Source organism: Diadema antillarum, unplaced genomic scaffold (assembly GCF_040938485.1).
Source record: "Diadema antillarum isolate AM-2024a unplaced genomic scaffold, OU_Dant_1.0 seq00000367_RagTag, whole genome shotgun sequence".
In the NCBI taxonomy this organism is placed as follows: domain Eukaryota; kingdom Metazoa; phylum Echinodermata; class Echinoidea; order Diadematoida; family Diadematidae; genus Diadema; species Diadema antillarum.
The window spans coordinates 392502-464590 of NW_027271368.1; the positions used below are offsets into that span (position 1 = coordinate 392502).

At 37.8% G+C, this 72089-nt stretch overlaps 2 protein-coding genes across 2 annotated transcripts in view; one reads left to right on the forward strand and one right to left on the reverse strand.

Annotated features, from left to right (window-relative positions):
* The window catches only part of LOC139731216 (F-box/LRR-repeat protein 4-like), a 16418-nt gene extending 11029 nt beyond the window's left edge, over positions 1–5389 (forward strand). Inside the window, exons 13-16 of the mRNA XM_071642098.1 lie at positions 318–425; positions 2427–2513; positions 3778–3882; positions 5260–5389. Coding sequence (XP_071498199.1) covers positions 318–425; positions 2427–2513; positions 3778–3882; positions 5260–5389 — 430 coding nt within the window. The remainder of the gene's footprint in view (positions 1–317; positions 426–2426; positions 2514–3777; positions 3883–5259) is intronic.
* Positions 5390–21536: 16147 nt separating this feature from the next.
* LOC139731240 (serine/threonine-protein phosphatase 6 regulatory ankyrin repeat subunit A-like) lies at positions 21537–58613 on the reverse strand. The gene is made up of 23 exons (XM_071642125.1): positions 58509–58613; positions 56976–57063; positions 56240–56382; positions 52477–52602; positions 51654–51819; positions 48017–48040; positions 42162–42276; positions 41547–41629; positions 40267–40330; positions 39355–39564; positions 38450–38561; positions 37312–37386; positions 36189–36390; positions 35746–35951; positions 34714–34915; positions 33069–33156; positions 32044–32127; positions 31255–31400; positions 29307–29351; positions 25268–25350; positions 24179–24261; positions 23329–23420; positions 21537–22755 (listed from the first exon to the last, which is right to left on the reverse strand). The coding sequence occupies exons 1-23, from the start codon at positions 58596–58598 to the stop codon at positions 22514–22516; spliced, it is 2769 nt and encodes a 922-aa protein (XP_071498226.1). The 5' UTR covers positions 58599–58613; the 3' UTR covers positions 21537–22513.
* Positions 58614–72089: the final 13476 nt, after the last annotated feature.

A 72089-nucleotide genomic window follows, 5' to 3' on the forward strand; every position in this document is an offset into this window, starting at 1 on the left:
AGTATTATAGGAAATGATCACAAGTCACCTACAACTTCTTGCGCAGATCAAATGAGCTGGCCTAACTTTTCCCCCATTTTTTCCTTTTATATAATAATAGCATTATTGTGATATTGTGTGTGTCATAAACGGAACAGTTGCCATGGGGATCATTATCTCCAATTGCTAAAATTTGGCCACCACAATAACAATGTGTAGCTGTACGTTGTACGAACACAAGACGGTGCTACCTTGGGTATGTAGTACCCCGAGTTACAGCGTGCTGCATCATATATGGATGAAAGTATAATCCTTGTTATTATCTGCACTCTGTACAGGCTGTTGGAAAGCCTTGATGTATGGCGAGCAGCTACACTGTCCTGTGATGGGGTGGAAAGCCTAGCCAAGGGATGTCCAAACCTTCTGGAACTAGATGTTGGATGGTGGTAAGTAGATCTGCCCAGCCAATATTGAACAATTTTTCACATACACACACAGAAAGTTTGATCTTGTTTTCCCCGCCACGCTCAGTGGTATTGAAACAATTTCAGTGATGAGGGTTCTAAGTAGAACACTGCGACATTGCTGGTTGTGGTATCAAAGATTTTAGCAGTAATGAGTTCTCATCAATATGTGATTGATGTCAAATTTTCATAAAAAATCAGAAGAATCAGAAACCCAAGAATTATATATCTGACAGATTGTGAGAAGATTCAGTTTGAATCTATCTTGATTTTGCAAAAATGTAACCCCAAAGAAAAGACAACAGTTGTGCAAATTTTTAAGGACACAAAGCAAAATACTAATCCTACTGTATGGATTTTAAATGTTTAAATGTGAAATGAGCTGTATGTAAGTGTAGATTATGTATATTATGTTTAGACCATATAATCATGCTTTAACCTCCTCTACATTTAAAAAACCTCTCTGTAAAGCCCATTCTTGTGAAATATTGCAACATCAAAGAATCACAGTGATTGAGCTTTCTTTTACATAACTTTGAAATTTGCCAAAGTTTGATAGATCAGAAATTCTTGCCACTGTTATACATAAGAGCACGTGGTTCAGCAGTCTGCTGCTGATGCAACTTTGAAACAATAGTGTGGGATTGTTGCTGCACATTTTATGTGTGGCCTGGGGTGAAGAATCTGAACATTAGGGGGATTCACACGTACACAAATTAGCGAGTTACTAATCTTGAGATTTGCATTGCGATCTCAAGCTCAAGTTTTTTGCACCTGTGAACCTCACAAATTAGTGCCATCAGCAGCGCGATGCAAAACCCAAGAATTCTTGCTCTTATTTCTGAATTAGCGCGCTAATTTGCCTTGCAGTAACGTGTGAACAGTTGACCAAATAAACTTGAGTTTTTACATCCCATCATTCAAAGCAAACGTCACAACAGTGTGCGATCCACACCACTGTGAGGCACAAGAACACTAGTTTTATCAATTTATTGGTCGGAAATTAGCGGGTTATTTTCTGTACATGTGAACCATTGCTAAAAATCTGAGTTTCCGAATGCGATAGCTAACCCCCTGATTTGGAGCATCTGATTAGTTGCAAAAAAACTTGAGTTTTGGAGGGCGCTCAGTAACCCGCTATTTTGTACATGTGAATGCGGCTAATGTAGTAATTTTTCAGTCTGAATGACCCCTTTGACTTTGTTTGGTTTAATAGTGATTAGAATAGAAGTTATCTTCAGCAGGTGCACAGGAAATACCAAGATGTAGATTATGTTTACAAAATGTTTGATTGTGAAATCAGCACATAAAAGGCAGGTGGGAATGTTTGCAATGTGGAGAATGATAAAGTAATACTCAAAACAGGTGGCAAAAAATTCCTTTGCCTATATTTTGTTTACCCAGTATTTGAATATCAAATCAACAGAAAGCAAATGGACATAAATGGCCTCAGAATAGCTTTCCATACTTTTTGTTTAGTTTAGTCACCCAATACTGTACAAGCTGAAATTTTCACATACAGATATTTTTGCAAGTTTTTACTTCTCAGGCATGTAAGCGAATTGCTGATGTTACGGTTGTGAGGATGTAGTAATTGTTACTTCACCTTTAGACGAGGAAGAGTAACAAACGACAATAACTGCTCATTATGAATGTTTTTAATCGGTGATTCCCTGTACATAAACAAGTAGTGTGATGTACATTTGAGGTGTGTTGTTATGCCCCAAAACTTGTTGCGTCATGGCCGCAAGTGGCATGACTTTTTTTGTCTAGAAATGCTACTTTTGTGTGTTGTTGTTTTGACTCATTTCTGTCTTTACTCATTGTTATTTTCATGGTTCAAATACGATTCATAAGATTTGCAAAAAGGAAAACCACTGCAAAAAATTACCTTACATAGTGTTTTTTTTTTTTAAATATCAATTTGATTAAAAAAAAAGAAGCTTACCTTTGTTTCATTCAATCTCTCAATTTCCTTTCCAGTCCAGAACTACGGGGAAATAATGTTTGGGTCAGCAATCTATGTACACATTCCACTAAGCTGAAAAAACTCTTCCTTACATCAATACGGTAAGGTGTCTGTCTCTCTTGTAATATGTTTTATTTCAGACCATTATTAAAATGCTGTTCTCTTCAGTGAACCCGATGAATTTTACAATGACTTATCTGTTTTTAAGTGTTTTGCGTTCGTGTTTGCATTCATCGCGGTTCATAGATGTGTCAGAAGTAAAGGTAAAGAAAGACTCAGATTCTAAATCATGCCTTACAATATTTCCAAAATTAGCATTTGACTGGATCTGTACATTAGTTCTTTCGATAACTTTTAAAAGCCCTACCGTGGCTGAACACTCCAAGTTTTTTCCACAAAAATTGCAATATGAAGAAGCTATAATCTGAAATTTTCTGCTCTGATGAACAAAGCACTGTCATGATAATCAAACTCCCAGAAAAACAAAGCCTAAACTTATCATCTAACAAAATGTAACTGTTTTTACTTAGGGTATGAAAAAATGTCATTTTTTTTAAACGTCTCACCATATTATAAGGAGAATGTTTTCTTACAAGTGAAGTTCAACATTAACAAAGTAACAAAATACTGTGACTGGAAGATTTATGCTTTTCTTATACCGATTTGACCATGTTTTGACAAGGTCAGATTCTTATAATTGTGACCCGCTACAACAAAAGGATCCGAAAGTCAGGGAGAACAGTTTTCTGAAAATGCCAAGATATTATTCCCTTACTCTTCTACTTTAGTTTTATATATAGCACAACTCATAAAAGTACTCGGTTGTGGAGATATCGATGATTTTATTAGCATATGTCATGTGGTTGTGGAAATCAGAGTTTCAAGAAAAACGCCTTCAAAGTTTTCCTCCCGACGCTATCATGATCAAGGGGAGGCGAGACAGTTCTCACCGCTTGACCTCCGCGATGTTCATTCAAGCTTAGCGCCAGCCGTCTACGCACGACCAATCAGCAATCAGGATGCCACGCACTGACCAATGAGATCACTCCCTCGTTGCTAGGGGCGGAGTCTAGCTGCAACGCTAAATCCAAATCTCGGACACGCTGATTTCTTGCCTTTCCATTGATCATAATAGCTTCAAAATTCTGGCAGATGACAGACAAAACATTAGACTACAAAATTATGCCGAATACAGAAATCCGATTGTTTTGACCAATTTTGATGATGTGACTTCAAACTCGATTTTCTCGGCTCAGCCATCAGCGACTTTAGGATCCTTTTGTTGTAGCGGGTCACAATTGATGTAGATCTATGAATGTCACCAGTACTGATATTTGTAGCATGTTTGTTTATTTTCCCATCCAGGAGTATAGCGGACGTAGACCTGTTTGCCATTGCGTCAGGTCTACATAACTTGGAACAGCTAGACATCTTGGGTGCACAGAGGGTCGGAGTACAGGGACTGATCAGGTATCTATTGTCATTGATGACATGACGTTTGCTCCTGTGACAGTCACTCTTGTCTTATTTTCTTGACGGACTTAGGGTTAGGGTTAGGGTTAGGGTTTTAGATTTAGTTTCATATGAGAATTAGGATTAGGGTTATGGGGTAGTATTCTGAAAATCTTCCTAAGTTTCTTCCTGAATTTCTTCCTAAGTCAGAAAGTTGGGAATTGCCTAGGAAAGGCAGAATTGGTATTCTGAAATGTCTTCCTTGGAAATTCTTAATGCAAATTATGTCATCTTTATCTCTGCCCACTGTTCTTTCTCAATCCAATACGAAATGTTGTATCATGAGGAACCAACCAATGACAATAGTTTATTATTATGGCATAGGGTTAGATACATGTGTTGTGCATACTCACGCATCATGCATGGCATGCCCCATTTTTCATGCCCATTTCCCGCACATAAAGTACATATTGTGCGCGGTGAGTGACAAGCGCCTATCATGATGTTTTGCAGCTTGCTATATCTTAACAACGTACTTAGGACAGGGGTGGAGTATTCCTAAATATCTTCCTAAAATTCTTTCCTAAGTGCATTCTAGAATACCAACTTCTTCCTAAGTCAGAAATGTGCATATCTTCCTAGTATTTATCCTTATTTGCAAGAAATTTCTTCCTAGGAAAGATTTCAGAATACCACCCATGGAACCTTTGTCATTAATCGATCAACTCTCGCAATGCATATTTTTCCTTAGATGCAACTGATCCATTTTTCAAACACTCAATTTTTGCAAGATTTTGTTTTCTATTGACTTCCGCATTCATAGAGAAGGTTAGCAACTTCAATGAACATGTATCAGATGTTGTATTAAAACTTTTTCTTTCCTATCTGTGCTTTACTTTATGCTCAGACTGTGTCCTTATAGATGTGCTTGTAATACTCAGCTGTGCTGTTCTGCATACTACATGTTGGCAGACTATGCAAATTCACTTTTTTTTTCTCTCGCCAATCAAATTCCTCCGATATCAGCAATTAATTGTTGTATCCTACTAAATGGCCTGAATTCACAAAGATGGTACAATCTTTGTCCATGGTTTCAATCATGGACAAAGACCGTAGTTTTGTATGGGGTGCCAAGTGTCGCATGGCCTATTCGTTATGAAATCAGTCATTTTGGTCATTAAGGTCTTTGTTTATGTTTTAAACCATGGACAAAGATTGTACCACCTTCGTGAATTCAGGCCAATGTGTCTCCAATTCTTGCATGCGACTACCCGACAAATTTACCTGGAAATCCGTATACATAGCTTATCATCTGATAATCTGTATTGCATGTGATAAGTCGAGTCAGGTAGTATTAAAGTGAAAGTGTTTATCTCCCGTTTATTCTCCCCTCAGAGTTCTGGACAAGTGCCCCATGATGAAATTTATAGACGTGTCGTTCTGTCGTCAGATCACGCAAGAAGTCGTCCTCCAACTCCGAGAAAAGTATCCAAATGTAGCCATCAAGAGGAGTTTCACGATTTGACGATGGGATATACTTAGAGTGGATGTTAGCAGAGTGACCGCTAGCAGAGCGGACAGTCTTAGACTGGACGGTCATCGAGTGGACTGTCGTAGAGCAGAGACTGCGATATGCAAGAACTTACAGTGCTGATGCTACATAATGCTGACTCTGCAAGGTCAAGATACTTACTGTGTGTGTTTGTGTGAGTGTGTGTGTGTGTATGTGTGCCGACACTATTACATCAGTTTTGGTATGATAGTACTGTTTTATCTGAAACGCAAAGTAGTCCACACAGCTGATGACATTAAAGTCAACCAAAGATTAAGGGACCAACGCATCACAAAAGCCATCTTTTTTTTTTTCTAATGCTGTTATTATAACCACCGGCATTGATTTTATGATTAAGGTAACCTCTCCATTCACGGCACTTCACGTAAAATTACATGATAGTTCTGTTTTTAATGTTCATGATGGGACTTTGGTATTTACAGAGTCACCCTCCACATAATACAAAAGGTCAAGTAGAATGAGGGATGCAGTGTACATGGTTTTTATTACATCAACAGTGTTAGGGTATCACTTTTTTTTTTACACCAGATTTAAGGGAGACATTGTGAGGTAATATTTGTCCCAAGATGTCCCCACACTGCAGGTTTTGAACCCACAACCTGCTTCTCAAGTGTCCGGAGCATAGTCCTCTGTTCCCCAGTGCTCTCTCAGTATTGTAAGCCACTCCATGGTGGAAGGTGCACAAATTTGGTTTGTCGTTATGCACATTGCTTTCAAGCGTTCTGTCCATGCGTCATACTAATGTTTAATAGTTTTTTCTATGCAAATGAAAAATTAGGCAAATGAAGAGCAAAGTCCAGTGTCCATGTGTATTATGATTTATGCAATATGATTATGTATGTATGTATGTATCCATCTATATACTGTGGTATATTATGTGTATGTATGCTCAGATGGATATCTTTCCCTTAGAAATCCTGTAACAAACACTAACTGTCTTTCTGTTTGTCTTTTTTGAAGCAATTTCAATTCTTTACAAACAAACCCACCAGACAGGAATAGCATCGGATCAAACTAGGAATGAGTTGTCTTCGTGTGAAAATCAGTAAGAGACTTTTACAAGAAGTCATGTGACCAGTGGGAAATTATGAATGATTTAAATTTTGGTGCTAGTGCTGGTGTTCAGTGCTGGTGCAAACTTGCACTTAGTCAGTGTTAGCAGGCTGATCCCAAAATTATGACACATATCTGGTAGCTGATGTTGGATCCAGTGCTGAATGTCATCTGCTGAACTGAACCCCACTATTCTTGTCAACCATTACATGATTTTTTCAGATTGACTGACACTGGCCCCAAGGGATTATCAAATCCGTCATTCTTAGTTCGGTGTTGGTGTTTGTTAGCCTTGGTATACATACGAGACCATGGATGTTGTCCCCACTAAAACATCAAGTATCGGTATGTGCATAGCCTATGCTATTATAGACAGAAAGATCCGTCTGTCCGGAGGAGTCTTTTATTTTTTTTTTGACGTTATCGCTCTCCTCCGTAGACATAAGGAGGGGATCCGTGAAGCCAGACGCAGTCTCCGCGGAACATTTCCCTGAAGACCAGATACAGACCGATCTTTCGGTCAAATGCTATTATAGCCTATGCTAATGCAATAGTCACCTGTGGAAAACACTGTAGACATGGCCTCATAACTGATAGCAAAGTTAACCCATCCAGGACAAGCTGATTTTGCTACAACACCCATTTCCCATATGGACACCTGCCCATGTATACTCGGGACTAATCTTTAATGGGTTAACATTGTTGTATTTTTGAGTCAAGAAATTTCTACATCACTTATATAAAGCATTCATGGCTGCAGCTTTTCGTATTTGACTCAAAGCCAGCACAATGCCTTTTTTTTTTCTTTCTTGTGCAATTCCTGTGCGATCATACAGACTCCTGATGATATGAAGATATCACCTAGCATTGGGGATCAATGGTTATGATCAGTTTCCTTTCCATTAATCTGACCATTGGTCTTGGAGCTCGAGTTATTCAATCAAAGGCAACTGATTGGGAGATAATGCCCGAGCCAGTATTAGCAAAGAACTTTAAATCACCAAGTTTTTTCTGTCTTCATGTCAAATGTGTCACAAATTATGCAAAAGATAAAATAGAAGCATATGCATAGTACATTGTCTTCTTTTTGACGGTTGCACTGTGCCCCTTTACACGAGTTGCAGAAGGTTGTTGATGCTGCCAGACAGTCAGCAAACATATGACCTTGTGCTTCTAATTGGATGATATGATATTGTATGTGGTGCTTACTTGTGACAACAGCAAACATGAGAACAAAGGCACAACAAAATTTTATTTTCATGTTCAGCTAACTGTCAAATTTTATGTTCTTGTGAAATATTTATCATGTTTCAGTTTGGCCAGTAGATTTTTATTTATATGTCTGTTCATCATTTTTATTTTGTAGCCTTGGATATTTGCCCGCATCCCGTGAAGTCTTTCAGTGTCAAATCGTCAGCTCAGCGTTGCTTTGCTATTAAAGCTGGATGCCTACTGGTTTTCATCATTATTTTATTCTCCATGTTAAATGCAGTAAAGTTTGGAATTACTATACTTTCTACTCCAGTTAATGTGACAGAACATATTACTATATTCCACTAATCAAACTGCCTCTACAGTTAGTTATGTTTCAGTTAATGATGTTTTTTTTTAATTGTGAATTTGAAGGAGTGTTCTGATTAGTTGTACATCCCATTTGGCACCAGCAGATCATTCTCTTGTGATTAAATTATCGTTATGCAGCTACCTCCTATTACATCATTTTGTTTACATCTTTTTTTACTAACATCGTAGATGGACCTTTACAGTATCAAGTTTTTAAAATAATTTGTCAGTGGTATGAGAAGGAGAGGGTGTATTTTCTCTTCATATTGACCTTTGACCGGTCAAACACTGGTGAGAGATTTGTCCATCTTGATCTGACCTCTCTGGCAAAGGCAACGATGTGTTGGCTCAGTGAGTAGAGCGGCTGCCCTCACAATCGGGAGGTCGTGGGTTCAAACCCCGGCCGCGTCATACCAAAAGACGTTAAAAGATGGGAGTTGCTGCTACCTTGTTTGCCGTTCAACAGTTGAAAAGGTTAGAGCAACGTCGATCTGGCGCTGCTCAGTGGCTGCCGGGCCCACAATCAATTGGGCAAAATGAATTTCCATTCTTGGACAATAAAATTTGGAGTTTATATCCAAAACAATTATTACCGACATCTCCACGATCACTCTGATTCTAATACCCTACCATACTCCTAAAACTGTGTGCTTGCAGTGGTGTTGCTGTTTCAGGAATTATTGGATTGTTGTTCAGCACACATGTCAGGTTTAGTGAAAATTCAACAGATTTTTAAAATTGAGCAACAGCAAATGTTAGGTGTCTTAGAAAAATTGATATTACTGTTGCAAAGATTTTTTAGTGCATAGTTCATCTTCCATCATTATCATATTCTGGTATTGTAGTTTTTATGTGAAGCATATGAAACTAGCTATTCATTTATACTCAAGTTTTGTGCTGTAAATTTGAGTCTTAAATGCCTTGCCATATGTTCAAAGGAAGTTTTCAATCAAAATGAATGTGAGATATTGATATATCACTCTCTCTCTTTCTTCCTTAAAGGAGACCTCCGGATGATTTTCAGACTTTTACAGTTGAACAACTATAAATTTGTTAAACTGGGTACAGAGTTTCAGAAGTTATAGGGATTGGGATGAGGAATGAGAATGTTTTCAAAATGTATAACAAATTGCAATGAACAAGGATGATGACATGGCAGAGTCACCATAAGAATGCATGAGTTGGAGCACAAGGAAGCAGAACAAAAGAAGAAGGCATGCATAGATTCTGAACAGGTGAACTCGTTGATCAAGCGGTATTGTAATGGAATTGCCCTGCTACATTTCTGAAATATGTGAAGCTCTGATGTCATCAACACTGTTCAGTGTAATTTGTTTAAGATTTTCAGTTTATTGGTTTCTCTGCTCTAGGACCACAATAAATTCCACAAATCTATACATGGAGCTGTCGATTTATGTACTACATGATGTGAAATTAGGAAAATCGTCTGGAATGTCCCTTTAATAAATCAGAATGAAAGCTCCAGTAACTTATCCACCATTGCTAGTGTTGCTAGATGTAAATATGGCCCTTTTTTAATGAAATGGATTATTGCAGTCGAAACTGTAGTGATAGAAACCATATAATGTAACTATCCTTGTGTATGCTATTATTTATTTTTTATAATGAATGAAACAAACTTATTATCAATCACTTGTCAATATAATGTCAGCATAAGTTCCCATATCTGTAAAACAAGCAAACAAACAAACAAACAAACAAACCAAATGCCAAAAATGATAGAGATATGGTATGTTAAGAAGGGCAATAATTTCATTTTAAATACCCATCAATGCAGTGTAATTGTTAAGTGATTAGTTAAACCAGAATCTCACTGATCTAAAGTTGCCATAATTTTGGATGCTGACAGATGTATGCATACTAACAAATAATGAATTATATTTCTCTCTCCTTTTTTTTTTTTTTTTTAGATGTGATAAGAGGTGCTAATTAGAGCTGGTATCAAATTCACCTTTGTCAATATTTTGCAAAATCATAGAATCATGGAAGCAGCTATGACTGTAAATTTCTGTGGAATAATATGTACCAAATTGAACCTGTACAATGTGAAAAGTCAAGTAAATGTGTATACACGGTAGTGTCATCAGAAAAAAATAATCAAACTACAAAGAAATTTGCCAGAATCAGAACTCACAACAGGTTCAAGTGACTAGAAAGTTCTACCTTGACAATAATGTTTTCAAATTTTTTTTTTTTTAATGATTAGCGTAGGAGATGCTTCAGGATCGAGAGAATGTGCATACTGCAATTTCAGTCGATCTGTATCACCAAGTTCTGATAATCATATAAAAGGGGGCATACAGTACAATCAGTATGTGGGACTATTGTATAGACAGATTGGAAAGCTATTATTTCAATATGTAAGTGTTGAGATGAATAGAATGAGGTGAATGTGTATACTATGCATGTGTGTGAGCATTTGTGCATCTGAGAGAATGGGAAGAGGTTTGAAAATACATTTGAGTATTTGTTGTGAATATAGAATGTCAGCGGTATGAAATCTTCAAGTACTTTTAATTGTATATGATCTAAATTTATCAAGTGCATCTGAATTGTATCAAATTTTGGAGGAAACAATTAGAATTAATGCTTGCATTGCTTGGTAAGATTTAATGCCAGGTTTATTTGTACAATGACATTGTTATTGTACTTAGGTAGGGGGCAATAGCATACAATGTGATTGAATACTCGTGAAAAGATTCTAAATTCGCACACGCTAAGTGTATTAGTGTTGTTATTTTTCTTCCAGCGAGGAATGCATGAATGGACAAAGTAGCATTTAGTGGCAAGTTATGTCAATAATCGTGCCGTATACAGCAGTTATTTCAGATGTCAACACAAAACATGCTTTCAAGTTCAGATCAAACTTTGATAGGACTGATTAATGAGAAAAGATTCTTCCCCAATGGCTGAAGCAGCTTTCATTTAAGAGCATAAATGTGCTATTTGTGTGTGGAAACCTATGTATAAAGAGCTTCAGTGGAATAGGTATTACAAGCTTCCAATGGCCTGCAGTTGTGTACTACCGCTTGACGTATCGATGTTGTACCTGTGGGCATAAAAATGTGTACGAGATGAATTCCTGTTATAAGCTACCAGTTGGTTAATGCAGTGCCTGATTAGAAACTGTTATAAGCTAGCATATCGTAAGTCCATTTCTTTTCCATACCCCCCCCCCCCCCCCGCTACTGGATAAATACTGAGTGAATAAATGTGGAATCATGTACATTAATTGATTAATTGATATGTTGTATGGATGTATGACATAATGTCCATAGAACATATCAATATTGATTTATGTGCATGCCTATTCATGCCTGAATACCCCCAAATCCATGTCATACAGTTTAGTATAAATAGATGGAGCTTATTCACAGTGCTCACTAGGGTAAGCACAAACTATACTAATGAATGCACTGCAAAGTATGGTCTGAGAACCTCTTTGGTCCAAACACAGTGCGCAAAGTCCGCGCAAAGTTTGTAACGCACAAGTCAGAGGCCCATACGTATCCATGAGCTTCCCATGAAGTGCGTGAGATCTGATGCTGCCATACGATTAACATATATCGGGATGTTGTGTCTGAACACTCACATATCAATATTTTGTATATCCCTACGTCATGTATTCATTCTTGAATGCTCCCTGAGATAAATCAATCATTATAAGACACAATTTCTTAATGTGTCTCATTGTAAGCACACCGACTAAATGCCCTGAAGTGGACTAATTCACCAATCTACTCTAATGATTTTTCCTCTGATGCTCTTGACTGGAAAAAGCTGTCTATCTTCCTTTTTGTTTCAAATTAAGTGTAAAGGAGAATATCAATGATATATGGAGTAAATGTAGTGTCGGCAGTTATCAATGTGCCCATATTTGGAATTGTTGGGACGTCATGTTAGTCAGTATGTGGGACTATTGATTTTCAGGACCTATAGCTTGTATGTGTCCCTTGCTGGATTATGTGTAGAGGGGAAGGTATTACATAGGTACAAAGGTACTGTCACTGAGAGGTTTTTTTATTTTTTATTTTTGAAGCATCTTGTCCCATATGTTATGCAACTTGGTGATGAGTTCATCACAAGTATGTTATTTTATATAATTTATGTGTATTTATGACATAGATATATATATATTTGTACTCAAATGAAGTTGATATTTCCTTGTGTTTGAATGTAACCATATAGGCCTGTATGCAGAAAAGGATTTTAAAGTGGATGTGTAATAAGAAAGTAACTTGATATCATTAACAACCATATTTCCAAACTAGATGAAGCAATGATGTTTCTACAAGTCTCCATCAATATATATATATATATATATATATATATATATATATATATATATATATATATATATATATATATATATGTATATATTATATAACATGTTTTATTTTCTTTCAAACTAAAATTTAGAGTTTAACTCTTTGTATTGAATTCTTGAAATGATGTAAATAATTGAGCCGCAACTAGTAGGAGTTGTAGTTACTGAATGTTTGCCCATTAACAGGATTAATGTAATATTTTGTGCGCAGACAAATATGGAGCGTTGGGAGGCGATGACATTATTGCTTTATCTATTTTGTTCTACATGTGGTCGTGAGGAATGATACTGTCTCATGAAAACAAATTATTCAGGGGAACTTTGTTACAATGACAGCCTAAAAATCTGGGGGTCCGTTTCATGAAGTCACAACATAAAAGTCGTTACATAAATCTTAGAATGGCCAAAGTCACTCATTTGTAGCTATGAGAGACTTTCAAAGAGAAGTACAATCCATTTCATGAAGTCTCTCATATTCTCATAATATCTCATAATATGTGTATAGATGAAAGAGAATAATAAATATCCCAGTGAGGGGAAAAAAAAAAAAAAAGTCTCTCATAAGTGTGTCTTATGAGCAAAAAGTCTCTCATTAGACTTTCATGAAACGGACCCCAGGACAATTACTGATGAATCTCGTTTTGAGGAGGACCTAAAGAACAATGACAATGACCTTGTTACATCAGAGGGGTGTTTCATAAAGCTGTTCTTAGGCTAAAAACGACTTTTAAGAATGACTGGTGATCAGTTCTTGTGCAGAATTATTGAAATTCTGAGAAGTATAGCACATCAGAATATGTTCCAGTTGTTCTTAAAGTTGTTTTAAGCTTAAGAACAGCTTTGTGAAACACCCCTAGGTTTCCCATTGTATCAGGAGAACAAAGACAAAGAACTATAAAGAGCTGGAACCTGTGAAATTACCTTGTTATAAGGTTTTGTTATATCCACCCTCTTTATAACATGATTCCACTGTATAACTTATGTAACTTTCCCATGATAGGTCTGATTTTTTTTAATGAATCTTCTCCCATCTTGTATGTGTGATTTTTTATCTTTTAATATCTCAGTCAAATTGAACATTGGCGGGCATTTTATTATGATATGTACTATGTGATTTTATCTCTTTCAGCCATGAGCAACGCAACGTCATACCATGTCAATTAGATCTTATATGTGGGAAGTCCATAGTAGACTAAGAATCTTAAGAATTGGGTTCAATGCTGTTTGTCATGTATGCAGTACAATGTAATATGATTTCGCCATTTTATGAAAGAGTATGCCATACATACTGAATATGTAAGAGATCGGTAGGAGGAATAGATTCGACTTTTGTCACAAAATTGATAACTTTCTCTTTGTGCGTACTTCTTCACAACTCAGACTTGATTTAAATATTGTGTAGAGTGAATGAGTGTGAATGTGACTGGTGCATTACAACAAATCCCCAATAAGCTAGTTCGGAGTTAGCTCATGAGAGCATTGGTACGAATGACCTTTCTCTTTTCATAGTCGTTTAGGGGCACTTCACTCGTTTTAGAGCGACATAATGCATAAGCTTTACATAACAATTAATGGGATTCACAATCCTGTTCAAACAAAGAATAAAGTTGCGTAGACCAGATGAGCAGAGCGATCCGTCAATTTACACTTGGGAAAGCATCCATTTCATTATTTTGCATTGAATGTATTGACAATCTCTTTCTATTGATATTGCCAAATACCACTTGCTGTCAGGTGGATGTGCTGGCAAGCAGCATTTATAACTATCTCATGAATAATCATTACATTACAGATGCTTATCCCAGTGAATTTAAAAACCATTATGCCTGTTGGTCCGAATGACCTTGTTTCTGCTCATGCGCAAAGTGGAACTACAAACTGGCTTATTAAGGTGAGTTTTCTGAATTTTTCATGTGATGTGTGGGATTGGTGCCAAAAGGTTGTAACACCAACTGGGCAACTTCTGAAATTACAGATGTAATTTACGATTTGACAGGGAGAGACGGTCTCAAGGTTCACTCAACTCAAGAACTTGTCAGAACAAACAGACTCACATTATTTTGCTCGAATTTATTTCTTTGTCATGGACCATCATGATACAATTCACACAAAATATGGCATATCATTCTCTTCTTACAATGTTTTTTTGTTCAACTGGTAATCAACAAAGTTTGGCCACTTAAAAATGCTTGCCTGTAGTATCAATGTCACACCTTTTTGGCTCAACAACATAAAACATTGAATGTACACCATGTGTATGTACACATTTACATTTTTCTTTTTTTTGAATGAGCATGAAAAAACAATAAATACACAATATATTACCACCTTTATGAGCGGGAAAACACAAATATCGTATATGAACATTCATCACAATCCGCTGCAGTGAGGAATAAATCGGATGAGTACTGCAAAACGGATATCCAAAGCCATCTACCAGTAACCGCTTATAACAGATGTCTGACGCTATATGCAAACAGCAGATTGCTGATACCTGAAGCTCTCCGCCAGGTGAATAACAGATACATTTAACTGACCACTGCACAACGGACATCTACAGCTACTTGCCAAGGTCATTACAGACACATGGGGTCATTGGTCATCATTGCAACGGATATCTGAAGCTATCACTTGCCATACTCTGCCAAGCACGACTTTGGATACTAAAAAATGTCTTTGGTCCAAGAAACAGGAAAGGTGCTAAATTCTTTCAAAGAGCAAAAACAATGTGTGCTCACATCTCACCTCGGAAAATTCTCGTGACCTGATTAAAATCAATACTCTGCATTTACAGGGAACAGATGCTCTTGAAAAAAGAAAGAAATGAAAAAGAAAGCACAATTTTAGGGACGCTTACGAATGACACAGGCAGAGAATAAAATATTGATTTCACCATGTTGATAATATGAAATCTCATAGTAACCGAGGTTTTCAGTCTACACTGAATTATAGCCATGACGTCTGAAAAATCAGTTGGTCTTTACGGCACTCAAGCTTTACATTGAGTTTGGACTACTTGCTGGCAGTTACCCATTTGTTTTTGGAGAAATTCACTCACATGAAACAACATGATAGAGTCATATGTGTACTCCCCGATGCCCTGTACCAGATATCAAATGAACATATGATGCTATATCAATATGTGCTGATCATAATAGTCATCATCATCATCACCATATGCTATTTTTGCAGTTGTTTTTTTGCTCACTGTGCATAGATGCTATGTACCACTATCGATGAGCAGTGTTCGACATAATCCCAAGGAAAATCGAGTGTCTCTCTCTTCATACAAATCTTACTCAAAAATTCCACAGAAATAGTCCCTTCTCGCTCTCCCACACCAAACCAAACCAAACCAAAAAAAAAAAGTAATGCAAGCTTGTCTACAGAGGAGCCCGGCAACATATCATAATCCTTTCAAATGCACACAAATAACACAGTCTTATTTACATTACTGTAAACCCAATGAATACATTCTGAAACGTTGTAATATCCTTTATATACAAATCAATCACCAAGCACCAACTCAAATAGATTTTTACTAGCCTGCATAGATAAATAAACACAGCCCAGCTATCTGGGAGGTGTGCTAAAATAAAAAGATGTTCCACAGTCTGCATCACAAAATACAAAATGAATGCCATAAAGCCGCCTCTCTGTTTACAAAAGAATATTGTCTATCAATACTGATATGATATGAAAAATAATTATTTTATGAGGCAGGTGCATTACTGATAAAGTTCTGCAAAGGGACTCTTTAGTGCACAAAACACAAATTCTTGTCATTTCAAATATATTGTACTGTAAAAGTGGAAATTTTCGTGCAAGTAATTTTTCATGCTCAGCGGAGTAAGATAATTTTCACGTTTTTAATTCTATGGAATCGAAACATTAACTAGTGTTACATATTTTTAACAAGCAGATATATTTGCATGCTCTTATTTTTTTCAAAAATTTCTGATTGTGCAAAACGCATGAAAATTTCCGCTTTTACAGTATCTGCAAATGAAATTACAATTAACACTTGCATCATCTTCCCATTAATGATTTCAGAGCTTTCAGTCATAAATCATATGCCACATGACTGAAAAGAAATTTCCCCACATCACACAAGGTCTTAATAATCATCGCCATTTTAGGTGTGAGAAACTCCGCAGAATTAATATCAAAATCTAACCAGCTAAGCTTTTCCCGCTGGCTTTTCTTACCTTTAACAGTTTTACCAATCACATTTAAATCACGCTACAGAGCAAGTATGTCAAGCATAGTGGCAAAGCTCAGCTTAACTCTTCAAGATAAAACACTTAACAAGCACTACCACTGAGAAATACAGTGGATCCTCATTATAACTAGGTCGGAAAGCAAGATACGTAATATAATGATGTAATTTTGCAGGTCACAATCCATTTGATATTCTTATCTTTTTATCCTTGATATCACAAGATACCTGAAAAAACGAGGGAATTTCAGTGCACCCAGACAGCTTGTAGATAATGAGCTTCCCCTGTACTTGAAAAAGAATTTACTACATAGAACCAATGGTGGAAACGACAAACAATCATAAACCCATATCACAGCAACTAAAAGTATCCACAGAAAGACTTGTTAATTCATTCTCCTTTAAGCAAATGTCAGAGTAATACCTCAAGTACGAAAATGCTATACTTGTTTTTTTATTTAACTATACTGCTCAGTGCTGGCCAGTATTATGGTGTTTGGTGTTGCTTTAAGTCAGTCAGAAAGTGTTCACCCCAAAACATAGTAAACTTAGAAGGAATCCCTTTATAAAAAGCAACGTCTTTGAAATTATCCAAATCCATGCCCTCTAACCCCACCTCCCCCCCCCCAAAAAAAAACAAAACAACAACAACAAAAAACTAAACAAACAACAACAATCAACCAACCAAAAAACAAAATCCTGGCATCTTTGAATCATACAATATGTCTACTAAAGTTTTGAGAATGAATCTACTTTCGATAATGCGGGCTGGTTAATACATAACGGGATACAAAATTTTAACTTTTTACACAGTCTCTTGCAGCAATACTGAATTTCATATGATTGCACGCCATGAGCAAGTCAAATATTTCAAATGACTTCCCTGTGCATACCTATTCCTTATCACTTCATTTAGAAATATGTAAATATCAATACAGAGCCACAAACAATGTGTCAGATTGAGTGGAATATTAAAAGATGGTAATATGCAGCAAAATGTGTTTTGTCAATTTTACTGTTCACACTATAATCTACGAAAGCATGTCACTATCTATATCACATGTAGAGAAGTATCTCGCCTCTGTGAATGTTGTTTTGGATTTGCAAAAGCTCTAGAAGGAACTGCATTTGTCCCATTATGTGCAGTCGATAGACGTCATAGCAATGATGGGCTTGGAAATACACATCAGTCATGCGGTAACTTTGAGGATACACTTTTTGAGGTCGCTGCAAGCTGTATCTATATGGCAACTGTTGGCATGGTTCTGCGCGAATAAAATTACCGGCACATTACAAACGACATCAATTGGCAACATGGCAGGTTCCCTGAACATTTTCAAATAATTCACATACCCCATCCGGGATAGTGATTTGTTCTTTTGATATTGACACAAAGGTGAAAAAAGTGTAGCATTAAACACACATGGCTTCAGTAATAACAAGAAAATAGAGTGACAAACAAACAAACAAACAAACAAACAAACAAACAAACAAACTAGACAATGTGGACACACATACACCTAATGACACTGAAGTGTGGTAGACAATATCTGGAAGAATTTTATGAAGCTATTGAACATATGATGGGTTTACGACAGGTGAAGTAATGACTTGTGTGGAAAGCATATTCACAGTAAAATATGACCCCTGTGATAAGAGGATTATTCATGTAGAAATAAGAATGGCCATAATTGCTCAAAAATATTAATATTATGATTAAAAGAGCATTTTTGAGGAATGTTTGTATTCCTGATTACCACACGCAGGGGACATCTGGCCTCGAGGATTACAGGACTCATGCCATTTTTGCTGTTTTGTATCAAAGCAAATATCTCGAGTTCAGCTGAGCTTAACTACATCAAACTTGCAGAAAATATCCTCATCTATGTATTAAGTCATGCTGGCAAATTTTGTTGGTTGAGAATGAGAAGGGCGTTAAGTTATCTCGAACACTTTGGATTTAGTGGCAACTTAATGCCCTTATCATTCTCACCCGACGATTTGAATCACACTGCACTACAGAAAATGTTGATTCAGCTTCCATATTTGGTGTTGTTGCTTTGTACAACAAACGATCACTTGTGCATACTTTTTCAATCAACTGTGATCTTGCATTATTACTACTATCGTCCTCAGCAATGCCACCTAAAATCAAGGCAGAATCAACACTTGCTGTAATCCTACTTGGCTCAAAGTGATGGAAGAGATTTGATACATGTGGGAAAATAGTTTGTGCAATTTTAATATGGTATGCTTCATCTGAACTCGAAATATCTGCTGGGATACGAAACTACCTTAGCGCTGGAATTACCGTACTGACCCTGTGTGCTTTCTACAAATTACCAGTAGTGTTTGTGATAGTGGGAAGTGTTTGTGACACAAACAATGGCTTGGTAAGAGCATTAACATTCTTTTACAAACATTTGTGTCCAGAATCCTCATCATGTAGGCATGGTAACAATCCCCGTCTCTGCCTCACTATGTATTTAAGGATGTGCAGTGATCTTCACGTATTATAAACAAAATGTTGAAACGCTTAATGCAGAACATCAAAGCAAGGCCCCCTGTGTGCAAGAACTGGGTTATTAACAATGCAGCATCTACGCCTCACATCTTATTGTAGGCTTATGTAGAGTATGAGATTTTGGTGCTGTATTATAAAGTATTGCATATCACTGTCAAAATTCGATTGGATGGTAATGCCCATTCTTACCATAAAGCAAGGTGTTTCAAAAACTACTGACATGATTATCTAATCAGCACACAAATATTCTGACAGCAAAGCTGATAATGAATTACAGGTGAGAAGGTTCTGAACACTTTACCTTGCACATCCCTGAACCCTGAACAACAAATGTACAACCCTTGAAAAGAGTCGGTCTGATGCATGCAGGCGGCACGCAGACACTTTGGTCTGACTTCATTACTGTAGTTTAAATCAAATTCACAGCTTAAGTTGGTCTATGAACTAATATGAGCAAAACATAGGCATGCCCTGCACATGCGCATGACATTGTGTATTAGGTATTGGATGTCTGTTAACATACACGATGTGACATGCCCATTCACATAAATCAATATTTACATAAAACATAGACTGGATTTAAACTACTAGTGTGAATGGGGCCTTCCTTTTTCCTCATTTCATCTCCTGTATGACCATCAATACATGACTTGCAAATATTCAATCTGAATTTAATTCAATTCAATATTAAAAAGTGAAATATCCATTTCTGCTGGTGGACAACTCGGGGATTTACGACAATTCCTAATTTTAAATATCTTTTTCTGATATCACTGAATTCTACATGTATAATGTCAATAATAATCAATGATAATACCAATAATAATTATCAATGAATTCTATAATAAACAATTTAATTTTTTATCCACTCCGGGAAAATAACAAATTTGACATTATCACAATTGAGATTCACCATACGGACACAACTACACAAAAAAACCTCCCTTAAAAAAAAAAACAAGACAAAAAATATAGCAACTTTTATCACCATTTACTGTGGAAGACGGACTACATGCTCTCGTAGGTGAAGATTTTGAAGTGAACTACCGGAAAGGAACCTCGGAGTAAAACATTTTTGAGTTTGCCCGTCCTCTTGGTAACTGCTATGGAATAAATATGACATTCAACACAGATACCAATTAAGAATGTAAGAATATTTTCATACATACCAATCAATTCTTTAAAATATATGGTTTTCTCTTTTGTTATCAAAACAATGGTGTCTCCCTCACAACCTTGGCTCACCACTCCCACTGACCCAAAACACACAAAATTTAGTGTGTGTACAGCAAAATATTCCCTGAAAAAACACCTTTTTATGCCTTTCCCTATCACTATCTTCTTACCTCTCCTCTTCTTTTTTTGAAAGAAGTTTCTTCATCTTTTTTCTCTTTCCTAACTGCAAATTTCATCCTACTACCAAACTATAAGCAGAAAACAGGAATGCATAAAGCCAAATAAATCTTTAAAAAGACAAGACAAAAAAAAAAAGTCCTCTGGAGGTACACGTGATGTCGGCAAACTTCCCAGCTTGCATTGGTGGTGCTATTCTGCTACGAGCTAGGAATGTGATATATATACAATGGAATGTTGGCTGTTCTTTTTTGCTGGTTAAACTTTTAGCTATTAGCCTGCCGATATTCAAAATATCCAATAACGAGTAGCAGTGAGCACCCAGTGTTTGGGTCGAAGCAATACCTTCAACAAGAAATCAACTTGCCTGCACAATCACACAGTGAAGTAGACCATGAGGTAAACTCTCGCATCACAGCAAGAATTCAGATTTCACTTGCCCGTGGCTACCAGTCGAAGGATTGGTGCGGAACCATCGTCATTGCCAGAAAGTTCTTTCAATTGAGTCATTCTTACTTCTGACATGCCCTTGAATGTCTTATTGCAGATGAGGCAGTTCTTCTTGTATGAATCAACCTACATCCCGATGCGTTGAGTGCTGATGGGCACAAAGACCCACAGTATTTTACACACTATACAAAGTCCCTAGCAAGGAAAGGGTTAGAAAGCATGCACACACATCGAGATGGAGTGATGTATGAATGAGTCAAGGCAGTCCTTCGTTTTATTCTCCTTTCCTTCTATGACGTCAGCCAAATCTTGAATTGTCACTACTTCTCGCAGTAAGAATATTCTGCGATACTTGGGGACATCGCATACCCGCACAGACTTGACACAGTGTGTCAAGTAAGTTGACCAAAGGACAATCTGAAAAAAAGTTCAAGCACTACGTAGGAAGAAAGAATGAATCCAGTGGATCACTGGGGGCGCTGTTTGCATACAATGATCAAAGCCTTCCTCTCTTTGAACTTTCACTGTAACTCTTTTTCAACCACATGCGGAAAGAAACTGTAACTATTCTTTACTATTTCTTGCAATGAATGATCACACTAAATACGATGGCATATCTTTTCTGGAATGCAGGGGAGTGCTACATAGCTTCAATTCAAGTAAACCCTCAATTTGCACATTCATTGGGGGGGGGGGGGGATTTTGGAGAATGTAGAGTAGGAACAGGCATTTTTTCATAGCTTAATAACATATGCACTGCTTAATGACACATGTACATACAGTCATGCAAGGGCAGACAAACATCTGGCCCAGAAGGTAGGAGTTGGGCCCAAGATTGTACAGCAACACATGTATGCACCCCTGTTTTTCCTATGTTTTGTTCCGATGCATATCAGGTACTCAGGGAAGTATGACTCTTTTGGAAAATATCTTAAGATTGTGAGGAGCGAGGAAAAAACACTCCTTGCAGTGTACATAATTGCAACCTTGATGATACATCAAGCACAACACAGGTATATCTTCACGACAATTTTCGTCTCTTTTTTTTTTCCAGTCAGCCCCTCCTCCCGTCATAAAAACTCAACTAAATCAGCCTTATAAGAGACTAGCAGAAGCCATGAAAATTTATATTAGATTTATTAAAGATCATGTGAGAGTCTCCTTCACTTCTACTGCGACAGAAGGAGACAGTTTAATCTCAATCAGACACACACAAGTGCGATGAAAATATGCACGTTCAGAAATCTGACAAATTTCCTCCTAAAGAAACACACATGTGCAAGACAAACTGTTAACCCATACGGCTCCTGAGGAAAAGCACAAGAATTATTTGGTGTATGCGAGCATTGGAGAGAGTGAAAAGGTGGAGGATATACAAACTACACTACATACCACCACCTGTACTTGCAAAGAAACCCCAAAACTACAAACAAAGTCACAAATGAAAAATTAACTAAGTAAAGACAGTGAGGTGGGGATAACCAGAAAACAACAAAAAAAGTATTCAAGCATGAATAAAAACTTGAAAAAATTAATAAATGGATGCTATCCCCCTCAGCTCAATTGTCAATAGGTCTCCGAGTCAGACGTGTCTGCGTTGCTCTCCGTCCGACTCCGGTTGCCGTCGTTGAAGTCCAGGCTGGTGGAGGGGCGGGTGCGGCCCAGCTCCCCCGAAAGGGCCAGGGCGATGCGGGAGGAGTTGGCAGTGGTGTTGTTGCTGGGCGAGAAGGGCATCATGTGGGCCAGGATGAGGGCCAGACAATCGGCCACTTTGTCCGAAGAGGCGCAGCTCAAGGCAGGCGTGTACCCTATTCAGGGAGAGAAGAGTTAGAGGGTGTTGTGAATATGCATATAATATGCAAATTTGTGTATTCATGAACTGATCTGAGGAAATCTACAGTGCACATGGGTGCAAAAGTTTCCAAAGAGGAGAGATCATGCACATGGCGGCCTAGAAACAAAGTTACTTCTTGTCAATTCTGTTTGGTAGTGATGTAGCTTGATTATTGTTCAGTGTCACAGATCCACACTCAAAAAGATTTCATCACTTATGACCACTCAAAATATAAATAATCGGCCAATTAGTTTGCAGATTGCACTTGCAGATAACATCTCTCAAACAGAAAAATCCTAGCATGCATGCACACACACACACACACACACACACACACACACACACACACACACACACACACACACACACACACACACACACACACAAACAAACAAACAAACAAACTGCAGAAAGCCTTTGACATCCCTGGCAGGCTCATGGATATTTCAGCCGTGAAAATGATCCAGGCCTTTAATACAAAGTTCTGTCACAAGAAACTGCAAGAACTGCCACTGGAATTGTTAACCAGCATGGACAGAGGCCTCACCTTTATTATCTACGGCAAGAAGACTAGCTCCCCTCGCTATGAGGTCCTGGACCACTGTGACTAGACCCCGAGATGCTGCCACGTGCAGAGATCTGGATCGTGGGCAGAGAAGAAAATCAACCACTTTCAATGCGAAATATATGACGATACATTTCAGATTCATCCTGGGATCATATCGTTGAATCTTGATCTTAATATTATATCAATACTGTATCAAAACATCATACTATCAATACACCTGATAGTCTAAGATTATTCTGTTTGGTACAATGTGCTTGAATATTTTGTGGTTTGGTAAATTTAGTTCATTTTTTCAGCTAAAGTTTAATAGGGTGCCCCTTTTGCTACCCAGAATTCTTTTCAGAAGGTGGTATATTGTAGGTGATTTTGACCTTTCCCTAGAATGATAAAAACTGGACACTTTTCTATGATGAAGGGGAATAAATATCTATACTATAGATTTCTAGTGAATCTATTTGGACCCTTAAATATTCTAGCTGCCATTCTCACTATGAAAGGAGAGCGAATGTGTCAAGCGCATAGAAAATAATAATGATCATTATGCGCTTTGTAAATTTAAAATTTATTATAATTATTGAGTGTCATGGGATTAGTTTTTTCATTCTCTTTACAAAACACTGAGGAATATTACCCAATCATTTCATATACGATGTTGGCAGACATTATTTTTCAACCATGCAAAATTTTGTGACATTTGCAAAATGGATATATGACCCTATGGAGAAAACCTTGCTTTCCATGGGAAGAAACTCTGGATAAGTTAATTCTAAGTGCAGCAACAGACGGTCAGTCAGACCTACGCCATAAAAGATACAGAGGGTCAACTCACGTCTCTCCTTTGGCATTTGGTGTGTCCAGTACTCGGACGTCTTCAATCTTCTCCAAGACCATCAGGGCACAGCCTTCATGTTTCTGTCCGGGCAAAAACACAACGAAACGACAAGACACATAATAGTACAAGAAATCACACATTGCATGCACATTGGAATATTGCCGGAAAGTGGCCAGGTAGGGCAAAACATAAATACACACTCCTACACAGAAAAAGACAAAAATCCTAGTATAACACTGTCTCTTTGATTTCAGGCTAGATGATTCAGATATTCTATGTATCATTATGAAACAGAGGAGTGCTGAAAAGTGTAAATAAGCTGGAAAAAAAAAACATAAAGAAAACGGAAATTTCTGTATGCAGCTCATAAAGTCACATGGTTCATTGATTGACAGCATAGTCCCACATGGAAACATTTGTGTAAAGTACACTAACAGGAATCATCATCCTCAAGACTTTCAAAGCATCATTTTGTGTTTCCAACATCATGTGACCAACCAACAATAAGACTTAAAGGAATCATATAGTTTTGGTTAAGACCTAATTTCAGGTTTCTAACATTTTTTGGTGAGATAATGAGAAACCTCTTATGAAATATGAAAGAGCATGTAATTCCATGAGGAATTCAACGTTTATTTGATGAAAATTGGTTTTGAAATGGCTGAGATATCCAAAACAGAGTGATTCTAATAAGTGTGGGACCCACATTTTATTATGATTGCTTTGTTTTACTTTGTTTTTGGATGTTTCAGTCATTCCAAACCTGATTTTCATCAAATAAACTTTGAATTCCTCTTAAAATGGTGTGCTCTGTACTATTTCATAAGTGTTTTCTTGGTATCTCGCAAAAAGCTAAAAGCCAAATTCTCATATCCACCAAAACTGTACTATCCCTTTAACTTGTCATCACTATACAATCAGCTTGTTTATAGAACTTCCTTTTTGCAACAGCTACATCATGAAAGGTGAGAAATCAGTTTGGGGATGAAACCTAAACTACGAAAACATGACGAACTGTGACTGAAACTCTCTCACTTTTTCCATGATAGTTTTTTTTTTTTTCGGTGACAGTATTATCAACCCTACCTGCTGGCAGGCCAGATGAAGAGCCGTGTTCCCAGCTTCGTCTGACAAGGTGATGTCTGCTATCGCTCCCGTCACCAACAGCTCTGTCAGAACACACGAGGGCAGTATCAAAGTGTCAACATCAATTATGGTAAACATTAAAAAAAGAAACAACAACAACAACAAAAAATGACACATCTAGTAGCAATAGTTTATGTGAAATGAAACTCCGTTTACATCCAAAGATGTACTTCGCTTCTAATCACGGTACAAATGCTCGACATCAGTCTATCTTTGATACATGTATATGGCACTGATTGATAGATACGACAGATTATTTCTAAAAAAGCACTAAATACACCACTGTTTATGGTGCAGCATTACTTTGCCCAAAGGAAAATGCAAAATGTGTTTTATCATAGAGAATAGACTCTAATTGAGTGATTTGACCTGAACAAATTGAGGGTGAAGTGTTCCTTTTCATCCCATGTATGCAATTCCTTTCCAAAAGATAAGAACAATGTTTTGATAACAAACACCACCCTTTCCATTTTGCTGTAGATTGAGTTTGTTATAAAGTTAAAAACTGTCAAAATCTGCCAGTTGGTAGTTCTGCAATTCTCATTACAGTTGTCATTCTGGTTTTACAATTATCACACTAATTAGAAGACCCAATAAAATCAAAATTTACAAATATAATACACAAAATAAATATACATACACACATAGATATATATATATATTGGAAAAATAAAACAATCACATCAATAATATAGATGCTCATATACAGGATATACATAAACAGCAAATAAAAGTTATTTTCACACAGTACTGACATACTGTACATCTTAACATTTTCACTTTGGCTGTTTAGTTTAACCTGTTATACCACTACAGACTAATAAACTTGAAAGATATTCTAGTCACTACTCCAGAGTCAATGCCAAATGCTTTCCTGCCACGCAAGACTCCTAAATTTGGAAATCCTCCCAAGACCCCATGGGAATTGATAATATGCAATGCAAATAAGAATACAGAAATGTGACTTGCTATGCAGAAAAACCTCCTACATTTCAATAAATCAATGTGCTCTCATAGTGACACAAATTGCATACATGGACAAGCATAGAAAAGCTACTTCAAAATTCAATAAAAACTACATGTAGAAATAAATCAAAAGAGTGATTATAAGAAAAAAAATGAAATAATATACACATATAATACATAATTAAGAAAGAAAACAAGAATGCACATGTGTAGAGGAAAGTTCTGTTGATTCTTTGAAGTTCATGTTTTCTTATATTCAGAGCACACAATTCAATCCATGGAAAGGCTGCCGTTAAAGGAAACCCAAACTCAAAGAGCAATGTGGATTGAGTGAAAGCAGCAACATTGGTAAAAGACATCAGTGAAAGTTTAAGGAAAATCAGACAATTGATGCAAAAGTTATGAATTTTTACAGTTTTGTTACTGGAACCGCTGGGCAAGGAGACTAGTAAAGGTTATGATGTATTAGTGGACAACAATACAAAGAAAATATAAAGGAAATTAAACAAAAATTTACTTTTCTAGCATTATGAAAGAGCAATGGACCAACCGCTTTCAGAAAGTAGGGGGAATAATTGCTACCCTTAACATATGTCAGTATCAAGTTAATGGAATTTGTAATTTTCATGAAAAACTGAATTTTTGTTGAATTACCTTTATATTTTCTTTGTATTGTTGTCCACTCATACGTCTTAACCTCTAGTAGTCTCTTCATCCAGCCGTTCCAACAACAAAACTTTAAAAATTCATAACTTTTGCATCGTTTGTCCGATTTTCTTCAAGCTTTCACCGATGTGTTCTACTAATGTTGCTGCTTTCACTCAATCCACATTGATTTTTGGGTTTGCGTTCCCTTTAAAGATGAGGAGCATTTAACAAAAACAAAGCCTCGTGATGAGGCTTCACATCATATTCCTCAAGAGTTTGCAATGATCATCTCTTCTAATGAGACCTTCTGTGAAGTGAATGTGACTTGCTAGAAATGTTCATGCAATGTTCATGTTTATGATTATGCCCACCCAGCAGCCACAGAGAAATACATGGTTTCACTGAAAATGTAAATAGAGGCATGTAACTAAAATGAGAGCAAGCAAATGTTAAAAATAAATAAATATCAAAACAATTGTATATATACAGTGCACAGAAAAATGGACAATACTGATGTGCTTCAACAAATAATTGTGCAGTGGTAAGATTTGTGCTTTAGAGAAAGAATTGTGCAATGCCAGCATGTACTTTGGAAAAGAATTGTGCAGTGTTGAAATGTGCAAGCTCCAAAGACTGCTGTATAAGTTGAGAGGATCCTTGCTTTGACCAAAAAAAAAAATAAAAAAATGTTGATTTATCAAAGAAGAGACTAATATTGGATTGACATACTTACTAACAAATTCTATATTGAGACCAAAGCTACTTAAAGATAATTATCAAATACATTGGCAAATCCTAAGATACTATTGAGTATCGAAATTTCGCATAAAGAGATAATATCGATACAAATATCTACAGCTACAAGCATTTCTATCATTCCTGGCTTGCCTCATGTCCATATTGCATAAAAGTAAAACAAAGTTAAAGCTGTTTAAAATAAACAAAGATTGTTTATGCTGTGAGCAGTTTTAAAAAGCTGACTTGGAACTTAAATGACATCTACAGACAATAAATCATATTTGGTTAGCATGAGAGTAAATGTGATCAAAATAAGAGGAGCAAAATCTACACACACAGTTCCACAACCCACACTGACTTTTATGTAGAACCATTAAAACAAAGTTCACAGACTGTGGCCCTAGGTTTGCACCCTGGGTTGGAGATGCTGGTCATAGAAGGGACACAAACCTCTGTCAAATTCATCTAAAATCATGTGAAAACATGACAAGTTTCATTGAACATTAAAGAGGAAATCCAGTCCAAAAATAGGTTAGTCTGATAAAAAGGAATAAAATCTTATGAGTTCAACGGTAAAAATTTGACTGAAATCAGATGAAAAATAACGAAGTTATGACATTTTGAAATTTTGCAAATTTCTGCAAAACAGAACTCTTGTACAGTGCATATGAATATGCAAATGAGTGAGCTGACCATGTCATACCCTCACAATTTTCCATCGATCGTGTACAAAAAAATGACGAAAATTTAATGTTCCCGTTCTTGAAGTCTGACACGTGATGTTATTCCTGGTTGAATAACTTCAGAATAGTGATCAGTTAGATATATCAGGATTTGAGTCTCAGGAATAATTGCGTTTGAATGAAAAACGGGAAATTTCACAATCTTATGTTCAAATCTGGCAAGTTGTGAGGGAGCGACATGCTCACTTTGCCATTTGCATACTCATATTGCCCGTTCACGAACTGTTTCCTCAAGAATTAGCGAAACTTCAAACTGTCCTAACTTCCTTATTTTTCATCCAATTTCGATCAAAATTTTACCATTAAACTCGTAATATTTCACTCTTTCTTATTAGACTAACTCATATTGGACTGGATTTCCCCTTTAGGGCTCAAACGCCAGATAGAGATAAAAAAAAACAAGTACTACTAAGCTTTTCATCGGCAGTATAATTTCAATTTGAAATGGAAATAGAGCCATTAAGAGGGTAAAAATCTTAGATCATTGCATTTAACAGACAAAGGATGAAAGAAATCTGTGTCCCATTGATTGCACTCATTCGTGGCCTTCATGAACAGGACAAATTTCAAATTTATCACAAGACCTATTTTTTGTTCTCCATTACACTGGATTTTGACTGATTTTGTTCAAAAATACACACTGATCAGCTGCTACTCTTAATATCACCATGTTTGATTCAGAAAAGCAACAAAATAGATATGTGATCTAAAGACTGTAGTTTTGTTTTTCATTCTTATAGATGTTCCTGTTTTTGATGGGGTGGGGAGGGTCATTTTAGTCCAAATCATTGGAGTCCAAATCATTCCAGGAGATCTCCCAAGCACCCAGGACACACAGCGAGACCACAGTGACTGAAGGAGGGAGGGGCTTAATATCCTCTTACCAGTGGGAAAATCAACACAATCCTCCTCAGGACAGCATAGTAATTCTAACCAAACAGTGCAAACGTGTGGGTTAGTGGTGCCGTACCCAAATCTCATTCAGTGCACTCCCGTTGTAACGAACATGGTTATAACAAAATTTTGTTACAATGAATATAAGTTCACATCCCAAAATTAGCATCTTTATATCTTTATACACTCTCTTTCTTTAGCTTTCATGACATTTTGATACAAAGAAGTACAAATTCAGGACCCAAAACTATTATTTATATATCTTAATATACTTTATTTCTTTGGCTACCATAAATTTTGATATAATGAAGTAAAAATTCAGGTCCCTAAATCATTATTATCTATGTATCTTTACATACTATACTTTATGTGTTTGGCTTTACTGAAAGTTTGATATCATGAAGTAAAGATTCAGGTCCCCAAATTATCATATATATATATATATATCTCTACATACTTTATTTGTTCTTCTATAACAACATTGTAACACAACAAAAAAACAAACAAAACAAAACAAAAACAAAAACTGCTGGTCCCAAAGACTTCATTACAATGGGAGTCCTCTGTGTAACTTGAAAGTGCAATAACACACCATGTCAATGCTGGCCCCAATGAATAAAAGTACACTCAGACATACAGGAAAGGGCAAGTTTTTTTTATCAAAATCCAACCCAAAATAATGTAATGAAATTCCATCATTCTTCACGTTTTTGAAAATCAGTTATATCGTTTGTTTACACAACAACATACTAAAATAAAAAGTCTATCGTCATACTTGCCTGATTTTCTTCAAATGATTAAAGTTAACTTAAACACCGCATGGAATACTGCTTTTTAAAAGAAATAATATAACTATGTTGAGAAACAAAAACTGCTTGGAAAATGATAATTAAGTGAATGGACAAAATGATGCCAAATCATCATAAGGTAGGAGACACTGAATAATTTCCTATAGAAGTTAAGAACCCCACCATGTATGTGGCAAAATGAAACCTGTTAACTCAGTTATGAAATGTTTGAAAATATTTTTCAAACAGGAATGAAATCAAAGCAAGTGTAGTTATGTAATGAAACCAAAGCAAGCATACAATCTGTAGTTATGTAATAAACCATATTCTGCCAGTATCATCACATTCCATTTCTTTCATTCTTTCTTTCTTTATCTATTCATTTTTCTTCTTCTTCTTCTTCTCATTCTTTTTTTTGGGGGGGTGGGGGATTGTTGGGGAGGTATTTTACAAGAAAGATGGAGACATATTAAAGGGTACGGCCAGGCATAGACTTTGTTTTTGCTATCTTTCTGACAGATACACCACTCATAAACATATATCGTACCTAAAAAATTCCTACCGACTCCACAAAGGGACAAAATTTCGGCTATCAAATCAGCATTGTGTGTACGCATATCATTTAAATTGCACAAACGGACAAAAGTTGCAGACCTTATAAGACTTGATAAATTTTGTAAACTCCAGAAATAATTTCATGGTTTTCTCTTCACAGAAATCATAGCCATGCTACAGATATTTCATTAGCTTGTATTTCTAAAGCAAAAGCAGATAACAAAAGCTTCCCTCAGCCTGGCAGTCCCCTTTTCAGAAAACTTTTTTTTTTTGCCAAAGAAAGATTGTTCACTCCTGCCATACCACAGACCTGAATCCCCTTTCTTCTAAAATAAAAAATAACAACAAAAACTCTTGTCTCCATCAAAAACTTGGATTAACTGAGAGGAAAGCAAAAAACCTCCTCTTTAATATAGCATGGAAAAAAAATTGTATGACTTTTGCCATTACTTTGTATGTCTTTAACGCTTTTTCTTTCTTTTTAATTGGCTGTATAAAAAATTTGTCAGATTATGCAAATAAACGTTTGGGACAAATTGCCCAAACTGCATCCCGTGCAAAAGTGAGAGAGGAAAAAAAATCTGTTGAATCTCACCAATTGTTCCCGCCGAACCGCTTTCCGCCGCTATCATGATGCACGTCTTGCCATTCTTGTCTGGGATGTTAGGCTGTCCTCCGTGTTTCAGTAACAGCTGCATGCACTCAACCTGATCATTGAGGGCGCTCACATGGAGTGGCGTCCTAAAATCGGCAGATTAAAACAGACAAACATGCGGACTTATTTAAAGCTTCATGAATGTTAATCCGTGACTGAGAGTTAGCACATTGCGCAACATACCCGGTACACTGCAGGGCTGCAGATCAACAAACATACTAACGCAAAGTACAATTACATACTTTGAAGGCAAAGACCTCCTCCTGGTCCCAAAAGGGAAACACAATATGCACATATTATGCTGATAAATCAAAAGTAATGATTTACATTGTTTTTGCTTTTTTCTTTTCTTAATTCAAAAAAAAGTTTTTCTGAGTTTTGCTGAGAAAAAACAATAACAAATACACATACACGTAGCTACTATTGTCAAGTCATACTAATTGCCAGCTCTGGACATGACTTCACATAACAAGCTATAATTGCGCTGAGCATTTCCATGTCTACTAGTCTGACTTTCATCCAAATTGCACCCCTGATATGATCTGTTATACTGTCCAACAATACAACAACCCTGTATACTGACCTGTGTACAATGTCATTTATCTTCTTGTCTGATTTTTCTGTTTTCACACATAGCAACCTAATACCAGGATGGAATTTCACTTTTACGGAAACTCTGGATCTTTTGATGTTAAAAGTGATGTTTTTAGAAACGTCACAAATTTTTACCTTCCCCTAGCATCTTGTATATTGACCAGCTCATCAGCCAAGGCATCTATCAGCATCTCAGCACACACCTCGTTGTCTCGTAATCTGCAGCAATGAATCAAAGCAAACAAGCCTATACCTTCAAATGGTGAAAAACGTTCCATGGTATACAGAAAACATACTAGAATATTAACATATTTTTGTTTTTCTAGTACATCGAAAGAGCCTTTGACTGAAGTCTTTCAGAAGGCAAGGAGAATATTTCCCTTGACTTAGTCAGTAAGATGTCAAAGGAATGTGCACTTTCCATAGAAAATGAATATATATCTTTAATTCTCTGTATTCTTTCTCTATATCTTTGTTGTCCTACTATGACATTACAAACTGTTGTATCTACTTATACAGCGATGGCAGCACAAAAAACTTTAAGAATTCATAACTTTTGAATAGATTATCATATTTTATTCAAATTTCACTGATACATTCTTCGAATATTGTTGCAATCACTGAATTCAGACATAAATACATGGGGTACAGTTATCATGGCTTAACAGCGGGAGCTCTATGATGTACTACATCTCCATCACCGAGGTGCCTTTTAAGTTGAATATTGCACATAAGTAACAGAGAGATTACGCATTATCTGGAGCTATTCTCATTTTGAACACAATAATGAGTGCACCTCGAGCCATTTTGAGTACACAGAGTCTGACTGAAATACCAGATTCTATTGGTTAAGGAAAACCAGCAGTAACTTGTTTTCCCCTCTTGATCATATTCAAGTGCTGTGCATCAAATATTCTATGCTCCTGTTCAGCATTATGACACAAACAGCATTGCCTGATTGGTTCATATATCATTGACTACAGAATCAAATAGTCACATCTCCGGTATCAATTGATAATAATACCAAGTTGAGAAGAGCCGCCTTTTGTCTGGTGTACAAAAGAAATTGGTCGCAAGAAACAGTCAATGTGTGTATGGATGAACACAAAGTACAGACTTCTGGAAGTTTCACATTTGTTGAAGGTACACAAACTACTCACACAGCACAATGTAGCGGAGAAAAGGTGTTCCCTTCAAAGAACATATTGGGATCCTGCTCCAGAAGAAGTTCTACACAGTTGTCGTGACCTGAAAACAGAACAAGAACAAAAATCACACTTCAGACAAGATTGTGCATTCCATCACTTACAACTCACAGTCTCATTGATTACTGGTAATAAAAAACAAAAACAAAAAAAAAGATGAATTTACTGCATCTACAACTTATTTGTATTTGTGTGTGTGTGTGTGTGTGTGTGTGTGTGTGTGTGTGTGTGTACAGAGTCAAACTATCTCTTGTGGCTACAGGTTTCAGATTTCCCCAACAGTATTGAAATATTTCATAAAGTTGTTGAGACACTACACACACAACATTATACTACATGTGTATGACCACAGTTACAATGTAGGAGCATATAAAGGAGAGAAGCAGAGCTGCATTTTCCTTTCTCGTTGCAAAATATACGAACTATTCATTAGCTACTCATATTTTCTATATCGAACTGCTCCTTTCATAACACAAAATATGTATTTCAATGTTTTATGGCTCCAAATATCAATGCTGAACTTGATGTCAGCACACATACAAAAGTTCAATACTATATTTTTTGATATGTAGCACAAACTACAGCAACGAATGACCACAGAAACAGTGCATCAATCACAAAGTGTGGGGAAAAAAAGCATTTGATCAACCTGAATATGCTTTCATTCACTCATCAGAGGAAAAGTCTCAATGCAATCAATAGTGGTCTCACACCAGTAAATCATTTTATATAGAGGCAAATGTTAAAATTTAAATTTCAAATGATTCTATGACATAAAAGAAGGGTTCAATATCTTTTGTGTTTCACGGGTAAATAAACCATCTTGTTTCACTGCAGTCCTTAATTTTATTAAGTCATAGGTCCTTAAAGGTCCTGTTTACCTTTGGGAGCAGTAATTTAAGAAATGTCCAAGATATCACTTTTGATGCATTTGTGTAGGTCAGTTGTATCACAGAACTTCCTATCATATAAATTTTTTGCAATAAAGCTGAAAATTTAAGGAGATATCTCTATTTTTCTCATTAAACCATAACTGTAGTCAGTTTAGTCTGGAAACATTTTCTATTATAACTATTGTTCACATTTTGCATATTTAACAATACTTAACATTGGTTATACTGGTTCAAATTTTCACATTGGTTGTTTCTATCCCTAACTCACATTTTAGAACTTTTTTGAAGCACTAATGCTGGGTTTTTGTTTCATCTGCAAATGGTAAATTATGCCTTTAAAGAAAACTACGATTTCATCACTCAAATATGTGTGCTTACTGAACAAATGCATGTACCAAAAATAACAATAGTTCCTAAGACTCCGAAGAAAAGTGCTTCCACAAAGTATATGAGTATTTTGTGGAGAATTTCACCATCATCAACCATAGCAAGTAAGTCTTACTCTAGTTTCTTTTTGTCATTTCTCATTAAATACCACCCCCCCCCCCCCCATTTCTTGCAATATCCTTGTTACGATGACCAAGTGATAGGGACAGTCCATTTCAGTCTACATGGGCATGAAACCATGTGAAGCCCTAGGAAATGTAGAGTTGTGTCTCCCTCTGTAGGCGAAATTCAGAACAAGTTATACCAGTGGAGCCACTTACCATTGTAGCAGGCCCAGTGGAGGGGTGTGTAACCTCTGTTGTCTAGGTGCTGGGTGGGCTCTATCTGCAGCAAAGAGCTAAGGATACCCTCGTGGCCACATGCAGCAGCCATGTGGAGAGCTGTCCGCCCGTTGACGTCCCTCATGCTGGTGTTGCAGACTCCTAGCAGGGCGTCGCAGCACTCTTCATGGCCATTGGCAGCCTTGGGGTTGGAGAACAAGAAAAACACTTACTAGCAAGCTATCATATTTCTTAGTTGACCTTTAATACAATTTAATGATATCTTTTGTGTATCACACTATGTGACTGGTATATGTGTAATATCAGGCATCTTCGGTCTACATTGCAAATTAAAGGGATGGTACAGTATTGGTGGAGATGAGAACTGGGCTTTTAAGTTTTTGCAAGATACCAAGAAAACACTTATGAAATAGTACAGAGCATACCATTTTAAGAGGAATTAAAAGTTTATTTGATGAAAATCGGGTTTGGAATGACTGAAACATCCAAAAACAAAGTAAAACAAAGCGATCATAATAAAGTTTGGGTCCCACACTTTATCAGAATCGCTCTGTTTTGGATATCTCAGCCATTTCAAAACCAATTTTCATCAAATAAACGTTGAATTCCTCATGGAATTACATGCTCTTTCATATTTCATAAGAGGTTTCTCATTATTTCACCAAAAAATGTTAGAAACCTGAAATTAGGTCTCAACCAAGACTATACGATCCCTTTAAGGGAGAAAATTCATGCACAGTAAGTAATGGATTACACTATTCATCATCCTTTTTGTTTTCTACTTATCATAGGATTAATCTAATAGATCAAATGGATTAATCACTTTTCTTTTTCACAACGATGCTTGTTCAGAAATATCATGCTTGAGTTTAGCCCTGAATCATTAATAGTTTCCAACTTTTCATCTAAAAACTTTGCTGTACAATTCAGAGTTATCTGTCATTCACATCCCTGAAAGGTACAAGAGAAGTGTTTGATCATGTTGTGCAAGGCAGCGAGTATAAACCTTACCGCTCGGTGCAGAGCTGTTCTCTTGTTGACGTCCTGGATTGTTGGACTAGCACGGTGGTCTAGCAAGAGAAGTGTGGCATCGATGTGCCCGTTGCTAACGGCGACCATCAGGGGCGTCCTCCCCTGGTCATCCACCACATCCACTGCCCCTTCCTGCTCAGCATTCTCCAGCAAGATGCGTAGGCATTCGGCATGGCCATTGTACGCTAGGAAGACACAAACAGACATACCAACATGATTGTCAATGCCACAGATGGAATGTCAAAGGTCAAGTTGGAATAACAGAAATTAACTCCTGAAATTTCGAGAAACAAACGCAAAAGATAATTTTTTTCTTTGTGAGCAATGTTGAGCACATCTCTCTTTATGCAGAGGAGAAACAAACAACACATAGACAAACAAACAAACAAGCACACAAGCAAACAAACAAACAAACTTCTCACCTGCTGCATGCATCGGTGTTCTCTTAGACACCGAGTCATGGACCAGTATGGTAGCGCCCTGCATCACAAGAGACTCCACACACTCCGCGTGACCCTTGAACGCGGCGAGGTCAAGAGCTGTGCGCCCGTTGGCATCCTGAATGTCAAGATTGACGATGGAGCGCATGAGAACCTGTAGAGCCTCCACGTGGCCGTTGTATGCCTGGTTTGGGAGAAACAATCAAATTATTGGTGTGTTTATTTTGTTTTCCATCTGAGAATATGGCTGGATAGTCCATATTCAGCTGCATCAGCTGGTCTTCCGTTGAGTCCAGTTCACTTCACAAAATTGACTTGACCAAAAACAAATACTGATGTCATCAATAGATATCTGTGAGAGCTACATGTACCAGTGGGAAACCAAACACATTTCTGCCAAATATGGGTTTTGATAGATTGATGTACTTGGCACCCCACACAGTGGAAGTATGAAAACAAAACCATAAACAACAATCAAATCATCAAATCGCATTGATCAAGGAAGAAATACTGTATGACTGAGGCAAAATCTACTTTAGATATTGAATCATTTATGAAAAGTTGATCTCTCTTATTTTGTATCTATATACCTTAAATGTATTCTTTGTGTGTGTGCGCGTGTGTGTGTTTTTTGTGTGTTTCCTCATTAATCTGACTTGTAACATATGCCGGTAAAATACCTCATTAGAAGGTTTAAGAGAACTTATTTCCTCACAAGGCTTCTGAAGCTTTCCTCCAAGTTCTCTTTTTTCATTTCACACTTTAGTTAACCAAAGGCTGTATTCCTCAGTTAAATATCTAAGTGCGTTATTCTGTTAATTTGTTATATATTTATTGTGTTATACATTCTAATCAATTATTGTATGCTTTGTATTTATGTATGTATGCATTGCATGTTTGTTTGTTTTTTTATCGTAGAAATGAATAAACGAATTGAACTGAACTGAACTGAACAGATATATATATGAGAATGAAGGTCTTGTGATAAAAACACAGACATAAATATCTAAAAAGTAAGAACTTCAAAGATGAATCAAAGTACAGAAAGGAAAGCAAAGCAAATATGTTGGAAATCAAAGTTGCAAGAATGAATGGAGACACTTACTGCTAAATGTAGTGGTGTGGTGAGTGGTCCTACCCTACTGGCCGCTAAGAGCTCATTAGCTGCAACAGCTCGTAACTGAAGTGCGGAGGGAAAAAACAGAAACATCCAGATAACTGTGAATAAATTGGTTTACTGACATATTCAAATCTATGGCTGTTTCTTCCATCCTCATGTAGTAACAAGCTATGCTATCATCCTCTTATCAAAAACACTTTTCAATACTTGGAAAGCAGTTTGCATATATTAGTTGTTGCTACGTTGGGCAAACCTCGGGTAAGCTTTGAGGTTGTCAAGAAGAACTACTGTAAGAAAGGCATGCATAAAAATTGTGTATGTCAGTAAACAGGTCTATTGACATGAAAAGCTGTGACATTGTCAGGTGCTCATGATTGAATACAACAAAGGGAAAAAGAGAGATCATGGTGTAATACAGTGCGCTCCCGTTACAACGAACATGGTTGTAACGAAATTACGATTACAATGAAATAAAGATACAGGCCGCAACATTATCGACTCTCTGTTTTTTTTGTGTGTGTACTTGTGTGGTTATAATGAAATTTCGATGTAACTAAAGAAAACTGCTGGTCCCTAGGACTTTGTTTTAACAGGAGTCCACTTTACAACAGTGGGACTGCTACATCATTACCACTGCTGTCTTCAAAGTGATTTATTGATAATGACTGTACATGGTATGCAACACATTTGCATAGAAAACACATCAAACATTATAAGTACGGTACGTCCAATCTCTTTGTCCCTGTGTAAAGCAAATAGAATGACAGATTTGACAGATAACAGATTTTTAACATTTGTGTTTTATACAGGAATGATATTGAGGTTTAAAAAGAAATGGAAATCAAAATTTTAACATGATTTTAGATATATGGAAATAGCAAAATGTGTACAGACTTCATAAGGGAAAAAAAATGAAAATCAGATTTGAATCTATAATATATCATCAGGCCTGTTTACAACACTGTGTGAATTAAACCAAAATTGTTAAAGGATGAAGCACATACTGCTTTAGTCCTCAAAACTCATATCAAACAGAGCTATACATATCATACTTAAAAGATTATAAAGAGGCTGATTAACATATCAATGATGTCTGTGTTGATGAGTACGCCATCCTTCTAACCTTTTCAGCAGCTAAACTGTGGCCACTGGCCGCGGCGTAGTGGAGAGCGTTGTAGCCGTGCTCGTCTCGTAGTGTGGGACTGGCATTGTTGTGAAGAAGATGCTCCACACAGCTGAAAAAAATTTGGCATAAAAACAGAAGTAATAACATGGCCTGGTTCTAAGACTAGTATACAATAACATCCTCCTCACATAAAAAAATAACAATAAATGAACGAATAAATAAATAATAATAAATTAATGAATAAATGAATAATAATAAATTGATGAATTAATAAATAATAATAAATCAATGAATAGATAAATAAATCTTGGTTTCCTCAGTTGTTTACTTTTTAACTCTCTTCAGTTTGAAATTCTGATTTTTGGCCGAGATGATTTCAGAAGGAAAACTTGTATGTTAATAAATGCCATAATCATGCAATTAAACAGCCCTAAGGACTAAGGGGGGGGGGGGGGGCATGAACATGTACACAGAAATAAGAAAAAAGGTTAATGAACAGGAGACCAAAAAAAGTGGAGAAGAAGCTTTTTAGTCTTTGAATGCTGAAAGACAGCTCACAATGGGAATTCTGCAGACAATCATTCAGAAGATAAGCCTCTTCAGCTGTATCATATAAAACTCTCACAAGTATCAGAACTTTCAATGTTCTGAACAGAAGAGTACCTGAGACCTGATCATAAATTTCTTATATATGCCATGAGTCTGCAAAAACATTCTGTATTCTGTAAGAACATTTTAAGAAATCTAGTGCTTTTAAAGTGTCACACGCAAAGGAAGGAAATATAGGGAAGGATTTTTCAAACTAATTTTTCAACTAATTTTTCTCAAAACAGGATATTGTAGGGTATGTTCTTTTGCCCTAATATGACCAGAAGGCAAACTGCCGATAGACCCACACTCACTCGGCTTCCATGTCTGCGGCTGCTGCGTAGTGCAGCGGCGTGCAGTTCCTGATGTCTGACGTATTGACCTTTGACCCCATCGCCACCAGTGAGAGGAGACACTGGTGGTTGGCGTTGCCCGCTGCGTAGTGAAGCGGCGTGCGACCCTCGCGGTCCTGAACGTCAAAGTCGGCCCCTCGGCTGATGAGGAGATCTAAACAATCTACATTCCTGGTGGACACACAATGATAATTATATCAAAAGGACATTTACATTGTGCAGCTACTATAATAATATACAAATAATACACAGGTGAGAGTGCATTAGTAGAGATGCAGCGCACACAGTGGTGTAACATACATGACGTGCAGCTGAGTGCATGTTACACTACATTGTAAATACCCGAGAGTGCGCTGCATCTCCACTAATGTTATGAACTTTAACCTGTGCATTATTTGATTCATAAAATGGGTCAAAAACTAACTGCATTTTTAACGTACCTTTAAGGGCCAATACCAGTCAGCTACATGAAAAACTTGCTCAAAATTCACGATGACTTTTCGTTGCACACTTTCTGCACAGGCGTGTATGTTAGTAAGAAATCATGAGCGCACACGTGACTCATTTCAGTGCGACTAATTGGTTACATTCTTGAACCCATTTTATAATATACAGTGTACTCTACCATGCATGATAAAGTAGTAATCATGACGTACAAATTCAAAACCTAAGTAGCATTTTTTTTTTCAGACGAGTTCTTAAGCCGAGCAAATGACATACGAATGCATGCAAAAAGGGCGAAAATGCATGCTAACTATTATTTTTTTCTCTTCACTATGATATTTTCTTATTTTGAATGAATGAAATAGATTTGTATCAGATAAGGCAAAACGTATTAGAGAGAGAGAGAGAGAAAGAGAGATTATTACTCACCCTGAGCATGATGCGCAGTGTGCTGGTGTTCTCCCGTTTTCATCCAGGGCGTTGACATCACAGCCTGAAATAAAGACAAATCAGCATACTAAAGCTAGAACCAAAGAACATGACATGTAATGGTCATGTCCTGTTTGTTTTTTTTTCTTCAAACGTTTTCACTTCATTTGAAGAAAAATATAACTTCTCAAGCCTTGGCCTAAATTCGATAATGAAGAAAAACTTGCAAGTGAAGTTGACAATCTTGAGTGGTTCTTTCCATATTTTGGTTATGATTGCTTCTTAAAGAAGTTACTGGTACCTATTATACCAAATTGTTACATTCCCCTTTAGACAGCAAGTTTTGTTCTGTTCATTGTATGGTTTCCCCCACCCCCCCCCCCCCCAAAAAAAAAAGAAGAGCAGATGTGACTTTTCATGCATTGCATGCAATAACTTGATCGGCCAGTATTGAATAAGATTCTTTCGCTATCATTTCGTAATAGTGCCGCTGTGCAGTGTGGGGGGGGGGGGGGGGGAGAGACGGGATTCGATGAGTGGTCTAGGTCAAACATGAGAACTGATTAACTTACATTGATTACTGCTCAACAAGATGATTGGTGGCTACGTTTATTTAAACACCGCATTGTAAATCATCCATCACCAGTGGTAATGGCACTGCATTAACTCTTTATGTGCCATGTCCGCACGTCCGACTCAGTCGACGGCGTGCCAACTTCGCATATTCTGCTCAAACGCACTAATCTGCCTAATCCGATCGATAAATCGCCAAATAATGCCGCAGTACAATGAAAGCGTTTCTCGCGCTTCCGTTCCTCTCACATATAGCTTGCATTTCATGTAGTGATTGACTATCAAGAGGTGTTCTCTACTGGATTTGAGAGTAATGTCTAAGTTTCTGTCCCTGTTTTGTGTGCAAAAGTCATGCCTTTGCAGTAATGTAGCTACTGGTCATGTTAAAGAAAAACAGTCTTAGATTTGTCATACAATAATACATCAAAGCAAAGCTTGGCATTTTCTCTACAACTTTACTCACTATTTGTCCCAGCTCAACAGAAATCTAAAGAAGTTACATAAACTTGAAAAACAGAATGTTTTCTCAAAGCATGAAACCGTTTGTGTCTCAGAATAATGTGGCACAAAGGGGGTTTCCACCATGGCACATGAAGAGTTAAACACTGGAGGTACATGTAGTTTCTACTCTTGGTAATTAGCGGGTCAATTAATCTGTCCCTCCCCCTCCCCCCCCCCCCCCCCCCCCCCATCTGACAGGTGCTTACCCCCCTCCAGTAGCTTCTTGCAGCAGATGGTGTACCCACTCAGTCCAGCCAGGTGAAGAGGGAGCATACGATGGATACCATGTCTGGAGGAACAAGGAGAAAGAAAACGTGTCAACTCAACCAATCCAGGTCTCATCCATTCCTTGGAGTCTGATTGGTCAAAAGTGACATGCTGCCAAGCCTAAATTGGCAACTCAAAAGTGACATCGATAATGCTATAAAGTCATTCAGGCTTTTGTATAAAACTGCTGTCCTATAGCATTTCAAAAGTATACTACATGTATTTGCAAATTGAGACTTGTATAATGGTTCCACAAGTGGTTGAATTAGTGATTGAAAACCACAGACAGAATAATAAATTATTATTATCTAGCTTGGCGGAGATACACAATGCAAATCTGCTACCTGGTAGCCAGTGGCAATATTTTTCAATAGCTGTCAATTTCATTAATACCAGTTGACTCCTCTGCAAAATCTAAAGCATAGCAAAATTTCATTGTCACTAACTGACTTTGTTAAAAAGATCTCAGCATGTCTGCTATGTTACACAGCCATATATGTTATGGTCATATTCAGAAACTTTATTGTTTGCCAAGGTAAAACAAGGGTTTCTACCTTGTAGGGTCAGCCCCATGGTCAAGTAGAGTGACCAGCAGTTCCTGGTGACCATGCTGGGCTGCCAGGTGGAGTGGTGTATTACCCTGGTTGTCCACGCAGTCAATGATGGCGCCTGGTGACAAGGATGGAGAAATGTTGATCAAGAACTGATCACCAGTCTCACTTGTAATTTTTTTTTACACTGTAGCTGAGGCTCTGCAATGTTGGAAATTGTCTTGTAACTTGAATGTCCCTCTTGCCCCGTAAGATTAGAACAGATGTTCAAGTTAAGAAGGTTATATATAAGACATGCCACACTCTACAGAATACAAACCAGTGTTAGTAATTTTTCTTTATGGCAGAATTCATGATTTTAACAAGCCCCATTAACAATCAGACTGACAGACACTGAGATATTGAGGTGGCACTTTTTCATTTGAAATAAACAATCATGTGAACATATGAACCTTATTCTTGGAAATCTTTGAGACATATCCAATAACAATGTCAACAAAAGAATACATTGTAATTCCCACATCAAGGCAGTACAAACTGTAAATACGCAGCAAAACAGTGTTTCACATCGATTAAAAGTCAAATGACTACATGTCACTCTGATTACAGCTTCCACACAAGCAAAGAATAAGACACATTGAATAATTGGTATGTTATAGGCAAAATTTAGCACAAGACACCATATGTATGTCAACTTATTGCAGAAGTTATGAAGCATTATCAATGCAATGCGTAATTGTTTAAGAAACATAGAATTACATACAATACATCCCCTTCGGGAAGGAAAGAGAGAGAGAGGGAGAGATAGAGAGAGAGAATGAATTAAAAAGATGAATAGTATAGAGGCCAAAGCGAGAAGCACCTTGGCAGAATTAGACAATTAAATACAGCTCTGACAACCATCACAATGCGATAGGCCACGAATGATGAAATGTAAGTAAGATGAATGAATTAGTCACGATGCAGATGGCATTTGCATGCACATGCTATGAAGAAGAAGAAAAACAGAAAGTCACTATCTAACAGCGATGCTAAATGAGGCTCCATGCTTAGAAAACCAGAGAAAAGGCAAAACTGGACACAGCCACAGAACAATTAAATATTCATTTGCATTTTGGTATAATTCCCAGTTTCCACCACGAAGGAAATGGGGAAAATTCATAGACCGAGAGACAGTACCTGTCGCCAGTTTTACGTGATGCATACAGATTGTTAAAACCGCTCACTTTCAGAGGTAGTTTTCCCCAAGGAAAAAGTTGCAATGACTCAAATCTCAAAATCTTGGTAAAATAAACATTTTCTTCCATTATTGCACAAAGTTTTCACAGATCTTTTGCTCTCTTACATCTTAAAGACTGCAAACACATCACAACATTTTTTGAAAAGTAAAAGTTATGCTCAGATGGTGATCCTTAACCTCAAGGATAAGCTAACTTCGAGGACAAGCTCTATGGGGTGCCAAGTGCTGCACAATTTCATTACAGTATCAGTCACTTTGTTGATGAAATCATAACGAAATCGAGTGTGCGACACTTGGTGCCCCATAGAGCTTATCCTCGAGGTTAAAGACCACCGTCTGAATGTAACTAATGTTTTATGATACAATGCAAACGTGGAGAGCATTGAAGTTGACATTGCTATATAACATAATAAAGGCAACCATTTCTAAGCCATCAGTGATGTAATGAAGGTGACAGAAGTCAGAAGGCCGCCATTTGTTTTGTTTTCTTTACTTATTTGTTTGTTTTATTTGCCTAGAATTCTCTTTGTTTTCCTTTCACTGCTATTACACAGAACAACTTTTTCTTGTGGTCAATTCTCCATGCAGCACCCGATGAGTGAACTATATTAAACTGTAGAGACTAGGGCCTTCCAAGAGAATGATTATCCGGACAGACAAGTGAAATTTGCTCTTGTGTATCTTTTACTTTCACCATATTGGTTACACACCGATCAGCTACAGATTTTCTTTTCCCTCCATGCATAAGTAAACACAAACTTCCTAAGCCAACTCATTTTGTTAGAAATAGAAGCTGCTGATTATGATTTTGCCTCCAAAGAGATGATGACAGCTGTAAGTTCAAGGGATGCTGCACAGACACACAACTACAAGTGCGACTAGTCTCGCAAGATTAACAATCATCAAATACGCGTTCTACTTTTAAAGGGATAGTACAGTATTGGTGGAGATGAAAATGGGGCTTTAACTTTTTTTGCAAGATACCAAGAAAACACTTATGATGAAATAGCACAGAGCATACCATTTTAAGAGGAATTCAAAGTTTATTTGATAAAAATCGGGTTTGGAATAGCTGAAACATCCAAAAACAAAGTAAAACAAAACGATCGTAATAAAGTGTGGGTCCCACATTTTATTAGGATCGCTATGTTTTGGATATCTCGGCCATTTCAAAACCAATTTTCATCAAATAAACATTGAATCCCTCTTGGAATTACATGCTCATATTTCATAAGAGGTTTCTCACTATCTCACCAAAAAATGATAAAAGCCTGAAGTTAAGGCTCAACCAAAACTATATGATCCCTTTAAGCCTGGTCTCTAACTCTGACTGATCAGTGTGACACTTTCAATAAAGCATATGAGCTGGAAAGTGATGGATAGCATATCACAATCCAATAGCAGAACTGTGATACTTAGCTTATTTTTCATGAAAGATAATCTCTCAGAAAGATAATCTCTAAGAAGGATAATCTCTACAAAGTTCTTATTGCGTTACTGCCAGCCTTTCCTTCCTCTTTGTATTCTAAACTTGGGACTTGGGTTTTTGGTTTGGCAGTTTGGTCTTGCTTGAGGAAGTTAATCATTATCTTTTTTTCAACCTTATTCTCCTCTTCTTTCTTAGTCATCCGGTTATCAAATGCCATTAAATACCTGGCATAGTTTCAGAGTGTTTGATCATATTCACTTCATTTGCACAAAAACGATGAATATAAGATGGCTCTTAAAGGGACTGTACAGTTCTGGTTGAGGTGAGGATTTAGCTATTCACATTTTGCAAGATATTCAGACACAACTCTATGAGATGTCAAAGAGCATACAATTCTACAAGGGGTATCAAAAGTTTATTTGATGAAAATCGGTTTTGAAATGGCTGAGATATCCAAAAACAAGGTGAAACAAAGAGATCCTAATAAAAGGTGTGGCCTGTCGCCTTTTATTATTGCATTTTTTGGGGGGATATCTCAGCCATTTGAAAACCAATTTTCATCAAATAAACGTTGAATCCTTCTTAAACTTACATGCTCTTTCATATTTCATAAGTGGTTTCTCATTATCTCACTTAGGAATGTTAAAACCTGAATCCTCACTTCAACCAGTACTGTACAGTCCCTTTAACATTTTCACTTTGTATGTTACATGGTCATTATAAATTATAGAGTTGAGTAGATTTTAGTAGCAGAGATCAAAATACAGGTCCACTCAATCTCAGACTGGAGTTGGAATCAAGAGTCAAGAGTCAACAATGTATTCTAGAATGCACAGCAGGCAGATAAAGGGGGTGTGTCCTGTACGGCATCCACTCCCCCCGTCTGCCTCACCAGTGCTTTAATACCCATGATTCTGAAACTGGCTCCCATACTCCTGGCATAACACACATGTATATATGTAGCTTGAATCCTTGAAGTATGTCATATCATAAATTGTATGACAGTTTTGCCAATGAATGACAATCATTAACCCGTTGAGGACTAGCTGATTTTGCCATTATACACATTTCCCATAGACACCTGGCGGAGAATACATAATTTTGTCTTCAATGGGTTTAAAAATAAGTTTTATATGTATCACCATCCAAGAAAGGACCGGCTCATTTTTTTTCTCATAAATACTTTGGAGACCAATCTGGCTATAGAGAGCTATTAATTCCCAGTATCCTGAAATGAAAAGGGATGTTCCATTCTAATTTTCATGAAATCTACATCAGTGGCAGTCTGCAGTTTAAACCACAGCTTGAAACTACCTCCTTTTAAAGTTCCAACTGGTCCATAGTACACTGTTTGTCTTGGGAATATTCATGAGTAAGCTTTATAGTAGAAAACAGACAATTATGCAGCCTGCATTCAAACTATTATGCCAATACGACAACGACAACTAACACCCACAACGAAACCTGCCACAGTGACACTCACATAAAATAGTGCGATAATTTGTGTGTTATAATCATGAAAACATTTGCACCACTGAGCTACTTGGGATTCACTTTGACAAGTGCATAATGCATTTACACATGATATGCAGTAATGGTGAGTGCTGACAAATTTAAAATTATGCAAAATATGTTCTTTTTTTGTTTGGATGGTCATGGAATAAATCGCGCTAGGATGACCGACGAATGTTTCAGTATCAAATCGAGTCGACACTTCACTTCTCAGAGGTTTGATACATTGGTGTTTTTGTGACCTTCTTGGTTAGTGGAGGAATGGCAAAATGTGTGCACGTGACACCGATACATTTATGACACATTAAGCAAACTTTTCAAACTTTTTGTCAGTAATGTTGCAACTCAGTCATTTCTACCCTCGGAATGAGATATTGAACATGCTTAGTGTATTAAGGTAAGAAGTCTAATCTCCACACATGAATAAGATACGAAAAAATAATGCAAGCTGAGTATGATGTGTTCACTGAGAGCAAGAAAGACGTTATCATGACAAGTGCGCTGATGGCAGAAATCAAGCTGATAGTGACAGTGAGCACGAAAGCTGATGCCAACTGGACAATCGCTGGGATATACACAGATTGCATAAGGGAACATCAAACTGATACTGTAAAAGTGGAAATTTTCGCGGTGTTGAAATTTTCGCGCATTTCGCGCAACCAGAAACTAGCGCGAAAATAAAAGCACGCGAATGTTTTTGCTTGCCATATGTTCCAGTAGTTGACGTCTTGATTCCGCGGAATTAAAAAGACGCGAAACTCTTCTAACCCCGCCGAGCGCAAAAAATTAGTAGCGCGAAAATATCCACTTTTACAGTATGGTTAAATGAGACCTTTGCCGCATGACTTTTTGGATTAGCATGAAGTCTGGTCATTCACCTGACACCATGATTTGTGCATCACAACGTTAATGTCTTCCCATCATACAGAACTTCTTTTTTTTTTTCAGTGAAGAGGTATACATCATTTCAGAACAAACTCCCATTTATGAACATCTTGTTTGTACAAGTTTGGATGCTTGGGATACTTTTTGGTAGACACAAACTGTCAAAGAATTTGGTTTTCCCTCTCTTTGATTTTCGATGCATCACACCTGACTAATTGTTCAGTCTTCAGAGCATCATCAAAGCAGTTGTTATGTAATCACTTTTGGTGTGTGGTTTCAGGGAACAGATGAAAAATCTGGCCAACTCATATCGGCAACAGCATACGCTAGCTGAAATGACAATTGAATTGTAACTTTCAAAGAGTCCCATATGCCAATCATCCTTGAAGACTTACAGCCATGATATGTAGACCCTGGACAATTATCTTTGGACAAAATCCACACAACACCCCTGAAGTTCATTACTACATGTAGTCCTCTAATGTCATTAATACTTTTTTTTTCTTCTTCTTCTCCCCTCACCTTTTTTCTTTTTCTGTTTTTTTTTTTAATTGGTTGGCAGATATCCAGGGGGCTGATGCAGAAGAACTTAAATATCCAAAATCATTCTAAAGATAAATACATATATTAGCACAAACTACCAAGGTTTTTGTGACATGATTTGCGCCATGTGCCTAGGACAACAAAATGTCTGACTCATCTAGCATGATACTAAGCTATGTCGATATGAGTTCGACATCAATTTTTTTTTTACTTTTTTATTTTTATTTTTTTTTGTAGAATGATACTCACCAGCATCTAAAAGAAGCTGAACAACTACAAGAAGAATGGAAAAGATAAGTGTTACACTCTAACAACGTGACTCATGAGAGATAAAGAGGGAGGGGAAGAGAGATAGAGAGAGACAGAAAGAGTCAGAGAGTGAGAGAGAAAGAACAAGGCAAGGAGAGATGACTGAAAAATCCTGGAAACACAAATATTTCAGAATTGTATGCAAGATGTTCATCATCGTGGTAGTAACTGAAGGAAATAAAGCTAATCTTCTGTCTCACGAAGCGAGGTAAACATGAAAAACGTATTCACTTTTTCGTGTTTACCTCACTTCTTGAGACAGAAGATTAGCTCTATTTCAGAATTGTATGCAAATTGGAATAAGTAATGTCTACAAGTATACTTCTTTTTTTTTCATTTACAAAGGGTGATGGTCCATTATTGGGCCCTGCACACTGGAAGCATCCATTGTTTACAAACATACTGTATCCTAAGTCCATCCCAAAAATATTGTCTTTACAATATAGCAGTATTCTCTTTTTTTCTTCTTCTTCTCTTTTATAAATGATTCCTGCTGGTGCAGACTGTGATGCTAAACATGAATCATATTACCATATAGAGGGGACAGTGTTCATTTGCTCACTTAAATCATCTCCCTAAACTCTCCAAGCAATATTCTCTGATGAGCCAATTTTGGTATCTTATCTTTGAGTGTTTTCATCTTTTATGTAAATTACCACTTGAGGCAAAGGGCATTGCAAACACCTCCATCTTCAATTGAATAATGCTTTATAAAAAGGTGAGTTTGTGGAACAAGAGAAATCATTACACAAGTGAGAAAAAGGAAGCATGTATCATCCTGGATACTACTATCACAGGACATGTGAAACGGTAACGAAATATAACAATATATTTGCTTCCACAAGTCACTATCGGTGCTCATAGCGATGATAAAAATTAATGGGCTATGCTCTCGAAAAATTGTTTCAAAAATTAAGATTATCTTTCTTTCCTTCTCATAAAAGAGCCATGATTTATACAGAGTAAAGCCACAATAAAAATGTTCTACTTTCATTCATTTGACAGCGGACCAACCACAGTGACTCTGTAAAACAGGCCACCAGTACAGAAAGAAATTCCTATATGAGTGGAATATCTTTACACAATCAGGTGCAGAGTGTAACGTTTGCAAAGCAGTTTTGGCGTATAAATACCAATGTCTGTAACTGAATAAGATAGCTTTTACAATGTTTAGCACTTGAGCATGCCCAATAATGACTTTGTGTGTGGAGCAGTTAAGCTGCTGATATACAGAATCATCTCTTGATAAATCTCTCTTCACAAACAAGTAACAAATCACTGTATGAAGACATAAACATGACATAAACATGACTTACACAAGACACACAACATAAAAAAAGGACCCCAAATGTTGCTGACCCTACACCACGTATATCGGTCCATCAACCCTTTGAAATAATGTATGGACTTGGTATGACAGCTAAAGCGATGGGAATTCCCCTCCTTGGTCTACCCCATGCCATGTCTTCTCATCCTACGCCCATGCAAACATTCCATGCCATCTCATTACAATCATCTCCGCATGCCCCTTGATTGGTTTGATTCTCCCGAGAGTCCCCAGGCCCAGGGCAGCCCATGCAAGTATTGTCCCTCCTCCCATCCACGTTCTCACAACTCCTGCATCCTCTGCACATCTCTGGTCTTAGAACACAATGGCCCATTTTGAAGAGTGTGACAAGAATTTTGAAAATTTCACAGCAACCACAACTGGATCTTCGTCATCTTTATGAAATGGTGTCTTACCTAGGTTGCATTTTGCATTATCATATTCACAATAATTGGATGCATATTTCAAAAGGAGATTTTCAAGAATAAAAAGTATGCCCTCTTGAAGTTGTCCTTGCAACAATTTGAAGAAAATCTTCAAGCAACATTATAATTTTTTGTATCTTGCTCAGGATTTTGCTCAGGAATTCCTGTGGTGAGGACATATCTAGCTGGTCTCAAAATCTTGAGACTCGTATTGGCATATCAATGCATGCAGCTGTCTGCACCTTCTGCTACAGTGTACTTTGGCCTGCTCCTCACAGAGTGTCATCAATTTAACTCAGTTGTCATCAAACAAATGATGCAAATCTCAATGATTAATTGCAGGTTGCCAGGTTGATGCTGGCATTCAAAGTTGTTGAGAACGTTTTCAGGAGGAAAATATTAAAGTAGGAGTTTGTTTCGAGGGGAAGGCAAGATTAAACAGCCTCTCAGCCAACGTGCACAGTGCATCCTAACATGTTTGAGGGAGTGGTGGGAGAGAAGATGGGGGTTTGCTGAGGGGAAGATTAAGTAGGAAGGGGGTAGAGGGAGGGGACGGGATGGGAGGAGGATGAGCGCGATTTCATCCCATGGATGAGGGGAAAAGGGGGCAAGTTTGGTAATCTCGTTACTTCATGCTGCATACAGAAATTGGAAAAGTTGATTGACTTTTTGTGAATCTCTCTCACTCATATCTTTATTCCATGAAGGTAACCATGGCTCATTTTACTTATTTTACCCCAAACACTGACCTCTCAAAGATCCTACTGTGCACCCTTTGGTAAAAATTCATCAAACACTTGCATTGATATTGGCTACATGCTTCATACTATGGAAGGACTGGCCACTGAGTGTAAGTTGTAACTTGGGCACTAGAAACAATTTGGTTCATTTTTACTTAGAAATTATTATTACAAAATTACAAATGTGATGCTGCATACCAAATCTTCTATGCACTTGAATTGCTCCAACTGTCACCAAATGTCTTTACGCCTTTAATGGCCACCTACAAAACTGCTGTAAGATATATCCCTTGACCTTTCTAACAGACAAAAATGATTTAAGGGATTACAAAATTTTAAAGGATTTAAAGGATTACAAAACTTTATGAAACAAACTGCATTCTGTGGGTGGATATGTGCAGAATGTACAGTTGTAGTCATCAGCAGGTTTTGGCTTTGAAACAGCTAGGAGAAATATCTGAGCAGAAAATGGAAAAATTTGGAACTAATACAGCCTGGCTATCCTTCTAAACCCTAAGATATCCCTCCTACACAACTAATCTACATTTTCCATATGTGGTTATTATGATCTGCTCTAGGCACACACCAATAATAGTGTACGCCTAATCTCTTAGGACAAACTATTGGCAAGGCATATGTAGGTCTTTGGATAGCTCCTGAGGTTTGTGGATTTGAAAACAGACTGCCTGACATGATATACATATATCACAGTTTTGGCTTGGTAAGATCTGGCTTTGGTAATGATGTAATGTCGTAGGAAGCAAATAATCTAAAAGGAGACCCAAGGAGACGGTCCAACAAATGTGAAAAACTTTCTAGTTTTATTTTTTGTTGGTATCTAGAAACCTTAGCTCTTCTTCCTGTTTTTTGTCATCTCATTTCGTTTAAAGAAAAGAAGGGAAAACTTAGGAGTGCCTTAAGCAGAACTAGCTGAAACATGCTTCATCCAGTAAACTCTTTCCCAGTTTTATAGTTTTCGCTACATGCGCATACGGGGGACAGGGGTTTAACAGCTGTAGTCCCACATATTAACATCCATGTCAAAGCTACTAAAACCACTTCAGCTGCAAGGTGACCACACCTACCTCTCTCTAAGAGACTCTCTGCCCTGGGGTAGTGGCCCTGGAGTGCGATCATGTGGAGCGGGGTGCGCCCGTCCTTACACTGGATGTTAGCCTCCGCCCCCCTGCTGATCAGATATTCCAGACACATGCCCCCGTGAGGGGATACTGCAGCCAAGTGAAGGGGTGTCTGTGGAGAGGGAACACAAGTTGGTTGCGTAACACAAAAAGAAGATGGGTGTGAATATCTAATCCAGAGCAGCACACATACCATTCAGTTCCGGGGCTAAGACATACTTCTCAATCTTTCATCACCACAAAAATATAAGTTGGGGATGTGCTACGTACATGGGTGCAAGAATATCTCGGCAGTGGTAGCCAAGCCTGATGTACATAAACGCATCAGCAAAGTTTCAGAAAATGCACAATCTGTTGCTGGCATGTAAAAAGTAATAAATTTTAAAATTTGGTCAAATCGATGTGTGGCCATCACTGTATGAGGACTACAATTTGTGATTTCAAAGTAGTGGAACAATACATGGAAAATGAAGAGAGAATTCTTCAAAATATAATTTTCATGAAAAGAATATGTTCCTTTTAAGTGTTACTGACAGATGTTGAGGGTAATATTATTCCCATCTTCTGAAAGAGGTTAGTCACATGCTCTTTCATTATGCTAGAAAATGCAGCTGGGTATATTCATTCCCCACTATGCTGTAACTCATGTAATCACTTCATTCCTCTAAGTGCTTTGACCCATACCCATAATTATAATGCCAATGCTCATGGTATAAGGGTAAACTAAAGACTGACCCCTTGCCCACTCCATCCACCTGACCATACTGACCTGTCCCTTGTTGTTTAGGATGTTGACCTCTGCATTGTGCTGGATCAGCTCTCGTAGGACCAGGTCGTTTCCGTTCAGACTCGCTATGTGAAGGGGTGTGTTCCCACAAGCATTGGGCATGTCAACCTGTTGAGGAATCGACAATAGAGATTAGAAAATAGGTTCAAGCATGTCAGCCAATCAGAAGCACTTAATTGAGTCATGTGTTTGTGCTTTATTTTTTCGTTTACATGCACGGGAGCGTACACAGTGTGCAGCAGCAAAAAGTATAAATGCACGACATGTTATCTTGTGGCAGATTCTTCATGAATCTAAAAACACACACAAAAAATCAACTCTGATCCCGACATGAACGTGATGTGCAAGTGTATAATTTTCCATTCATTATTATACTCCATGATCCAGAAATTTAACCTCTCACAAAATTGCCAGGAAATCATGATTCGGGAAAATGTAGACTCGCTAAATATGTGACCGGCGACAACGGTTTCAGGCAAAAGTCGGGAATTTTGAAAATTCATTTTTTCACTGAATCACATTGCCCATTTCCTAAGCTTTGCATTGATATAAAACACTTGTATTCTTCGGCACCATAAGTGGGCACAGAAAGAGAAATAAAATGCACTTTTTAAGTTGTTAGCCTGACAAAATTGCGAGAAAACAGGCTTTGAAGATTCACCTCTTTCTCAAAGACAATGTCCGAGCGGCGATGCGAGGGGAGAATCACCCATCCGTACGATGGTGCCAATCGATGTTAAGCCCCGCCTCTAGCAACTACATCGCCTTCTGATTGGCTCACTGAGAGAGTCAAATTTCCCGGGCACCTTCCTCGGAGCTCAGCGTATGGAGCCGAAAAACAATGCGCTTCGCTCGGGTTTGTTTACCAGTACGTCTTTCAAGATGGCGAATATGATAATTGCCCGTATGGTGTACATGTACATGTGTATGGTGCACGCATTACGCAATGGCATCCACACGCCATGACTGTGTGCATGTACATATGTAACAGGAGCGGTGGCGATTCCACACATTATTTTTTTACACATCGCGTTTTCATTGTGGTTGATTTGTCTTTATCATTGGCGACCCTTTTGAAGGCAGAAAATTGGTAGTGCTGGCAAGGGTCACGCTTCCTGTTTGTTTTGCTTACAAGCCATGCATATGTTGCTTTGTTCGGTGGTGCTAATTAAATTAAAACAAGCAAACAAACAAACACGACTCGTTAGTTTGGTGCGATCTTGACTTGTAGTATTTGAATATAATTGGTCACATGTGACCGCTCCTTTCCTCTCATCTACCTTCCATTGAGTCAGTCTGCTGTCATAATTTTTACTTCATGTACAAGTAGACAAATTTGAGAATATTTAGTTTTCTTTTCACACGATTATGTCATGCTACATGATTTTTGTTTCACTTCCGTTGTCGAACATTGCGTTAGAATAGTTTGGATAGAAAGCCAAACGAAGAGCACGCACTACAGAGCGAGCGTATATAAACCACTATAGCAAGAACAATGGAGCATGTAATCATGCACGCGTGGACAAAGCATTCCCCAAACGCTGCAACTGGTGTCTCCGAAAGCCGAATTATGTAAATGTATGCGACGCACCAGCCAATCGCATGCGAGACCCTGCACCGTAGCAACACCGGAGATATTGGCGCGGCGTTCGAAAGAAGCTCGAAACTGACGAGTGCGATCCAACATAGGGTGCTTAAAATTCTATTTTCGATAGGAAAAACTTAGTCTTATGCTATGAAATTTAGTGCAGATGTAGAAAACATATCAAAGATTCGATTTCTGCAAAAAACCTAAATCGACAAAAATAATGGTCAAAATCTTTGTACCCCGCCTAGGAGGGAATTTGCTCTTGCGACTTTTGCCTGAAACCGTTGTCGCGGGTCACATATATGGCATATACAGTACTGATTGCTCTGTGTGTGCTGCAAGAACCCAAACAATTGCTTTGATTCACACAGTCCTCTGCATGGATGATCAAAGAGCAGCCCCATTGTATTGCAAGACAAAGATTTACTAGTTGATAGTATGTATAGTTCATAGACCCATTTCATAAAACAAATAATGCACAGGTTTAATTTTGTGAAGTTAGTGGATATGCAGCTCACTCTTGGGTATTCTCTATGTTGTGCAACATGCACTTGGCTATGCCTCAAGCATTTTGCACCATTGTATATATTTGCAAGAGCGCTGTATCTCAACTAATGCACTCTCATCCGCGCATTATTTTTTTAGTCCAGGTCAGCGGGAAACTGGTTTGCAGAAATAGTGTTAATGTGCTGCTATTTGTACTCAAATGATTTGGAGTAAACAATACTAATACAAAATGTCTGCTTCAGTACACAACAAAAAATAAGAACCACTGGAGAACAAGAGACCCGCGGGTCTAGCGCTCACCTGAGTATCGCAAGTTCACCTTTCACGCAGTCACTAATCTAAATTATTCACAGCTCTACCAAAATTTGACCAGGCGTTCTCAAGTAGAAGATGAAAATGTACAATAAGGGCCCAAATGTTTTAAGATTCCTTAATTTGGGGGGATGGGGGCCCCCTGGGGCACTCTGGGTGGGGCATGGTGCCCATTTTTATAAATTGAGATCCTGACCCACTAGGGATGCTACCTGCCAAGTTTGACGAAAATACATCATGAGGTTTTCAAGAAGAAGATTAAAATGTACAATTCAGGCCCCCATTTGGACCTTCCCAACCAACCCCCCCCCCCCCCCCTTGCCCCCAAGAGGGGCTCCCCTGGATCTCCTATGAACAAACTTGAAACTACAGTCATTAATGTACTCACTCATAGTGTCATCTTAGCTCTATAACTTCTGATTCTAGAGAAGATTTTTAAAGATTCCTTCATTTTGGGGGTTTGGGCCCCCCTGGGGGCCCCCTGGGTGGGGCATGGTGTCCATTTTAACAAATTGAGATCCTAACCCCCTAGGGATGCCACCTGCCAAGTTTGGTGAAAATGGGTCATGGGGTTCTCAAGAAGAAGATAAAAATGTACAATTTAGGCCCCATTAGGACCCTTCCTCACCCCCCCTCCCCTGGGTCCCAAGGGGGGCACCCCTGATTCTGCCATGAACAAACTTGAAACTACAGTCATCAATGTACAAACTCATAGTATTAACTAAGCTCTATCACTTCTGGTTCTAGAGAAGAAGATTTTTACAGATTCCTTAATTTTGGGGCGTTTGGGGCGTTTGGGACCCCTGGGGGCCCCCTGGGTGGGGCATGGTGCCCATTTTAAAATAATGAGTTCCTAACCCCCTAGGGATGCTACCTGCCAAGTTTGGTGAAAATGGGTCATGGGGTTCTCAAGAAGAAGATGAAAATGTACAATTTAGGCCCCATTAGAACCCCTCCCCACCCCCCTCCCCGGGGTCCCAAGGGGGGCACCCCTGATTCTGCCGTGAACAAACTTGAAACTACAGTCATCAATGTACTAACTCATAGTATTAACTTAGCTCTATCACTTCTGGTTCTAGAGAAGAAGATTTTTACAGATTCCCTAATTTTGGGGGGTTTGGGCCCCCCTGGGGGCCCCCCGGGGTGGGGCATGGTGCCCATTTTAACAAATAAAGTCCGCACGACGGACGACGGACGACGGACGACGGACGACGCACGACGCACGACGCACGACGGACGCCGGACGAAGGGCGATCGCAATAGCTCACTTGAGCCTTTGGCTCAGGTGAGCTAAAAATTTCAAGGGGGAAAATCAGGAGGTTAGGTGATATCACCTACCTTTGCACCATGCTCTAGGAGAATCCGTACCACACTGACTTGCCCACTGGCTGCAGCAGCATGCAGCGGTGTGAACAGGCTACGATCACGGCAGCTGATGTCAGCATCGTTTTCGATCAGCAGCTGGACCACATCAACGTGACCTTTGAAAAGGAAAATGATATTGGGTGATGGGTACTAACCTCTTTCTAACCAGTAATAAAGTCTGTCAGGAAGGAGGGTAGTTTTTGAAATTCTGAATTGAAACTAATTGGCTTTGATGGGTTAACTGGTTTGTAGTTTCAGGCACAGGGAGATGTCAGGCATTTTTTTTTTCCATCACTGTTGCATTTGGTTCAAGGCTCTGATTTTGAAATTTGGTAAGTTTCTGGAGAAGCAATATTACTTGATATTGATAAGCACTTTTTGATAAGCATATCTTCTCATAAAAGAAGGTCCATTATTGCACAAGAGTTGTAAGACTGTTTGTAAGATTGAGACTAATTGTACATCATCAGCCAACCACAAACTGAATTAACTTACAACTGAAATGTGCTTTCATTAACATAACTAACAATCAGAAATAGAGGCATTTAGAATGTCAGTAAAGTTGATGAACAATCAAAAATAAATAAAGGCTGCACCCTTGTAGCATTAGTACCAAGTTGTGGTTGAAATCACAGGAATCTAAAGATTGCTGCTAAATGAAAACAGCCCTATATTCAAAGTGTCCTGTGGAGTGAAGAGGAATCATTACCCATATAAGCTGCCCAGTGCAGTGGACGTCTCTCCTTCTTGTCTTGAGCGTTGACCGTTCCGCCTTTGCCTATCAGCAGCCTCACCATCTGTTGTGAATACAGACACACAAACATTGACAAATGCACACACAACATTACACGAGACATAAAATGGAAAACAAAAGCATGAGCCTATTAAAGATACTTGCCTCATAGAGAGGTAATAGCATTCATCAATAGACTCGTTGCAAAGCCGACAGATGACTTAATTATTATCATTATTATTATTATCTTTTTATATGTACTAATCCAACTACTACATTATCTACATTAACGCTTTTTAAAGGTCTAAAACTTGTGTGAAACTAATTCAAGTCACAACTCAAAATCCTGCTGTTAAATCTAGTGGACGGAACAGTAGTATGACATCACAGCAGCTTCAGATAAGACCAGTGAACATATTACTGTCTATGTGGTACACTTTTTCTTGGTGAATTTCTATGTACTAATAAACTCTAGTATCACTACCTACATTTAATCATCTGTTACTTGTGTCATTCTCAACCTTTCCTGTAAGTTTCATCTAAACCTGTTCCCAGCTTTTTGAGTTATTTTGCATATGGACAAACCAACCAACAAACCAACCACCAAACAAACCAACGCCGATGAAAACATAACCTCCTCCCTTGGCGGAGGTAATGGGTACCTGGTATCCAATCATGATATCCTATCTGCTGGTTGTAACTTTCCACATACAGACAACCATACGGGTAGAGAAGGAGCTTCCACTGTTTTTTTTTTTTTTCTCCACAATGCCTGTAATGGCACCACTGATCTTATAGGAGGTATCTGGATATCACATAGGCCAATCTGTTTGAAGCCACAGCATCTCCATCTTACCATGCACATTGCCCATACACTTGTGTATGTAGATCACAACATCACGTGACCTTGGTGACAGTCTCTACTGGAAGATGTGTTCAAGTCCCCATAGAGTGTGCCTGGTAAGATGGCCGCCCAGCGGCTTCACTTGTTTGTACAGCATAGATGGACCACTGAGATATCCAGATATCTCTTATACAGTGTGTAAAAAAAAAAAAATTACCATCAGATTTCCGCATTGACAACTTTCAATATGATCTGAATGCTATTTCAGGGTCTCAAAATACAACATCTTACCTATATTTTGCAGAAAACCTCATTCAATTTGGTTAAGTGGTCACAGAGAAATGTGGATCGCTGTAAAGCATGTCATGAGTTCATCTCTTCCAAGCGTAGCACTTGGATGCTCTTGGAACTGCATATTAATGTGTGAACACAATGGACAGAACTTGGAGGGAAGGGATTCCTGATATTCTCTACAAAGATCCTCATTTCTCTTTGACCACTGAAGCAAATCAGATGGGATTTTCTGTAAGATGTGGGTAATAAGTTACTGTTCCATATCTTGAAATTGTATTTGGATTGATTCACTATTTTCAAAGTTATCGTTGCAGAAAGTCCCATTGTTATTTCTCTTGGACATCCTGTAGAGATCAGTGAATGGCACTCACCTCGACATGTCCGTTAAATGCAGCATGGTGGAGACTAGTGCGCCCTGCCCGGTCCGTGACATTGACAGTAGAGAGCAGGGGAATGAGCATCTCTGCGATGTCCACTGTGTTGTTGGCCGCGGCCACATGAAGAGGGGTCTGCCAGTTCTTGTCACGGGCATTGATGTCGGCATTGTGCTTCAAAAGGACCCGTACAGTGGGCTGAGGCATGATGAAAAATCACGATAGTTTAAAAATTAAATTGAAATTTTATTGAATGTTTAGAGACCCATGAAAATTTTGGTAAGGACACTAGGCTTTTCTGAATAGGGTCTAAAATTTGTTTGTAAATATTCAGTAAACACAAATACCTAAATGGATAGCATGAAATGGAGAATGTGGGTTGGGCTAGATTAGCCACTATAAATCATAGCTCAACACACAAGCTCTGCCCGTGTACATGCAAAACTGACAGAGATGCAGGTACAACATGTGACAGAAAGCACTGTGCATTCAATTATCTTGGAAAACACTGTGCAATAATTAGTTTTTCAGCTATTCATCATAAAACCTCATCTTAACACGTATGTTGTCTTCTGTAGGTTCATTGCAAAATAAACCCAGATTTGTTATCTTTTATTCATCTATTTTTTTTTTTTTTTGGGGGGGGGGGGGTTTGGGGGTTGGAAGTGCTCTTCACTTCAACAGGTGACACGTATTTGTATTTTTTCCCCCAAAATACATTGTATTCTTTAATCTACTGTCTCCTTTCCCTGTCACACATACAAACACACACACAGACACACAGACAAACACACCACACATACAAATGCACACATGTACGGAGAATATGGACTGCACGTTTGGATGGTGACTCTCCATACTTGCACTAAAGTACACATTGCGAGTTGAGGGTGACGGCGCTTGATATGACCGCCAGCACAACGTCCTTACTGCCTAAAGTGCAATTTGATTAGACTGTGCAATCAGCAACATCTATCTGTGATCAGTTTAATAGATAATAACCATATTGCTAAGGAAATGAAATCCCCGCGATTATTTGCAAGGACACGGTCATTGTTTTTAGACAATATGAGGAACAATGAATGTGTTTCAGCTTAATAAAGTAGTTTGTGGATCTGATTAAACAGTAAAAATTGCCCATACAAAATTTGTTACGTTTAATTCTGTTGCACTACAGCAATGACCTCGCTAAAGCGGTTCCCGATTACCAGTTGGGCGAGTATGGTACAGTGTATCATATAAACACGGAGTATGGAAAACAGCTGATTTCCATACAATGCCCTGATGTCCATACAATGCCCTGATGTCCTGATTACAGGCAGACAGACAGGCAGACAGAGAGACAGACAGACAGACAGATGGACAGACAAGATAATATTAGTCCAGCATGTCTGCCTATTTCTGATCCAACGTCAACCAATGTTTTGATAATGCCTGTGCAGACCAAAAAGACCTGACTCACTTCCCTTGTGATTAGCAGTGGCTTGCACTGATTACAAGGTCAAACAAGCCAGGCTTTCCACAAGACATAATTCCAGCTGTTAAAGCCAACCATAGTTCTGTGAAGGGCTAAAAATTCATCTTACCCCATTTTGAATTTGCTTGCAACATACTGAAAGACTCTACCAGGAAACGTGTCTGGCTTACACTAGGTTAACGATGATATTAAGTTGTTTTGGAGTATTTTGAGATCAAAAGTATAAAACAATTTTGATCATTGTACACGACTTTCATTCCTGAAGCACCCTCCCAGTTCACTAATGGGCTGGTAGAACATTACTAGTGTGTTGATCAAATCATGCCCTAGCAGTAGAACTGAATCTCATGCAGCTATTACAAGCTGCCTCATGCAATTTACTCTTGCATGATAGATACTGCTATTGATAGCCTATTTACAGTAACTGATGTAATTGAATATAAAACATCGCATGGCAACCATGATCGGGTATGCTTGGAGATTGCAATACTTCCAGCATACCTTTTTGGGCAATATTCACATTTTAGCCATTAGCGAAATGAAATTGTGTCATCACAATGTAATTTCGCACATTTCTTTTGCACGGTTTCTGCAGGGGTATTATGAACTTTGTTGTCCCTTTAAACCAGGAGGGTGCACGTAACAAAGTTCGGTCGTCACAGTTTTCAGACTTGTGTGAGGATAGTGGTGTGTGTACTATCTATTCACCTTCTACAGTGTTTCCAGACTGCTGTTTTCTTTTAAAACATGATATCAATCTCCAGCAAGAATGTAACAATAGAGAACAGATTCTTTTTGAATAGTATCAATTTGGATTTCCTGGTCATCCCCGCCCCTTTTTTTCTTTTAAAATCCTTCTTGTCTGCAAATTTTATGTATGCAAATTTTATGTATGCATACAAAAATTAATAAGATATAATGTTCTTTTTCATTAATAATTTTTGCAATAACAAACTTTCTTTTTTGTCGGAATACAACCTCTTTATTGCTCAAATTAAATCACTGTTCTTCTCCTGCTCCATTGCTTCCAGGAAATAAGAGAGCTTTTTTCTTCCAGTGACTTTCGAGGATAGCTTCTATCACCTTGGGGGCAAACTTATCTCTCATTAAAGTGTTCTCCAAGATCATAATATCGTATTGGGGGTAATGCAAATTGGAAACAGAAAATAATCTGACATCCCTGCAAAATTTGATCCTTTTACCTTAGAAATACCCATTTCTGATATCGGAAAATAAAGCAAAGTGTTATACCTTTGGTAAATGTTTCTTTATTTTAGCCCAAAATATGGCAGGTATCACTTCTCACAGGTGAACATGGTACATGTACTTGTAATTACTTAGGAACAGTATGCCCTTCCACCAGAATATACAACATTGTCACCAAAAAGGCATTATCCCTTCATAGATCTGGACCCCTTTTCATAAAAAGTTGATGTACACTGTAATAGGCACTCTTGCTGGAATGGTAATTGTCATGGTAACGACAAGAATCCAGCTTCCTGATTGGCTGTTGTTGTGCGAAGTTGCCATTCCAGCAAGAGTCGCTATCCTAATATCTTTTATGAATTTTGGGGCCCTGGTACATGTAGACCAAGACAAGATTATTGCACACATGGGCACATAACACTCCCAGGTGCCTTTTGTATCGTAAATCAAGACTCCGTATGCACTTGCAGTATGTCAATGACCTCTAGCACTGACATACTCACGTAGTCAGGTAGGCAGGCTGTCTGTCTGTCTGTCTGTCTGTCTGTCTGTCTGTCTGTTTGTCTCTAAGAATTACATATTGTCTAACAGTAGAGAAACCTACAAACCCATGCTGGTCTACGCCAAGTCCCACGCAGCATACCCAAGTAAAATCTCTCTTGAATCTGCCTTTGTACCTTTAATCAGTCTGCCTTCATTTAAAGATGCATTCTTGGCAAAGCAGAGCAAAAATTTAAACATGTGACCCTCCCATTCACATGCCAAGTTTCAAATGATAGATTTTCACAAAACCAAAACAAGACAAAACAAAACAAAATGAAAACCCAGAAAACAGTGATCCAAAATCAATCCTATAAATAGCACCTGTGGTTCAAACAGCTCTGTCCACATTTCCTTACATTTGGCACATAGGCCTAAATATCGATGCAGTTGCTAAGTTTCTGGTGTGAACAGTTCTTTCGATATGGAACTAATCAATCAAACTTCTCAGAATACTCCAGAATTCTTCCCCACTTGCAAAATCTAAAAAAAAAAACCGACAAAGATTATGACTAAAAAAAAAAAAAGGGAAAAACCTTGACATCAATGCGTCATCTCACAAAGCAAGCACAGACAAAGGAGGCACCAGATGCAAAAGTTGGCTAGACAGGGAGACAAATATTTTGGATATGCTTATAATAAATCCCCAAGTATCTCTTACGGCTACTGGGCTAATATTGAGCCCAGACTTGCTGTCTGGCAGCCAAGACACTGAAATAGACTGGGTTTGCTGACACACCAGAGACATGGGCACTTTGCCACAACTTTCATTAAGTACAGGAAATGGAGTCGACGAGATGGGCTGCTCAAAGTGCTTTGGAAACTGAACATATGGCTGCAATTCATTTCACGACTGCCACTGTTCTTGGTCCCACATATGCCCGTCTGTGTCTGCTGCCCTTGAGTGCACAGTAAACCCAAATGCTATTGTCCGCTTGTATTCCTACACAGCAATACGTAGCTATATTTTTGGATGGTCCTGATGTGAATTTTGCAGGAGAAAACATTGTGTGTGTGTGTGTGTGTGTTTGTTTGGTTTTTTTTTTTTTGGGGGGGGGGGTGTAAGAAAGTTTTATGAACATACAGAGGTCTTCAACTAACTCTTTGAAAACACTAAAATATTTATTTTTGATATTTGAAAGACAGAAGCCCTGCTGGTAGTAAGTATGAGATATCAATGACATTCCCCTTATCAAATTTGACCTCACAAACTAGTGAAGTACCATATCAAGTTTCAGGCTCGTGTTTGATCTGATGAAGTATAAAGATAGACGGTCTTTGATAAAACTTGGCATGCCTTTGCACTGCAACAATTAATATTCACCCACAGTCAACACTGAAGCTAAGATCTGTCTAAGAATGCTGCATATCCGATGCTCACATTCTTCTGTACGTGCGCCGTACCGGCATCGCCGGAGGGAGGCGCTGGTGGTGGTAACTCTGACTTCGTGGCACAGACCTCCTGTCCACGTGTAGCACGTAAAGCGAAGGATGGATCGTGCTGCTCTTTCGAGCTCATATTTATCGAACCAACGTAACGATTAGGCTCGAAAGATGCGTCAAAACACTTCTCAGTAGGTTCCGGATGACCGGCGAAGCAAAATTTTCTCGCGAGAAGGGAAATTCCGGCGATGAATTTATGGAAAAATTTCAAACCGCGGAGCTATGCAGGAGAACCTCCTGTCGGCTGGAACGAACGCGAACGTATTGCTGGACGCGCGTGCGGGCTCTCCTATTATTACTCTTTATGCATCGTAGTCTCTTTCGAGACTTCCGAAATAAAATAATATGTAACTCTTCAAACATAGGCTTAATCTTTGCTAGATTGCTACTGACTTGACTTCACACGCTACTGTGCTGCTTTTCTTGCTTCTAATCGATGCTACTACATTGAACTTTACAATTTAACCACCTTTTATTCAAACACTCCCAAGGAAGGAAAAGGGGCTGGTAGTGTACCAGCACTCAACATTTCCATGGAACATCTTGGCAGAATAAAATACAATCTCCATACTCTATCTCCATCTCTATACAATCTTACCCCTCCCCCTCCTCCCCTCCCCCCCCCCCCCCCCCCTTTCGATGCTGGGGTTGAGTATTGGAAAGGTCTCAGGCATTCCAGTGCGCCACTGGTTCCTAGGAAACGCAAGCTATTTTACCTGACTCTTGGAGGCCACAGCTCTGTGCAGTGGAGTCAGCCATCTGCTATCCTTGGTGTTCACTCTAGCACCTGTTTCACCGACAGACAAAATGAGACATTAAGAGACATAAGAAAACAAGCGTGTACACAGAGAAAGAAGAGAAAGCGTTTGAAGCGAGAATTATATAAACAGATACAGGGGCGGATCCAGGAATTCTGTAACTGTGAGGGGGGGGGGGGCACGAACAATATTTCTGGTGCTACTTCCGGTTTCATCTCATTTTTTTCTTTTTATTTCTTTTGTTTTAACAACAAATAAAGAGGGGGTGTGTGCCCGGTGCGCCCCCCTCTGGATCCCCCACTGATATACAGACCATGATAGTTATATACAGAGGTAAAGAAGATGAGGGGGAGAGGGGGTAAAACTACAGAAAAGGAAAGAAAGGGGCCACACAAAATAACAGAAGAAATGCATGAACACAAAGTGAACAAATGGAAGTAATGAAATAAAGTCAGACATACAGAAAAGATTTAAAAATAAGTCATGAAACTTATATCAATCTTTTATAACACAGAGACAGAGAAAGACAAGTTACGAGAGAGAGACGGAAAAAAGTGAAAGAAAGATAGTGAGAACAACAGCATGAGGAAGAAAATATGACTTTATTGAGGAGACGGAAGTATAGAAAAAGAAGGGCGGGATGACATTACTGAACAAATCTATTATACACATCTAACACACAGTTGCTATGCACTTCAAAATATGCTGACTACAATTAGTCAGACTAAGATTTCATAGGTCACATGATATGTCTGACAAGACTGATGTCTATAAAATCTCACCAGCAGGGGCTCAGGAAGGGGCTGGGGGAAAAGCTTATGAATAAAATCGTAACCATGTTGCTGCTAAGTCAGTCTGGATTGCAATGTATCAAAATATCGCTTTTACTTGCATTTATGACAGAGTTATATGACATACGGGTACATGTGGGAATTCTTTGTGTCTTTGACCCCCAGCGAAGTACATACTTATGTAGCCACAGGAAATTATTCAGTAACCACGGCTCAAAGAGATGTAGGCTCTAGCACCACACACATTAAACATTATGTGCATACAAAATCTTGAAGTGAATAGTGTAATAAATATTAAACAAATGACTTTATTCAATGTTACAGTATAGGGCCTATATAATCACAATAGAGGAATGTTAAGACAAAATGTCACCCAGTTGCATAAATCACAACAAATTATGTTTATTGCAAGGTTTGCTTTGCATAAATCTGCATGTAGGCCTATATGGTAAATCAGAAGTCTGATATCAGTCTAAAAATGCCAGAGTGTAGAAACCAGCCTCATAGCACAGAACACCCGGTAAAAAGAGCAAAGGAGCTCTAGACAAGAAATGGGGGGGGGGGGGGGGGGGGTAGTTGGTCCTGCATAAACTTACAGGGCTACCAACATTCACCCATGGAAATCAGGTAGACTTCGAAGACCAATCGGGAGATACTCGTATGTCACATGCGTCTCAATGGGCAGAAATATTTCCTGAATCAGACCACCTGTCTTCATCAGACCAAAGTTTCAAAATAGCATGCTATTTTGCGATTAGGATATCAGCTCTATGTCAAATTAACCCACTATTTGTGCAATGGAGATGCACATAGTGCACTATTTGATCGCGAAAATATCCTCCCAAATCTTGGTCTAGTTTGTGAAACAGCATACTAATTTGTGAATTAGCTTGCTATTGGGTTATATCTCCATCAGCCTGAAATTTTCTCGATCCCAACATTCGAACCATGTGCTGAGCCCACAGAACTCTACATAGAGTTCCGTGGCTGTGCGAGCCAAGTAATGACGCAATGATGCAAAGTATGTGTCAACTTTGGGCTAATTTTCCAAGCATGCTGTCTTCGAGCTGATGAAGACGCACATTCGTAATAACAGGTTATTTTCTTATAAAACCACAAAACAGCTCACTAGTTTGAATTTCGGTCTGATGAAATGACACGCCCATGGAGATTTTTAAATTCCCTTATCCACACATAAAGAGATATTGAAGTTTTCAAGAAGCCTCCCGTAGAATTAGGAAGACTTGGTGGCTTTGCACTCACCGCATTCTGCCAACAGGTTGACAATCTCTGCCTCTCCCCTGAACGCTGCCGCATGGATCGGTGTTCTCCTCTCAATATCCTGCAACACAATACAGAGGAAATTTGCTAGTCAAGATCTAAGCTGTCAAAAATGTCAGGAAGTTGGTGATCCTGCAGCGTAAATCTTAAAGTCCTTCATAAGAATGAATTGGCATCTTAGGCTGGAAGATAAGAAGCCATTCATAAGCTAAGATAAACCTTCATTTTTTTTTCATAAGCTAAGATAAACCTTCATTTTTTTTTTCATAAGATAAGATAAACCTTCATTTTTTTTTCATAAGCTAAGATAAACCTTCATTTTTTTTCATAAGCTAAGATAAATCTTCATTTTTTTTTCATAAGCTAAGATAAACCTTCATTTTTTTTTCATAAGCTAAGATAAACCTTCATTTTTTTTTTCATAAGCTAAGATAAACCTTCATTTTTTTTTTGTAAGGATGTATGGCACCACACAAATGCTGTGAATCATGATCATATCAAGACAAATCAAAATGCCAAACCTTCCAACCATATCAATATTGAGATAAATGGGAGGAAATATGGCAAAAACAAGAATTTCACCCATCTCCTTTGTTACCAGTACCACTGGCGTGTTGAAAAAAAAAACCAAAAAACTCAGAAAACAGAAATAGGAAAACAAGCTTGAATGAAGCTCTTTCTTTCCTGACATGTAAAGAAATTTTCCTACGAATAGGAATAGTTGACAGGTACAAGTTGACAATAGTATGCGGTATTGTTTAGTGTACTATCTCTCCAGTCCATGCATGATCATTTCATAACAGCTGGGCCTGTCACGAAATTGTCTGGAGCCGAGGCTAGGCAACCCGCCATCAATCTCCAAATTGATTGCATCCTCGCCGTCCTCAGGTAGGAGCAGATTTCTGTCACACCACTGCATGCCTCATTTCAATTCTGTTGACCTAGTTGTCTATCAAGAGACACCAAAACGGGACAGCAGCAGTAAATCTTCGCTTTCCAAAGGTCACATTCCTTCTCTTTCAATCTTTCTTTTGTTTTGTTTCCGTCATGGGGGGGGGGGGGGTCTATCTTTGAACCTGATGCATACAATGTATATATCCAGCAAGACTTGTTTGCTATCTGTATCATGAGCAGCATTGTTTAAATGATAAAGAAAACATCAAGCACTTGTAGAGAGTCTATGAATGCCCCATCACATGCTTGACAATATTTGAAAGATGGTGGTGCTTAATTAGTTGATTGAGGATGCACATAATTTCAGTCTCTTTACAGAACTTTGTAGTTCTGGTGCCCACCATAGGAAACATGCCATTTGTGTGTACACCAAGCCTCACACAAGCTTTCAGCAATACACTGGTTAGCAAAACAAAAATTTCCAGAATTCTACACAATGTAAATAGGTACAGTTGTACATAGAATTCTGTACAGGATGACAATTGCAGGGATGCCAAGTTCAAAAAATTTTTATGAGTGAGATTTTCATGACTCGGCATCACTCGGCATCTCGGCGCGCGAATGTGCCAGCGAGCGAGGGTGTGGGAGGGGTTTTTTCCCCCTGTGGCCTCCCACGGTAGGGAGCTTTTTCAATTTTTAGCTCTTAATGGTGCGATCAGGTGCATATTTAAGTAACCATTTTTTACTTATTTTGAAAGACAAAAGGGAAATGTACCTTCAATTGCAACTATCACTTTAATCTTTTGAGCTATGCTCATTATTATAGGCCAAATTTGCAGACTTCGCCCGATGCGTGAGAAAAATGGATGCCATGCGTGAGATCGTGAGACGGCCCCTAAATGCTTGAGTCTCACGCAGAATGCGTGAGACTTGGTAGCTCTGCAATTGTCATTTTTTTTTAAATCTCATACAAATTGAAATGATACTTGAGATATGTCTGATTCAGTTATTTTTAAACTGCATCATTACGATACAATATTAACAGTTTGCATGGCTGTACTAAACCAAAAGATTTGGAGGAAGAGTGTAGTTTTTATATTTGGGTAAGCCTGATTTCTGTAAGGACAATCTGCTCATTGAATTCATCAGCAGAATCAGGAATGCAGTCTTTATCCTTTTTTCTTCTTTTTTTTCCCTCCCTGATTACAAATTTGTTGTCAGTCAGATTAACACAGACATAAAACTCACAGTATTTAAAATAAATAGTTAATTAACAGTCTGCAATGTCTCAGTTAGGCTTTTTTTCCCCCACTAATTTCAGAATGCATGTCGTACTCTTTAATGACAATATTCAGTTGCCTGTACCTCAAGTTGTCCAATTTTGTCTGAATTATAACTGATCTGTTGCCGTGGTGACATTTCATGTATTATGCATACATTTCATCCATCTGCCTCTGGTACTTTCTCCCTTACACTGCCATGAATCAAGAGCCACAGCGGGGCTGATTCACGGCTGTCAAAGGCAAAATATCGACACTCAAGTAGCTAATGCTTCAAATTCCCATCCCCCCCCCCCTCCTTCTCCTTAAGAATATCCCATATCTCTTGTCATTACTGGTAGCAACCATGCTCAGGTATTCAAACCTCTGCAGATTGCAAGAAAAAAAAATTGATCCACAGTCATCTGAAAAAAAAAACCCACTAAAAACAAACACACATTTTGAAAGTAAAAAACATATGGGTCAAAAGATTGGGAAATTTTTAGACCACAATATAATTAAATTTTGTCATATATAAACATAAATATATTTTTTTTTCAAAGAAGAAAAACAGACCATATCACCAAAAAATAAATGTGGCAGCTCTGTACGTTGCTTAAATCACTGGTATCCTGGGCTTCTCCAACAATTTTATTGGCTGGCTGCATACATACTGTACTGTACATAGACAAAGTACAGTTTTATTGTGGATGTGCTCAGCAAAGTTCTGTCAAAAGATTGTGCGCTTACGTATCCAAACAATGGCCCTGTTTGCATCAGTCATTTCAGATGCACATTCAAGAACAAATAAAGGAGGAGAAAAAGTTGCTGTAATGATATTGATTTCATACTGATCACACACAAATTTTCTAATTAAAAAAAAATGAACCGGTGCGTGCAAGCACACTGAACATTGACATCAAGTGTATCAAATACAGTTCATATTCTCCTCAACTACAGTATAGTTCAGATTGGACAAACATCTGTCTATTTCATTATGGTATTAAATGAATCTCTTTCCTCGTGGACACATACAAAAAAAGAGAAGGCAGATTAAAAGAAAATCCTTCCCTTCCATAAAAAGTTACCAGAAAATAGAAATTACAATGTATGTATTCTGCAAGCAGGTAATGCACTTTTCAGCTATAAATAAAATGCACCTCTCCTCCTCAGCTTCATCACTGCTTGCAATAGTCAGGAGTGCTTTGAATTGCTTTGACATTGAGTTTCATATCAGTTGACTTTAACAAAAACAAAACAAAACAAACAAAAATGCCTGGGCAGGGTGTGAAAAGCTGGGCCACCTATAAACAGTCAAAAACAGCACACAAACCCAAAGCACTGTCCATCACCACGAAAGGGGAAATTGTTGTCAGGGAGAAATCGGCTCAGCTTTTTCAATCATTGCGGACATGAAATTGCGCCTCTCTCTCCTAATACTAAGCTGGCACTATTTATAGGCCACTAGTGGCAGGGATAGATAGAAAATAGCCTGATGCACACTGGTAAGGGTTACATTTGACGGATTCTTGTTTTCTTTTTTTTTTCAGTTGCTGTATGATGAGTTCTAAATCCAGCTGTTATTGGTAAAACCAAAAATGGCACATTACTTCCAGTTCCACCGGCCTCTGATTGCAACATATTACAAAAGGCTCCTTCTGCATAAAGACACAGCAGTATATGCACTTTGCATGCGGGGCAGTGCCAACGACTACCGGTATATCAGCATCCAACCCCAATCTAGACAAGACTGCACAAACATTTGTACTTTCTTCTGTGATGGACAATATTAAAACATCAAATTCAATTATATTATTAAAATATCATATTCTAATATTGAATTGGAACAAATATTTGCTCACCTCTTGCAATGCAGCTTTGCAACTGGTCAGAGTTTTGTATTCTGAGCAAATTAATTGCAGATATCATAAAAACATATCTCCTGATTATCATACAAGTGTATGATATTATGCAAATCAATTAGAATTTGTCCTTGTTCTGGTTGTTAAAAAAAAATGCCCCTACAATAAGGACTGCAGGAAATTTCTCATACAAATAAAATCATGTAAGCAGAAGCTGAGGTACCAGGTATACTAGAAATAATTTGCACATGAAATAAGCTGTCTGTTCTGGCATAAATCATAATTTATATCATAAGTTATTGGACACATACTTCACTAAACAAACTAAGGCCTAACTGTAAAGAGTGAATCAACTTCTTTTTTTTCTTTTTTTTTTTTGGTGAAGTTGCATTGAGATGACACATGTTGACTTTCCCATGTTAATCTAAATTGTATTTGTCAATAACTGCTATTAAACATAGCCATAGACTTTCACAAGTAAAGATCAGAAATGATCTTGAACTTAATGACTTTAATGGGAGAAACACAAAACGCTTTTTTAAAATAGAAATCTCAGGTAACAAAACTGAATAACAGCATGTCATATTCATCTACAGGCTCTCAGAGAAAGATGATATTGAATCCTATCAGATGTTGTTGGCACTGGAAAAAGCAATATTCTGTTTTGTAACACCAAGAGAATACTCAAATAATTCAAGAATTAAAGTGATAAGTTACAATATTGCTCAATTCCTGAGCCTGAAGCTCAGGAAGACAAAGAGCCTCCGGAACTTGTCTTCACGATATGAATTGCTAGGAGAATCAAGAGTGTTTTATCCAAAGGATATCATTTCTAAATCTCAGGTAATACTCATATTGTGTTGAATTTCAAAGGTAATAACACTACTACAACAACTGTGGAAGGGATCACTGCTAAAGAGCCTCATAAAATCAAACATGACCTTCGTATGAGCAGCGAGCTCACATGGATTTTTTTCTTTTCCATTTTGTTTTGTTATTTTGTTGTTTTCTCTCCCCCCCCCCCAGTCTTTGTAGACTCATCTGAAGGAGGAAACAGCAATAAAGGATTTATTTTTTTCTCTCTCTCCCTCAAGGCATCTTTTTTCCCCTTGAGAAAGACAAAAGTTGTTGTTTTTCACAGGAAGATAGTCAAACAAAAGTGATGGCTCTGCTGAAATTCAATCAAAAGCAGACTAATACTGAATACTTCATTTAAATTTGAACCTCAGAATTCATTTGTAAAGGATGGCAGCAAATCAGCCCCAACAATACATTTAAATGAAGCATCACCACGTCATAATTCACATTTGTCTTCCTGGATCAAATGTTACATACTTTGTATTTCTTTCATGGTTTGATAAAAATCATAGCATCTTCATTTGAAAACCGCTCCAGACTAGACTTATTTAACATCTTCCTAGAAAATATAATGATGATGATGATGATGATGATAATAATAATAATAATAATAATAATAATAATAATAATAATAATAATAACAATAATAATAATAATAATAATAATAATAATAATAATAATAATAATAATAATAATGATAATAATAATAATAATAATAATAATAATAATAATAATAATAATAATAATAATAATAATAATAATAATAATGGCTTTAAAAGTCATTGATACTGTATGAGTGTAGTACAGGCTCTGTTCTATTTCAAGATATATCACTCCTGTATTAAAAACCAGAACCACTTGTGGCATGAAACTTGTGCGAATTGGAGCCAACTGTCTTTTTCTTTTCTTTTTCTTTTTTGCGGCATGAAACTTTCGCAAATAGCCACTGGCATTCAATCATTGCAAACACATGCACACCTTCGCATGCATTTTACTTTTGCAAATCTTGGCTCATTGTGAAATTCACAAAAGTTTAATGCATGCCAAAGTTTCTGGATTTACAGTATTCATTTATTTCCAGGAACACTAAGACTTATGATCTTTGAAAGTGCTGCTCATGCAATGATATGAGCAAAGAATTGTGTATATGGACACTTTCATACACGTATGTACAATGTATGTTGATGATAAAACAACATTGTATACATT

What these genes read in the sequence shown, in the direction of transcription:
- LOC139731240 (XM_071642125.1), bottom strand. Translation starts at nt 58,598, where the DNA reads ATGCTCATTCCCCTGCTCTCTACTGTCAATGTCACGGACCGGGCAGGG. An exon ending in CGGTTCGGCGGGAACAATTG is followed by an intron (nt 29,352 to 31,254) that starts GTGAGATTCAAC and finishes CTGTTTGGTTAG; the next exon opens with AATTACTATGCTGTCCTGAG. An exon ending in TCTTGCCGTAGATAATAAAG is followed by an intron (nt 22,756 to 23,328) that starts GTGAGGCCTCTG and finishes CTCCCTGAATAG; the next exon opens with GGTACACGCCTGCCTTGAGC.